We start from the raw sequence: 72,089 nt of genomic DNA on the forward strand, positions 1-72,089 counted from the left end.
TGGGTTGCTAATGGTATTGTATTGGTAAAACAACTCCTTAATGCTGACGGGCAGTTACTAAAGTATAATGAATTCCTCTCCAAATTCCAGTTTGCAGTCATTCCAAGAGAATATGCAATAGTTGTTGATGTTGTGCCGAAGAGTGTGCTGCAACTTCTTAGAGGTTCAGTAATGTCAGAGATCAATCCGTTTAGTAGTGGTATATTCCTTGGGGGGATTGACATTTAAATAAACACATCAGGAATTGTATACAAGAGGTAACTCTGCCCTCAGGAAGATTCTTTTGGGCTTCAATCTTTGGAGAAATGAACTAGCAAAAAATCTGGTTAATGGGTGACAAATTCTGTCTTAATAACAAAGTAAAAGAGGTTTCTTTTAAAATCTTACATAAAATATATCCAGTAAAAAGGACATTAAAGAGATTTAAACTTGATATTGAATATTATTGTACTTTCTGTGAACTAGAAGAAGAAACAATGTCATGTATTCTCTCACTGTATGTATACTAAAATATTTTGGGTTGATGTTCAACATCTTATAAGACGGAACACTGGGCAGTCAATTCAATTTAAAGATAAAGATATTTTAATTTGTTTTGAAGGCAATGAAATGGACAATAATGTTGTTTATTTTGTTCAATTAATCTTGTTATTGGGAAAATTCCACATTCACAAGAAGAAATGGGCGGACTCCAAACCAAGCTTTGAACACTTCGTTCAAGAACTGCACCAATACGGCAACACTATAAAAGACATTAAAAATAAGAAGGCAATTAAGACTGGAAGTGTGTTTGAAAAAATTCTCATGTACCGGTGATACATTTGACTTAATATGTACTACACTTTTCTTTTCTACTTTTTTATTTATTTTCTACATATATGTTTCTCTGTATATGCACCTCTGGTATTGACTATTCATATATGTACATACTGGTGATGTACCTATGTTCTTTACTAAATAAAAAAAAATTATAAAAGAGTGAGTGCACTAAGGCAGGACCAAACCATGGTCAGGGTGGTCAGTCAATATGGATGTTTACTTTTTGGTCAATGAGGATATTTAACTTTTACTGCCAAAACAAGTAAAAACAAAGAGATCATTAATTTTATTATTATATTTGAAATATATATACTGAATGATGATGGTTTAATAATTTTATATTAGTTTTTACCTATTTTGGAGCCCCTGTCAGTCATGGGCCCTTGGAATTGTCCTAACTTTTCCCCCCATACGGCGCCCCCTGTGTGCCGACATTGAATGCTGAAAGCTAGAGCTTCAGGCTAAGGAGGCCCAGCGACAGCAAGAGGAAGCCCTCAAAGCCAAAGAGGCATTAACAAAGCAGTTGGGGTGCCAGCGTCGCCTCAAGAAACCCAAGTAGCAGCACGTATCTCGGCCTGTCTGACTGACATTTCTTCTTGGATGTCCACACACCATCTGAAACTCATCCTTGACAAGACTGAGCTCCTTTCTTCCAGGGAAGGGCTCTCCCTTACAACTGACAACTCTGTGGTAGTCCCCACCCAGACTGCTAGAAACCTGGGTGTGACACTTGACGACCAACTCTCCTTCACTGCCATCTTTCTGCAACTACCCGATTGTGTAGTTACATGCTGCATAACATCAGAAGGATACGTCCCCTTCTAACGCAGAAGGCGGCTCAGGTTCTGGTTCAGGCTCTAGTCATCTAGACTACTGCAACTCCCTCCTGGCTGGCCTGCTTGCATGTGCCATCCGGCCCCTGCAGTTCATTCAGAACGCAGCAGCTCGACTTGTCTTCAACCTCCCCAAGTTCTCTCACACTACACCGCTCCTCCACTCTCTTCACTGGTTACCAATTGCTGCCCGCATCCACTTCAAGACACTTGCATACAGGGCCACAGATGGATCAGCCCCAGCATACATCCAGGACATGGTCAAACCCTATACCCCAACCCACCCACTCTGCTCTGCATCAGCCAACCTGCTTCCTGTCTCCTAAATGGTGGAATAGCTGCCTATTGACATCAGGATGGCTGAAAGCCTACGCATCTTCCACCGAAGGCTAAAACACATCTCTTCTGACTACACCTTGGATAAACATAAAAAAAAATAAACGGCAAACTCGACGACGGATAGCAGATCTCCACAAACCAATGGTTGACGTCACACATGCGCTGTCCATTAATATAGTCTATGAGTAAGACGCAGCGGTGCTTGTGCATGTCTGTGTGTGGGGAGATGCTACTTTCAAATCTGGCTAGCTTTTCAACATTACCAACCCTGCATTTAAATCAACTTCAGTCTCCTTATCTATACAATGTAAAGACGTGCGCTTCAATTGATACTCCTAAAATGTAAATTCAAGATAGACTTTATTATTATTTAGATAGATTACAGTACCCATACCTTTGACTGCCAGATGTAAATTCACAAATATAAAATAGGCTATGTGCGCACATCCATTATACCCACAGCTATTATTATAATGAGTCATAATTCTGTATTTCGCTCTCTCTCCCTCAACGGGTCGAGAGCCACCAAGAGCCAGGGTCTGCCTGAGGTTTCTGCCTGTTTAAAGGAAGTTTTTCCTCTGCCACTGTCACACCAAATGTTTGCTCTTGGGGGGGAACTGTTGGGTCTCTGTAAATTACAGAGTGAGGTCTAGACCTCTATTTGTAAAGTGTCCTGAGATTACCTCTGTTGTGATTTGACACTATAAATACAATTATATTGAACTGAATGGTAGAACTCTACTAACAAGGGTGAGGAGTGAAATAATTGTATTGTGCCTTGTTGTTTATTGCGCAAAATGTTTATTGCACATATTAACAAAACATACAAGATGTGTTCGCAGTACAAAATCATTTCAATCGGTGCTTCCCAAACACGGGCACCAACAAAGGCTCATGGTGTGGTTGGCCAGCCCAGTCTCATGGCAGTTCGTGAAAATGTTACGTTATTGAATCTATTGATTTGTGAACAGGACACGATTATGTCGTTTTTTTCGTGTGGTGATTACGAATTTTAATTTAATGTATTTAAATGAGAAGCATGTTTCGTAATCACAGCACGACAACGGTAGGGAGTAGTATGAAAAGCCAAAAATCAGCGTCATGGAGGTTGGTCGGGGTGGTGGATGGGTCAAACAACACAGGACTTTCACCCCGGAGAGTGGGGATCGCGTCCGGCGTGTTGCAGTTCCTTTCCGCGTTATTCTCTTCCTAACCACAACTGTCCCGTTGTTTTCGGCGTGTCCTGCGTGTGATGGTTCCTTACCCAGTTTCTTCTTTTCCTAACCTCAACCGTCTCGTTGTTGTGGCGTTTCATGTCCCCGTTGTTGCGTGCCACAGAGACCGCGAATCGTGTTCCTGCGCCCGGGGATCGCATCCCCGTGTGGTGGTCCGTCCCGTTGTCGCCGGCGTGTGGCGTTTAATTTCCCCATTGTGGCATTTAATTTCCCCGTTGTTGCGTCCCCCAGAGCAGCCCAGTGTCATGGCAGCTAGTGAAATGCTAACGTTCGAAAATCGTAACCTGTACACAAAATAAACGTGAAAATCGTGACCTGTACATGAATTAATAAATCAAAATAACGTGACTATTTACGAACTGGCGTGAGACCGGGTTGGGTTGGACATATAAAGACAGCAACCTCTATATATGGGCGCCCGCTCTACCAACTGAGCTATCCGGGCACCCAACAAAATATCATCTTGAAGTAGCACCTTGAAGGCACCAGTACATCACCGTCCCATTCATTGTGACCATACAGTGTAACTACTGTTTACAACCATGTAATAGCTTTCATCCCCGTAGAATTTTGAGTGCTGTTTTTACCCTAAAGTTAGACCCAGTGTTGGACAAAATGGAAAATTAGTAATTAGTTACAGTTACTAGTTACGTCTTTTGAAAGTAATTTAATTACTTTACCAATTACTGTATATCAAAAGTAATTAGTTACTAGGGAAAGTAACTTTTAAGTTACTTTTATGTCTGTTTTTTAAATGTAAAAATGAACAGTACTGAACAGTCACACACAAACATAATTTTTAGACTTATTTATTGTAATCAACAGGCAACAGGCCTTCAAATCAAGCAGTAGTAGAAAAGTCCATTTTAATACTTAAAACGAAATACAAACTGTCTCAGTCATTAACAGTGTTTTTTTTACCACATTAGGCCCAGTGAAATAAAAGTGATTGGCCTACAGTATACCTAGCAATCAATGTATTCAGCGCTGCCTGGCTTATCGGCTACACTGCAGTCCGTGTTAAATCTAGCTTTTCTTTCGCTACTAGCTTTGTCGAAGCGTGTTGCTTTAACATGTGCTTCATAAGATTTGAATTGCTACTCTTAGATGTGGATAGGTTCTTCACACCTGCACATAATTGACAACTCACCACTACATTTTTGTCTTTAATTTCGATGAGAGAAAAGTAATGTCTGTCATATACAGTAGTTAGAATGCACCTGCGCATATACTGTGATATATACGGTAGCACCCAAAACGTGTGTCACTGCTCACTTGTTACTTGCATCGTGAGTTCAGAGTAAAGAAGACTAAATTATAAACTGCCTCCTTCGTTATCATTTTACAATGTCCATACTTCCAGGAGAGAAAGCTCATTCTATCCGCACTATCGGCCATGCTGTGGTTTAATGCTCATTGTTTATTTGGTGTATCATTGCGCCACCATAAGGTCCTGTGACGTTAGATCAGAAGCAGCTAAAGTAGGCCTATCTGTCTTCTTGTCAACCGTTCATTTTTCACAAAAGAGAGTAACGCGAGAAACAAACTCATTTAAATTTCAGTTATTGTAATATAAAATAATAATAATAAATATTTATTTAAAGAAAATATTTAGTTACATGCTTGTTACCGCTAAAAGTAGTGGAATTACAGTAACGCATTACTTTGTTGCGCGTTACTCCCAACACTGGTCAGACCACATTTCCCCCAAACCCTAAAGCTACTTCCTGGCATTTTTTGTTTTGAATTGGAAGGGCATGAATGAGGCTGAAACCATGTAGAGAACTGTAACAACTAGATTGCCCTCATTTGTTTGTGGCTCAAAATGACTACAGTAATGAAAACACACATATTTTAAGTGTCATTTTACCATTCGCAATGAGAAGATTTTGGCTTGGGCTGACACCAAACTCTTCATGCTCACAGTTTACAAACATGTAGAATTAAAATATGTATTTGTTCTTTCCATTTCATCCTCTTTTTTCATTACTTAAACACATGAGGGGGAGGATGTACAGTGGGTTCTCTTTCTTCTGTGAGTGTGGGGGAAGGTAGGGGGGGTCTCTTGAATGTTTATTGAAGGCATTTGGATTAGATAATGTATGCTTATGTGTTATTCATGTTTACTGAATGTTTATTGTGTGTTCATGTGCGATGCATCGCCATTTTTGTTCTCTCGACTGCTCAAGACGAATTTCTCCTACAGGAGACAATAAAGGCTTATCTTATTTTAACACGTGCAGTAGGATTATGTTTTATTTAAAGGAAGACCGGACAACATTTAAGCCCATTTGACACAAGTCAAGTATAATGTGCTTTCTCTAACATCCAGGCAGCCTTTACTGTCAGTATTTCTGTAAAGCATGAAAATCAACTGTCAGACATTTGGAAGAAAATCACAGTGAATGCCATGTCTGATTTTGTTGTTGTATAAGTTGGTTAATTGTTGCGTGGTATTGCAGTGCTGACGTTTAAATCAATCTGCACTTCAAACTGAATTAAATGAGAGCAGTGACTGCCTGGAACAACACATTCAAAACTCTAAAACAACACAACCTACATTTGGTTAACAGTCAGTAGGAATGTAAAAGCGGGGGATGTGAGAGCTAAAAGCCATACAGTGTTTTTTCATATATCAAAGACACAAAACATCTGAAAAGTATGAAAGACCAAATAAGTAACTGTAGTAACTGTTTCACACTGTGTTTTGTTGCCGAATGTAACTATGTAAGAATGAAGAAATGGACGACACGTCTCCACTTCCTCCCACTGTACAAAAGTGAAGCCAAAATACCCCGGATACGGGTGCAGCAATCTGGTAATTTTAGAGCCAGAGTCTGCACGATAGTAATCGGGCCGCTGAGCTGTCCCACCTATACACCCGGCCGACCAATCATGGGTCAAGCACAGCTGTCAACCATGACGTTTCAGAATAAACAGACCCTTAGCAATCGGCAACACTGGGGACTAAACCCGGCGATTCAGAAACATCGAAGAACTAACTTTTTTCAAACTCTCAATCACGCAAAACTGATCTGGGATCCACAATCCAAACCCAAAGGATTACTCGGCGGACATTTAAATATACTAAGCATTGTCTCTAAAAGCAATCAGCCAGAACACTTACTGTCTCACTCTAACTTGGACTTTCTTGGTCTTTCTGCAACTGATACAAGGTCCAACAAGAATAACCAACTCCTCCCAGACACAAATTGATCTGATATTTACATAAAAAGACCTGAGAGAGTAACTACATCACATAACATGCTGACTGGTCTGTCCGACCATAATATCACACTGCTGGTAAGGAAACTAACCAGAAAACAATTTGCATATTCTACCAAAAGAAATCAATTCTATGAGAAAATTCCTAAAAATGAAATAATCAACTTGGAAAATGCTATAAACCAAATTGACTGGTCTGATCTTCTAACCAGCAGAGATACTGAGATTAGCTGCAGCACTTGCTTTTCTACCATTAATGAAATAAGAGCAACTTTCACAAGGAAGGTGAAACATAAACATGGACAAAAGACCACCTTAGCATGGCTAAATGAGACTATCTGGCAACAAATAAAAGAGAGAGATTCTGCTTTAAAGAGGGCTCTAAAATCAGGGCATAGTAGTGACCGGCTCACCTTTACAACTCTCCGAAATAAGGTATTAAGGAATTTAAGAAAGGCTAAGGCAGATTTCTTTTTTTATCAGAATCATTAATGAAGCACAGGGAAATGGGAAACTTATCTGGAGAAATCTTAATAAATTAACTAGTAGGAATAAAGAACAAATGACAGCTCTACCTGAACTCAAAGTGAATGGAATCCTGACCCAAGATAATGATATGATAGCAAGTATATTTAATGGTTTCTTCATAAAATCAGTCAGGGAGCTGGCTCAAGGTATACCAACTGAAACTGTACCATCTATCCCCATTGATAAAGCTAAACCTATTTTTAAAATAAAGGAAATATCTGAATCAGAGGTTATCAAAATTATAACCTTGCTAAGGAACTCAAAAGCAAAGGATTCATATGGTTTGGATACCACATTTTTAAAATCACACAGGGACGCACTTGCTTGCCCCATTGCTCATCTGATCAACCTGTCAGTTAGTACTTTTCCAAGCTCCTGGAAAACAGCAGTGGAATCTCCGATCTACAAGTCTGGTGATAAAACAATGGTGTCAAATTATAGACCGATTAGTATTCTATCAGTGATATCCAAGGTGTCAAAAATGGGTAGCAGAACATCTGAAAAATCATCTAAACTTGGGCCACACCCTTTACACCCAATGCAATTTGGATTTCGCACAAACCACTTTATAGAGACAGCTGTTTCCTCCTTGAAAACATCAAGTCAAAATTAGATGAGGGTGGTATAGTAGTCCTACTTAACTAACAGGAAACAGAGCATATATATTGGTAATTCTTACTCTTCATACCTCGACTGTAATATTGGTGTACCCCAGAGGTCGGTACTGGGCCCTATCTTGTTTAGCTTGTACATTAATGACTTATCTTCAGTTTGTCCATCTGTTAATATACAAATGTATGCAGATGATACAGTTCTTTATTTGCATACCAAAAAAAACAGCAGTCTGCAACTAAACTAACTGAAGCACTGGTCCATGTTTCTGACTGTCTAAAAAGGTCATATCTACATCTTAACATTAACAAAGCAGTCTGTACGTTCCTCTCTAAGAAATCCACAAGTGCACAGCTGGCTGATGTTTTTATTTATTGGTTGTGTCTGATTTTAAATACCTTGGTGTCATTTTAGACTACAAAGACTTAAAAAGCATGTTAAAAAGGTGGCTAATACCATCAGATATAATCTGGCTAAATTTAGATACATAAGGCCATATCTAACCACAGAGGCAGCCAAACTTTTTATGCATCCCACATATCATACTGTTTCACAAGCTGGTCCCAAGCAAACATGACAACTCTTAAACCAATAGAAACCCTTTATAAGAAAAATTTAAAAACACTAGATCAAAAACCTATCAGCTATCACCACTGCCATATCACTACTAAATACAACTTATTTAATTTTGACCGTTTTTTACATTATCTAGATGCCTGCCTCATTTTCAAAATATTGCAACCTCCACCATACAACAGAAGAACAGCAGTGGCAGGGCAACTAGGGAGACTGTGTTGTACAGTATAGACGTAGTGAGTTTGGCCAAACAGTCTTCTCAGTACGGGCCACAAATAATTGGAACTGCTGAAAAAAAATTAATAAAAATCTCTGAGAAAGAGAGAAAGTAAAGAGACAAAGCGACTGTGCTTAGTTGTTGCAGAAGACAGTCAGCTGTTATACAACTCCAGTGGTTGGGTTTTGTTTTCACCCTCATAAGTGTTTTGAAATGTTCTTGTGGCAGCGATAGAGGCAGTGATGTTTCCTCTTTACTGTACGGGACTCTCACACCGCCTCAAAACACAATGATAAGTGTGATCGGTTACATGCGTCACGTCGGGTTTCTCCAAAAGTTGAATCCGTCTCAACTTTGTTGCGGCCCCCAGCGCCGCAGACCTAAACACATTACCAAATTCAAAATGAATGGAAAGACCTGGGTTTTCGCCGCACCGTCAGTGTGAGTGCACGCTCAGTCTGTTTTGAGGCTGTGTGAAATACAGTACAGGAAACATCACTGCCTCTTTCACTGCCACAAGAAAGTTTAAAACACTCACAAAAAAAACGAAACACAAGCACTGAACTGCCCAGGAGATGTGTTACAGCTGACTGCTTCCTGCAACAAGCTCCAGCAAAAAAACACAGTCCCTCCCACCGTCTCTTTTCTTTTTCTCTTTCTCTGTAAAATGAAGCTGCCTTCAAGTGTGGTAGGAAATGTAGAGATCTAAACTCAGCACAAAAAGTAAGGAAATTTGTGTTTGGTAGATTATTTCTCTGTGGTAACAATGCTTTTTGGCAATAAATCTTATACCGTTGGAAAGCCTGTTTAGTTCCCTTTCAAATGGTGCCCCGTTTGTAAGGAACATGCATTTGTGGGATGAGCAGCAGCACTGAGTATGTGGGTTGCACCCATGAAAAATTTGCCAAATCTTCTCTGCCAATGCCAAACAGCTTATTCTGCCATTGACTGGTTTGGTGTTTGGTGGATTGGATGATTGAAGTTTGAAGAAACAAGACATATTGGTTCGGTTCTTCCACACGCTACTGAGACTCCTGTTTGTGAAATGAATAAATTGTTCAATTGCCGATATGTCTTGTTTCTTCAAACTTCAATCATCCAATCCACCAAACACCAAACCAGTCAATGGCAGAATAAGCTGTTTGGCATTGGCAGAGAAGATTTGGCAAATTTTTCATGGGTGCAACCCACATACTCAGTGCTGCTGCTCATCCCACAAATACATGTTCCTTACAAATGGGGCACCATTTGAAAGGGAACTAAACAGGCTTTCCAACGGTATAAGATTTATTGCCAAAAAACATTGTTACCACAGAGAAATAATCTACCAAACACAAGTTTCCTTACTTTTTGTACCAAGTTTATAAACAACGGACGGAAAACAATAATGGTTAAATAAAAAGCCTATGTGTGCTACAATGGGGTGTTAACGAACACAACGGGACATCACACAAATGCCATTTCAGTGACACTCCCATTGCTGCACAACCCTGCAGCGAATCGCCGGATCTTTTCTTCTGGTTTGAACCTTACAGCGTCTATGCATCAACCCCTGGTGTCAATAAAACACAGCTGGCATTAACAGCCCATTCCTAGCCCCCCACTAGCCTGTGGTCCGCAGCCTGTGGCAGATTGCTGGTGCGTCCTCAGGTTGCAGATCCAGGCGAACCTCTTCCCACACTTTTCACAGCTGAAAGGTTTCTCCCCGGTGTGAACTCTCTGATGCTTCTTCAGGTTCCCGGCCTCTGAGAAGCGTTTACCGCAGGTGTCACAGTGGAAAGGTTTCTCCCCCGTGTGGACTCTTTCATGGGCCTCCAGATTGGACAGACCAGAGAAAGCTTTACCACAGGCTCGGCATATGTAGCTCTTCCTGCGGCGTTCGCTGGGCACCATGCTGGCAGCCTGGCTTTTATTGTGGCGAGCCAAAAGGTTGGCTCGATGCTGTGCAGCAATTGCCACCTCAATGCTGGCCAACGCTGCTGTGGATCCCCTGACAGATCCGGAGCCCATAGTCCTACTGTTTGAGCTGATACCAGAGGTAGTAGTTTTAGCACCACTGTGAGTGTGACTGACAGCAGCTGTGGTGGAGGACAGCGCTGTCTGTGCAGAGGGAATGCTGTGCTGTTGCTGAGAGATCCTGTTGCTATCAGGATGCTGCTGCAGCAGCTGAGCCTGTGCACTTCTGATCATGACTGGTTTTCTGCTCCATGAAGGCTGGGAGGATGGAGCCTGCATCCTCAGAGGTATGGACACAGAAGGCTCTGCTGACAGGCCTGGGATCAGAAATTACAAAGAAGTCAGCACACATTCATTACATCCTTTTCTCTGAATGACTTAAAAATGACTATGTCAGTATCTCCTGCACTGAAGAGTGAAATATGTCATTTTAATTGGAATGCTGTGACTATTGTTTTGTTAGCCTTTAACAGATACAGTTCCCAAGTTGCTTTCACAGCACGTATGTGTCTTAAGAAGAATACACACAGGAAGTGTTTATTAAAACATTTTGATGTCCGTCACTGTTGCGTCTCACAGAACACACCCACATTTCATCAAATGTATCATTCCACACAGACTTCAAGAGACGCATGTGAAGACATAGATTGCTTGTTTTCGGCACTTTACAAGTTTTTCATTACGTTTGGTTTTGCATCACCCAACAAAATTAGCGTGTGCATTGTAAATGCAATTTATTTTTTAAACAATAGTAAACCTGCTAAAAATAGGTAATAGACTCCCATTGTCAGAAGATGAGTATCCTTTCTGGGTTTTTTTTCTGGTGTGTCATGTTTGTTGCTTGAGTGACGAGCTCTGGCAACTATGGCCGTGGTTTAGGTGTGTGTGATGGCCGCGACTGTTCATTCAAAACAACAATGGCGGGCGTGATAGACTGATTATTCATCAAATCGCCTGCCAGGTTTTTTTTTAAAAGTGCCTGCCCTTTTCAGGAAACACCCTGTTAAGATAGATTATTCGCAAGCATTGGCATGTTCTGAAGAGTGACCCGATACTCAGACATCTGCGCTGAGCCGCCCAGCTTTATATTTAGGCGTGCCCACAACATTCGTGACCGATTGGTCCATTCAGACATGACCAACCCACCCTCGACCATTTGGCTTCCCAGCCCACCCCTGGGTTTCTATAAATGTGGTAACTGTGTACAATGCTCTAACTCGACCAATGCGAAAGAATTCTCACATCCCTGTACTGGCAAGAAATACTCCATTTCTTCATTTATTAATTGCAACAGTACACACGTAGTGTACCTTCTAAAGTGTCCCTGTGGACTGGCTTATATAGGCCAAACAAAACGTCAACTCAAATTAAGGGTAGCTGAACACAAGACAGCAATTTGTACCCAGAACTTAACAAATGCCATAGTGAGGCACTACAAGCAGGCCAATCATGGCTCCCCTGCATCACTGAGGCTCTGGGGAATCGAGAAAATCACACCCCCACCCAGGGGTGGTGATATCATTAATGAACTCCTATGCAGGGAAGCGTTTTGGATACATACACTCGACACTCTAGAACCTCTAGGTTTAAATGAAGAATTTAATTTAACTTGCTTTCTCTAATGTCAAAAGTATGTCAAAGTATAGTATTTAAGATGAATATACATTTATTCCCATTGTATTGTGAACATTTTATGCTTGTTACCTATCAACATTGTTTTTAATCTACTTTTGACCTGTTTGTGGGCATTTGCCCGTTAATGACTAACGCCCCCCTTTACGCACAATCACACCTGTTGATAATTCTTATTAAGGGCTTCACTGCCCATTCTCTCCAAGGACTCTGATGAAGATGTAACCTTACATCAAAACATTAGTCACTGTTATGCACCTTAAATTTGCCATATTATGCTCATTTTCAGGTTCATAATTGTAATTTGAGATTGTATCAGAATAGGTTTACATGGTTTAATTTCATATTTTTGTTGTACTGCACATTGCTGCAGCTCCTCTTTTCACCCTGTGTTCAGGTCTCTGTTTTAGCTACAGAGAGAGACCTCTCACTGCTGTAACATCTCTGTTGTCAGTCACACATGCTCAGTAGCTAGGTAAGGATTACATGAGCTAGCTAGCTGTTTCTACAACTTCAGTAGTACAAGGCAGGATTAGCCAGGAGACTTCTTCTAAATGAGGGCACACTTCCAACTTTCTGTGGAATACCTGCAGAACAGGGACATGGAAGTAGTTCTTTTGTAGATTAGGGTGAACTGGTGTGTGCTGTAGCAGTGTTTTGCCATTGAGAACAAGCTAGCATGCTACGGTTAGCCACCTCGTCTCAGCCAAGGGGGTAAGCTTCTCCGCGGACCGCGAACCTCCTATGGCGCCATTTTAATGCTACAAAGCGATCACCCCCCGTTAGCATCCCATTGACTGCCATTCATTTTGACGTCACTTTGACAGAGAATAACTTTACATCTGAAGAGTTTAAAGACTCTATTTGTCCATTGTTTATTTCTAAAGAAACACGACAATGTATAAAAGGCTCCATTACCTTGTACCTCACGTTATGGCTCCGTAGCAGACGTTTTTATAAAAATAGGCTAACGATTGGGTCATAACCACGAGACTTACTGTCTCATAGTAGAGGAATTACCGTATAGTACAGGAGAAGCTCTCAGGCAGTTTGGACTTACATTAGCTGTTTAAGTGTAATTACTAATGTTAACTAGCATTTTAGTGATCAATAATTAGCCTGTGTCTATGTTATCTCCTTACATATACCTACGCTCTCCGTCTCTGCTAGATTGGGAATGATTGAGATTTCTCTTGGCACAGCTACCAGAAGACTTCAACTTTCAGACAGGTTGCTCACGTCACATCTACGTCGTCTCTCTCAGTTGGAGGCTGCGCAGTAACGCTCGGCGCTCACCGGAAAAGTGCTTCTAACGGCCTTCACTGGTCTCCGTCCAGAGACACGGGATCTGTTGGTCCATTCTTATATACAGTCTATGGTCTCAGCTAGTGACGCAGAAAGCCGTGCAGATTTTGACCAGCTCACCCGGAGACTGAAGGCAGGACACATTCAGAAACCGTATCTCACTCTAAACACCATGGATGTATGAAGTTTGTATGTGTGTGGAAGCACCAGAGACACAAAATAACACCCCAAATCCCAGAAAAAGTGATTTTTTTCATAATATGGGCACTTATTTATTAAAATAAAAATAAAAAAACTATAAAGTAAGAAGACATCTGTGTTCCATCGGCGATTCTTTTTTACTCTAAGTAATAGACTCCTTTCCCATTGTCAGAAGATGAGTATCCTTTCTGGGTTTTTTTTCTGGTGTGTCATGTTTGGTGCTTGAGTGACGAGCTCTGGCAACTATGGCCGTGGTTTAGGTGTGTGTGATGGCCGCGACTGTTCATTCAAAACAACAATGGCGGGCGTGATAGACCGATTATTCATCAAATCACCTGCCAGGTTTTTTTTAAAAGTGCCTGCCCTTTTCCAGTTTCCAATGACGGTGTCTCACTTCTGTGTTAACAAACCATTTGGCTCGTCAAGTTGACTTATTGCCAACTGACATGGGACGATGTTTGAGCGCTGCTTGTCTTATCAGGGCACCTTCATCAAAAAGTCAGTACGGTGCGCCTCGCATTTTGCAGACTGCAAATGCGCTCTGTCTAACTGGAGCCTTTGTGTGGATGTGGTCAGTTTCTAGCCCTCCAAAATCCTGACTTATATGATCTTTATTCATGGCTTTGTTGTTGTAACAGTTATCGGCGCCTGCCTGACATCATCATTTCTGCATAACAAGAAAAACAAAACCAGTGACACATTAAGCGTCTACCAAGGAAAGGAGACGATCTCTTACCTTGTGACACAGACGGCTGGATCTGAATAGAGGAGAAACTCTGCCCTTCAATAATAACATCATCCTGGTCACTCTCTGCTGGGGCATCAGTGGTAAAAGGACATGAAGGGCCACTGCCGGCCGAGTCACTATCAGGGGCCCAGCGGGTGAAGAATGTCTCGAGTTCAAACAGAGAGTATTCAGAGCCGAGAGGATTGGTGTTGCTGGATCTCTGCTGCTGTTGTGTTTTTGGGTTGGCGGGTGTGTTGGTGTCTGGTACCCTCAGCTGGACTGCCACCACACTGCTGGGCTCTTGCAATATCACAGGCGTTGGCTGAGGTGCTGCAGACTGGGGAGGAGGAAGAGCGGGGAGCTTTAGCAGAAGAGTGGTGCAGGTGTTATTGACTTAAATCTCATCAGGGTACAGGACTGGATGGACAATCGGAACAGACAGACAATTTAAGAAATGAGATAATATATAGCACCCTCTCTACCACTGTAGAGTGACACTACTCCATAAATCCATGCAATATTAATAGAAAAAGTGGAACAGACACATCTCAGTGCCTGAATTGGAGCAAATAAAAAGGTGCCAATAAGTTCCAAGTTCATCAGTTCCATGAGATGATCATTGCATGTGTCTTTATATTCATAGCTATATCTTGCAGGGGTGACCCAACTATTTGATCTAAGGAGCCTGATTCGAGTGCCAATCTCAAAGTCGCAGTGTCAGAAAACGTGGTTATGTAACAAGGGACCATTCCATTCGGGCTATATGGGGGTGCTGAAAGTCTGATTTTGCATAGAATTGCATGTTTTTTTTCCCCAATAAGTCATGATTTATAGGCTATTTTTGCATAAATATCAGTCTATTTATAATACTGTTAATAACAATTACAAGTAAGGGTAGTCATGTGGACAAAAATCAGAAGTGCCGGTACTCAGTACTGCTGAGTACTGGCTCATTTCAGGCACTGGTCCATCTTAAATATCTGCATGTGAAAATACCATGTAGCATAAATGTATGAACATGTTGTACTGTATGCATTTACAGTCTGAAAACTAACGTTAGCCCCCGGTCCCCTTTCCAACTCCCCATGAATTGGAAAGCCTAGCTGGTGGTTAACATTACAACCCACTGAAGGTGCCAGTGCAGACAGTCCAAAATGTACAGTAATTCTGTAAAAAACAAGGATGTGCTCCAGTAATTGGGTGAAATCTAACTCTACATGGAGTCATACGTAGAGACTGTTAAGGTCATCTGTACATATGGTTACTATGAATTAGAACAATGTACTGTATCAATGTAGATTTTATGAGAATATTGTGCCACAATTTTGTAATGTATGATTTATAATAAAAACACAAATTCGCATGTTGAGTTTTAATAAAGTTTTTAATAAAGATTGAATTACATTGTAAACTGTGGACACTGAGCAGGATATTACTAAATTGTGACACAATAGAAAAAGCTAGTTACATTAACAGTATATGTTTATGCTACATAACAGTCAAACTTTAAATTGACATTCCTTAAGAGAATTATTCTTGTAGATAAAACAAGGAGAAGTATGCATCAGAGGTCCTGTATTAAGACAAACTGAATGCATTTCCACTGGAAGAACATGATTACAATACGATAAAAAAAAATGCAAACAATATTACTGACTGAACATTTCTCCAAGCAGTGTTGTCTTGCACTGTCTGAATTGTCTTATTAGATAGTCTGCTGATTTTATTTAACTTTAGAATGTGAACACACAGATCCACATCTCACTTTATGAACTCCATTGTCAAGTTCACCAAAAAACTGCTGATTTTTAAGAAAAAAAACTGGAATGCGCAATACACAGAGTCATTTTGGGTCGGGCTCTGGCATGATTTGCGTATCAGAGCGAAATTGGAGCAGGATGGAGCTGGAGATTAAGGCACGCGCCGACTTAAAGAAAAGCGCTCTGCACTCCAACCAAAAAACCTCCGCTCGCGTTCCCTGATCACTGCTGAGTGTGTGTGATATTTCATTTTTTTGGTAGTACTTTTTTTAATGGCTAAAATATGTTTTGCTGCTGACTCCGTCCACAGCAGCTTTTGCTTCTCCAAACTGCCAAAAACTTCGCCCCACACACACACACACACACACACACACGCGCGCGCACACACACACACACACGCACACACACACACACACACACTTTTTTTCATACTGGCTCTGCTATTCACTAAAAGGGATTCACTACTCTTACAACATAGGTTAGTAAACAGTAGAAAGCAGCATGGAGGCCAGTGAAATTGTCACGATGGTGTCTCTCTTTCAAACTTGGTGCTGACTTATTTGATGTTCAAGCACTGCTTGGGGGTAGACGGATGAAATTTGTGACCGGGAAGTTACCGATGGAGCAGACGCTTATCACAGCATCGCGCCGGAAATCGGTGGAAAATAAGCGCATCTACCCGAGTGTCCTGTTTCTGTTACTGCCGATTGGAGCTGGAGACGAGAAAAAACAGCACCTGCTGCAGAGTCATCTGTCCCGGGAGTGAAGGCTGATTCAAAACCAAGATGTTAAATGTTTTTTTTTGGCCAGTGGGGAAGAGGTATAAGATTGTCCCTGACTGCATGCCTACATTTGTGGGTGGTGTCTCTTTTGGTGTTTTTTCAGGTTGCTAGGGTCAGAGAACCTCTCGGGGCAGAGCGAGCACTGGTACGGCCTCTCCCCGGTGTGGATGTTCCTGTGGATCTTCAGGTTCCAGAACTGGGAGAATTTTTTACCACAGATGCTGCAGCCGTACGGCCTCTCTCCTGTGTGAGTCCTAAGGTGGGATTCTAAATTTGCCGCTGAGCTGAACCCTTTACTGCAGAACTTACAGATGCAAGCCCTCTTCTTGGGGATTTTCTGCTGCATATCAGCGCTGCCATGACTGCCCTGGCCTGCACTTTGTCCTGGGTCCAGGAACTGCTGGGCCCCCTGTATCTGACCTAAAACCTGGCTGGGGCTAGACTCTTCTGACAGATCGATAACAGGAGGCTGCTGCTGAAAGGACACAGAGGTGTGGAAGCCTCTAGAGCTTTCGGCAGCCATCCCCCTTCCTGCTAAATTCTCAACAGCCAATCCCCTCCCAGAGCTGCCTGGCTCTACTCCAATGAGTGTGGTGGGCAGGTATGAGAGGGGGGTGCAGTGTGAGGACGGCCCTGGGAGGCTGTCGTCATGAAAATAACTACCCCCCCCATTAGTCCACAGCGAAGAACACCCATGGCTGACCTCTGAGAAGCCCCGCCCAGACTCCTGCAGGTCAGACAGACGATTGTTGGAGGTTTCTGGGATTTCATCAAATGGCAGAACTGCTCTACAGTCGTCGGTGCTCGACTCCACCAACCCTGGGTACAAAGAGAAAGACACCGGTCAGACGCTGCATCTACTGGACAGGATTAAATGCAGCATTCATTGCAGAGGTACGGCCGCTCCTATCCCAAGAAGACGCAGAAAAACTTGTTCATGCATTTATTTCAAGTAGATTGGATTACTGTAATGCTCTCTTTACCAGTTTTCCAAAATAATCAATTGACAAACTACAATGAATCCAGAACTCTGCTGCCAGGCTTTTAACTGAAACAAGAAAGAGAGAGCATATTACCCCAGTTTTAGCTAACCTGCACTGGCTCCTAGAGTCTTTCCAGATTGATTGGCTCTTTGTGGTTTGGATCCGGCCTACATTACAACTTTTTTTGTCGTTTTATAATCCTTCACAGCCTCTCAGATCCTCCGTTTTTCTTCGTTTTTTTTTAATGCAAACTCACATTAAAAAAATTAGCAGCTCAGACTTTTTTAACTATGCACCGAAACTATGGAACTCCCTACCCAAGGCTATCATGGTACGTGTCCACTGTCAGCGTCATTTCCATGCTTCCCGTTTATTTCCATGGGAGCAGCCGTGCAATGCATTCGGGTAGCGTTGCGAGGGCTTTGAAGAAGCAGGGCGTCGAGTCGGCCTCTCCTCATTTGCATAAAGTTAAATCCAGGCAACTTTATGCAAATGAGGAGCGGGCAGCTAGGCTCGATGCCCCTCAAAAGCTGACAATTTTTTTTTAAACTGACCGATTTTTAAGTTGACGATCTGAAAATGAAGACAGATTCAGAAACTGTATAGCCTATTTCTTGCTTAAATTGTTTTAAGAAACATGATTCATTAAACTATTTTCGTAAAATAGATCGTATTCCAAACAAGCCGCCATTATGGTCTGTTTTGAAATCTGGGAACAGACAGCCCCACGTGACGCGTTTGTCCAATCAGGTGCAGCCATCAGGCTTGTATGAGGCTGTAGTCTATTTTCTACAGATAACTGCTGGTGGGAAGCCCACTAGCGTGCAATGCTGGGAAGCGGGTCGATCCCTGTCGTGAAAACAACGCCTATATGGACACGTACCATAACAGCTGTGGCTCAAGTGGTAAAGCGGTCGTCTACCAATCGGAAGGTCGGTGGTAGGATCACTGGCCCCTGTCTGCCCCTGGCTATAATTGCGCCTAATGCTGCGCCATCGGTGTGTGAATGTTTATCTGATGAGAAGGTGGCACCTTGTATGGCAGCCTCAGCCACCAGTGTATGAATGTGAATGTGAATGGTATCTGTAGTGTGTAACGCGCTTTGAGTATTCGTTAAGACTAGAAAACTGGCCATGCTGGGTAAGAGACATCTATACAGGCATATGTATTTTATATTGTACGGAGGGTCAGCAGATCCCACAGGGTGATGTCAGAGAAGTGTGCTCATCAACACCTCCTAGTGTGATCACTGCTTCTACTGAAAGGTGACGTGTCCACTCACCCTCTTGTATGCTGAGGCCTGTCTGGTTCTGAGTCCCCGTCACCGGCTCCACCTCCTCCACCTTCACCAGCACCACATCCGGCTCCTCCTCCTTCTGCACACGCACAATAAAGAGAAAATGTCTGATGTTACTGTTGCAGACACACAACATAATTGCACACCATACAGAATGTGCACAGCGTGAGTGGCATTGAAAAGAAGCTACTTCATTCAAAACTTGATAAAGGGGCTGCAGAGTGAGGTAATAATTTTTAGTGAGTTTGTCACTAGTGAAATAAGTGCAAACATTCTGCCGATACAAAATCTAACAGTTATTTGAAACCCATTATGAGGGGCCTTTGCTGTAATGACCTTTTTTTAACAATATGTTGATTAACATTTTACTCGGTGTACAGTTCTAAACTTACAGTGTACTTTGACCACTCAAATCTACACTGAGGTACAGGTGATGGAAACAAAAATTCAAACAGACAAACAGGAACAGCAAACAAGTCAAATGAAAGGGTAAAAAAAAACCTCTCAGACAAAGACATTTTATATGTACATTCCAAAAATGATATAACAAATCACAGCCTAACCAATTCAATTTAAGGTAATTTCATTGTTTAATAGTTTGAACTCACATTGTCCACATTACAAGGTTTACATTAGTCAGTAACCAATCCTCCTCCTCTTCTGCTAGCCCCTTTGCTTCCCTCTTTGTACATACAGTATGTTATTTTTTCCAGAAGAACATTTGCCGAACCCAATGTATGACACTTGGTCTGCTGGTCTTTTTCCAAAATATCGCAACTGATTTTTTTAGCGTGCATATCAATCATTATTTGTTCACTATAGACCTTTTTCACGGCAGACATGTTGACATGTCATAGCAGGAACAGCACAGGTGTATTCAAAACCATTAATGATGGCTGTATTCCACTTAGGAGAGGTCCTGGTATTGTACATGCTGACTCACTGAAATAACTTACTGGGACACTTAATGGAACTGAGCCATCGTTAAGGTTATCAATTTCAGCTGTGCTTTTCCTACTATGACAAGTCAAAATGTCTGCTGTGAAAAAGGTCCGTTGGTGTACTTGTGATGTTAGGGTTATAGTCCTACAGTCGGCGTTAAACCCGCAGCCGCTGTGTCGAGGAGTAAACCTCTATATAGGGGCGCCTGCTCTACCAGGTGAGCTACCCAGGCGCCCATTATTGTCACATATTAATCCTAGCCTGTAACATATATACTGTACTTTTTTTTTTTCCATTGTGTATTTCTTTGACACTTTCTATTGTTTAGGATTTACAGAAACACCTGATTTGTATGTAGACAGTGTTGTTGGTCATTAATGCTTTTTATATACACTGATATACATATATTTTAACCTACCTGTGCATAATAGTTCTATGTTCATTGGCCTCAATTTAGCTGTGTGTATTTCTTCCTTAATTCTATCTTCTATCTTTTAGTAAGAAAAAAACTTCCCTTTGTGTCCACTCTGCTGAATTACTGATCAATCTTTTTTATTGCAGCAATGCAAATCTGATAACATTCATCTGAGATTTCAAGTCATGACAACTTCATCCTTAAGGTCCCATGGCATGAAAACTTCACTTTATGAGGTTTTTTAACATTAATGAGTTCCCCCAGCCTGCCTATGGTCCCCTAGTGGCTAGAAATGGTGATAGGTGTAAACTGAGCCCTGGGTATCCTGCTCTGCCTTTGAGAAAATGAAAGCTCAGATGGGCCGATCTGGAATCTTCCCTTTATGAGGTCATAAGGGGAAAGGTTACCTCCCCTTTCTCTGCTTTGCCCGCCCAGAGAATTTGGCCCACCCATGAGAAAGAGACATCATGGCTTTCAAACGAGCAAAGTGGCAGTTGGTCAAGACCACACCCCCACCCTCCAGCTTGCCTCCCCCCCTCTTCTCCTCAATAGCTACAGACACTGAAATGGAACATACTAAGGAAAGCTCATTGTGGGACTGGCTCTAGTGGCTGGAATTCTGCACCAAGGCTGAATTTCAGGAAAGAGACTTCAGATACAGTATTAGGGCACCACTAAGGTCTATATAAAAGAGACTTCAGATACAGTATTAGGGGACCACTAAGGTCTATATAGAGACTTCAGATACAGTATTAGGGGACCACTGAGGCCTATATAAAAGAGACTTCAGATACAGTATTAGGGGACCACTGAGGCCTATATAAAAGAGACTTCAGATACAGTATCATCCAAAGAGCACCATGTGCGGGACCTTTAAAAAAAAAAAAAAAAAAGGGCTGTACAATAATACTACGTGGTTCAAGAAGCATATTTTATTCAATAAATGAAATGCATACAAAATCTGAAATATTTCAACTATAAAACACAAGAAACATGTTACATTTAGAATGTCAATGCTCTCAAACATTTACTGGGAGTCCATGCAGTATTTCTTTTTTAAAATGTCAAAAATATGCGAAATATCCATTGGGTTTCCCCTATATTGATCCTGCAGTGGCACACTGCTGTGAGTCCATGAATGAGACAACTGTCTGCAGGACAGTCTAGTGTTATCTAAATGGCTAAATCAGTTAACAAGGTGAAGTGAAGATAATGTTGTCTGTAGCCTACCGGTTCCAAACCAGCTTGGTAGTGGACGACATGCAAACGTGCTGATGGATTCAGTGTTTTTAGCTGAGCTAAACCAGAGAATATTCTGTTTAAACAGTATAGTGGTGCTGTTTGCCCTCATTGTTCTCTCTGAAGTTTGCTGAAGTGATGTAATGTAGCATTTTCTTTTCATTTTTTTGGGCATTTTAGAATTTATTTGATAGGACAGCTTAGACATGATAGGGGAAAGAGAGGGGAAATGACATGCTGCAGGGCTGGTTGGAATTGAACCTGCGGCCCCTGCAGTGAGGACTGAGCCTCTGAACATGGGGCGCACGCTCTACCAGGTGAGGTACCCAGGCACCCCATAACGTTGCATTTTATGTGGAGTGAGCACTGCGCCAGACTGAATTCCAACACAAGTACTTATCATTTTTTCCAACCATTTGACCAACGAAAACAACAAAATGTGTAACACACACCTTTATTGAACAAACCACATTTTAAAATCTCCTTCATGTAATGGAAGGGGAACCAGTTGTTCCACCATGTTCAGTCAGTCCAGCCCTCACCTACTAGGGAGTGACCTTGTTCTATTTTAGACTACAGACATGTATGTAAAACTACTCCGTTATGATCAATATTTTGTTTAGCATGGTTTACCCACATAAAAAGTAAAATAAAAGTCTGAAAAGTGACTGGAAGCACATCTACTCTACTCCCTCACTAAGAAAGTCTGGATCTGGCCTCGCACTTCGTTGAGATTCAGCGCAAATCTAGATGAAGCAACCTGCTTGCCGAGCTCCGCCAGCTCGTGGTGCCCCACAACCTACGCCTGCGCAGGACCAGCTGCACGGCCAGCTGCACGGCCAGCTGCACGGCCAGCCCGTTTGCCGAGCTCTGCGGTGACGGCTATGCCATTTTTAGACTATCAAGTCTTGATTCGTAAAGATCAAGAGTTTCCAAGTTTGATTCACATTTTCAAAGTCTTCTTTAAAAACATAGGCGACATGGTATCCAGTTGTTACACGTATAACCGCCATAGTTTTTGGGAAATGTACCACACTAAGGTCATATGGTCAAATTTAAATAATATATTCAGAATGCGAAAATGCCAATCCTGCTTTTGATTTTGATAATTAAAAGCTAAGATAATTGATAATGTAAAGCACTTTGAATTGCCTTGTTGCTGAAATGTGCTGTAGAAATAAAGTTGCCTTGCCTTGCCTTACAACCTGTCAGTCTGTCACTAGAGAACACTGCTGTGCCTGTCTGTCTTGGACAGTGACGGACTGGCCGTCTGGAATTTGGGCAAATGCCAGAAGGGCCGCCCCCCTATGGGCCCCTATGGGCCACTACTGATAATTTGTCTTTGAGTTATTTCATGCATGCAGCCACAAATATTCAAGATTGTGCTGCGGCAAAGTGTGTGGAAAGATACACTCGGAAGGCAGAGTTACTCATTTCCAAGCTAGGTTATTGACAAAAATAGGGCTAGTGTGTTGCAAATGCCAGGGCCGTTTTTTGATCCCAGTTCGTCACTGGTCTTGGAGGAAGTGTTAACCGCACCACGACCGCTATCGGATCGCCATTATATTATATCGCAGCAAATGCTGTCAGAGTTTTGAAAAGAGTAACCACACTTGCAACCGCTTTACCGGCATTGCTGTGACTTAAACAATCGAGGCTAAGTAGTTTTGCTCCATCCGCACCTGTGTGTGTGTGTGTGTGTGTGTGTGTGTGTGTGTGTGTGTGTGTGTGTGTGTGTGTGTGTCAGAGCCGAGCCCTCTCTCCGTCAACACGCGCTCTCAGGTACAGAAATTTGGCACCGTTTGATTTAGCATGAATTGGTCCTCTGTAGTACCAATGTAATTTGGTCAGGTACCCCAAAAAGTACAGAATTCGGTACCCAGCCCTAAACCTCGGTGGTTGATACTACCCATTTCAGGTTTGGACGCTAGAAAAAAATGTTTCCCAACTTTTTAGTCGGAAACCTTTACTTGACCAGTACATTATGTAGTGAGATATTATAAAGAAGACTGACAAATTCATCATAACTATGTTCAAATTGTTTGTCCAAAAGCAGCTTCACTTCAGCATTTTGGTTGAGAGACTAGAAATACATCTTATTCTTGATCCTCTCTTTGAAAATATGTATAAAGTTCCTAAAAAGGTCCCAAACTGTTTTCATTCTGTTGAGCAGTCTTTTTTGACTGCCAACATAGAGTCTTTGCTGGATTATTACATCCTACAGTAGACTTTCGGGAAGAAGAAAGATTAGGTCTGTTCCCAGGTCTCTGCAGGAAATTCAGGGTGGCTCTTTTGCTGGTGTGTTTTCAGGTTTCTTATCCAGGCGAATCCCCTGCCACACAGCTTACAGGCGTATGGCTTCTCTCCAGTGTGAACTCTCTGGTGTTTCCTCAGGTTCCCAGCCTCGGAGAACATCTTTCCACATGTGGTGCAGCTGAAAGGCTTCTCCCCCGTGTGGACGCGTTGGTGGATCTCCACCTTCTTGGGACGATTAAAAGCCTTGCCGCAGTAGCTGCAAACAAACAGTCTTTCCTTGGTGCCAGTTTGATGGCGCACTTTGCTGCCGTCACTGAAGGGCTGGGACACGGGGACACCAGGGCCGCAACGAATCCAGCCGTTAATACTGGAAGAGGTTGATTGGAAATCAGCCGCTGCCATCGAGTATGAACAAGACGGCCTCCTTTCTTCCACTTCAACCCCAGAGTGCTTGTCAAAAAACTCCTCGACCAACGCGTTAGCGCTTCTATTGTCGTCACACAACACATCAAACTGTGAGTCACTGCTGCCGTCATCAATATACTGGGGTGGGTTTATCGTTTGCTGCAGTGAGTCTCTGCCCTCAACAGAGGCACTGACTTCACAATTAAGGAGAGGAGAGGAGCCACTGACCTCCACTCCTCTGCTGCTGCTGGGGCGCCTTGTCCTGCTGCTCTGGATCTGGGACCAGGTCTGACAGGATGTGGACTTGTTGTCCTGCTGTTCAAGGCTGGGTCTCGCAGGTCCACAAGGGACACACTCCAACACTCCTTTAGAGAGAAAACAATTGAATAGTTAATACTTTAGTCTCTTGATACAGTCTATATTTTATTACACACAAAATATGCATGCCTCACATGATACTAGGTCTGCAACTATCATGATTTGTTTTTAATTTTGACAAATCGGTCTGTGATTCATAGGGTTGGGTATCGTTTGGGTGTTTTCCAATACCACTGCTAAAACAATACTTTTTAATAACGGTGCTGGTCCCTACATGGTGCCAAATGGTACAAAACAACAGTCAGTGACATTAAATGCCAATGTCACAGTTAAAGGTGCAGTAGGTAAGCTTATAAAACTAACTTAGCTTAGCTTAACTTAGCTGAAACTGACCCTATGTTCCAGTAGAACTACATGAAGCAGGTCATTTAAAAAATAATCCAGCTCCTCTGGCTCCACCTACAGCCTGGAGTGAGATTTCTTTTTTTTTTTTTTTTAATTGATTCCATTCAGCATTGTCCCATTAGCATTTAACACCTCACATATATGTTTTTCATGTATACAAAACTTACAAATATTTCACAGCAGGGATCAAACACACAAATAGACAAAAAAATCACAGTTAAACACAAAACTCAGTAAACTCAAAATGAGTACATTTTTCACTTCAGACCACATTTTCATTCCCCTCTTGTAAAAACTTTTCTCTCCTGGTGAAGGATAATGCTGAACACAATCTTATGAACAATTGAACAGTCAAAATTTGTAGCAAGAACCAAGGGGATCCATCTGGAGTGAGATTTACAAAAATCCACAGCTCCCTGTTCAGATGCACCAATCAGGGCTGGGGGGGGGGGGGTCTAACTGCATGTCAATCAGAGGGACTGAGAAGTTGTTGATGTTCAAATTTTTTGGCTAAGTCCTGGATCTTCCCAATCCTACCTACAGCACCTTTAACACCAAACTCTTTCAAACTCAACGTCTGCTGTTGGCATCACAGTTCCTCTGTTAAATATTTGTAGTCTCCCAGCCAAACCCTGATAACATCACTATGACATTGTTGACTGTTTACACAGCCTGAGAAGTACTCAACATTACGGATGTCACGAGAACCGATACTTCGGTACCAAGTTGATGCGAAAATTCTGAAAACGTAACAGTACTTATTTTTCTACAGTATTGTAGGTACCGTGAATCCAAACTTTGCGGACCTGATGGGGGCCGCATATACGCCTACACGTGTTCTAGTGTGCCGCTAAATGCTAAAGAAGAACACCGACCAGCACGTAAAAAAAACATGAAATTGCGCATCATCTCCGTGCATCACAACGCTGACTGTTTGACTGCAGTCAGCCTCTGGCTTTACCGTGCATCTACAGCAATGGCTTTCACAACTTCACCTCGAGCTCCAAAGACGCCAAAGACGATTGTGAATGGTTTTAAGAAATGGACACAACGCAGAGTTTTTTTTCTCCTATCCTAGAATGGATCGGTGGTGTAGCCAGACCTTACTCCACAGCGCTGTGGAGATAGAGCTGGCAATGCAAGACTACTAGTAAACTGACCATGTGTAATGTCAGTGGACTGCTCCTTTAAATGAAGTAAACAGGAATCTGAATGAGCATTCAGTGCTTGCCTGTTCTCCATGCTGCAGACACTCAGTGAGTTAGTACTGACAAAGTATTGAGTATTGTTACCCCCAGTGTAGTCTTATATACACGTGAAACAGTATTTTATCTGTACTCACCATCATCTCTGATAAGCGGCACGTTTTCCTCTCCTTCTTCAACTCTTGACAGCTCCTCCCTCTCCTCCTTTACCAGCACTGGCTCTGGCTCCACCAGCTCCACGTCTGGAGACTGTACAATAAGGCAGGTTTGTCAGCAACGACAAGTTTGATATTCATTAGGGGTGTCACGATTTTAAATCAAAAATTAATCAAAATGAGCTTTTCATTTCCACTATCGAAATCAGAAGCAGGATCGGTGATTCTCCCAATATTTTTTTGTCTCTCCACCCCCGCCTACTTGTGCCTGTTCGAAGAAAAAAAAAAAAAAAAACACAGTGTAGCTTACCGGCTGGTAGCATGCAGCTAAAGACACAAGGTAACGTTAGCTTACCGGTAGCCTGCAGCTTGACTATTCTAGACACCATGGCAACTGCCAGAGTCAGAAATAACGGAGAAAAAACAGGAAATACTCCTGCTTCCCTGAAGTCACCGGTGTGGCACATTTTGCCTTCCCCGTGAGTAAGTTATGTAAATAAACAATTACTTTATGGTGACTTCAGGTACATAACTTTAAACTAACGGTGCATTCAATTCTGTGTCCCAAACAGCAGCGGCAGACAGCCGCCCACCAAGACCCAGGGTCTGTCCGAGGTTTCTGCCCGTTTAAAGAAGTTTTTCCTCGCCACTGGTGGGTCTCTATAAATTATAGAGTGTGGTCTAGACCTACTGTATAGTGTCCTGAGATAACTTCTGTTATGATTTGACACTATAAACAAAATGAAATTAAATTGCGTCACAAAAACAACTCAAACCATATAGTCTTATTCTCTTATTGTGGTATTGCCGTCCCTGTTGGAAAAAAAAAAAAAGTTTAATTTGAAAATTGAACTCAATCGTGACCTTACAATCGAAAGTCAAATCGAATCGTGGATTTGGAGAATAGTGACACCCCTAAAAATTCATGCAGCTACAGTACATGCACTCACCCAGAACAGCCACCCAGTACAAACACAACCCTCTGCTTTTTACAAACAACTTCCAGATAAAGTTAATTTATAGCATTGCTCAGCAGCCAACCTGTCCATCCCTGTGCGTTTGTTCCCAGAGCTCGGATTTATTAACATCCATTCATCATAGTCCCCTTGACTCCCTTTTGGAGTGCTTACCTTACTCTGGACACTGTCAAAATGAATCGGCTCGCTGCTTGCATCCTCTGCAGCAGCTCTACCAGACCACAGAACCACGTCCATCCGTCGCTCAAACACACCACCTACACAAAAACAGGGAAAGAGTCCATTTAGAAACACTGACAGTGGACATTTCATTTCTGTGTCACTACAGTTGAAGCAAAGATGGGAAAATCATAGCATCTTAACAGTTATCTTAATAAGCCCAAGCATATTGTTGCTAAGGAATGTTATCAATGTTTTACATTAATCAATCAACTGTTTGCTAAAATGTTCACCACAACAACTCAATAAGCTGATGATAGTCTGTATCTGTCAAAGCATTGGTTAGTGATTTTTTTGATGGAAACAATTCAAGGATATAATGCAAAAGTTAACATACAATACACAATTCGCCCTACTCTAGAATTCATGAATCTAGAATGTGATGCAAATTTTCACTTTTAAGCAGTGGCGTAGGCAGAAATTGTATTTTGGGTGGGCCAGTAGGGCTGGGCATCATTCAAAATCTTTCGATCCGGTGCCAGTTTCGATACCTCAGTTTCGATGCCGGTTCCTTAACGATACCATATGTTTTAAAATCCATTTCAACATCAACAAAAATACATTAAACACAAAACGTTTATTTTCCACCTTAACTGTGAATCAAAACAGTTATCAAAATTTAAAAAAATCTGGTAACACTGCTCACTCAGTAACATTAATAACACTGGTTGTGCTTTTGGATAGGGGGGGGGGTGCACCAGTCAGATACTCAGGATTGGTATCAATCCAAACTTGGCCAAAATTAACAAAAAAAGAGAAACCTTTTTGCCACAACATGAACATATTATCAATAATAAATAATATAATAATAAATAAAACAAACAAATGACATTGCGTACAGGCTAATATTGAACTAATTAAAATGCAAAGGAATGGAAAGATTTTTTTGTGCAAACTGCATAATGACACAAACCTTTAACAATAAACTTGGTGACTGCCCTGTTGTCAACATTGAACTAATGGAGAACTAACTTAAAGGTCCCATGGCATGAAAATGTCACTTTGAGGTTTTTTAACATTAATATTAGGGTTGTGAAACGATTATTTATTTATTTTATTTTTTTTTAAATCGCGATTAATCGCTGAATTTCTATAGTTAATCGCGATTAATCGCATATTTTATCACATTAAAATTCTAATATTTTGCATTTCAGAACAGCTTTTAAGTACATATTAAGAATGGAAAGCAATTCTTACCAGTGTATCTTGATTGGGAATCAAATGAATGCAAAGAAAGTTACTTTATGAACTTGATTTTAAGATTTGTAATTATTTATTTACTGTAAAACAAAAGAAAAATGTGTGAACCTGTCATTATTGCACAATTCCTCCAAGTACCTAACTAAAAATCCCTATCCTTACTAGAGTCAATATAGTGTTTAGTAACTCCTAAATAATGTTGATTCCTCACTGACGTCCAGTGATCACCGGTTAATGAGACAGTGTTTGCAGCACCTTGCAGCAGTTCCAGTGTGGCTGCTTTCTCCGTGTCATACAGGTTGTGTATCCGTGAAAACTACTGTCCCCCTCGACAGCAACGAGACAGGTCAGAACATGCCAACCGTAGTACGTCTTTAAGACCCGAGTCCTCCAGGATGCTGACAGGTCTGCAGGTAGATGCCACCCGTTTCGCAAGAGCTGTAGTAATTTTTTGGGATTTGGTTTCATCAACAGGTCAGCAAGTAGCACTCTCCTGAGTGGGTAGCATGCTAGCGGGTAGCATCACGTTAACTGTACTATGCTTAGCTCCGTAGGTGGTAGCTCAAGCTTGACGTGCTTCGGCGATATTTTAATTCGGCTTTACACAATGTGCATATGGCTTTCGAATTGTCTACGAGCCGTCTGGGAGTTTTGGAAAATAAAAAGCTCCATTCAGAGTTATTGCTGCTGTGTTTCTCCATCATGCTGCAGCCTGCAGCAGCAGGATGTGTTAGGAGGAAGTGGCAGCTTGACGATAAGTAACGGTGCTGCAAAGGGTCAAAATAGTAGCCTGTTAGGCACGACGCAAAGCCGAGTGAAGTGTAAAATAAATTAATAAATGCCAGCATGCGATTAATGCAATTAAAAAAAATTAATCGCATTGCGTCGGCCCTTAATCGCATCGTGATTAACGCGTTAATGCTGACAGTACAAATTAATATGCGTTCCCCCAGCCTGCCTATGGTCCCCCAGTGGCTAGAAATGGTGATAGGTGTAAACTGAGCCCTGGGTATCCTGCTCTGCCTTTGAGAAAATGAAAGCTCAGATGGGCCGATCTGGAATCTGCTCCTTATGAGGTCATAAGGGGAAAGGTTACCTCCCCTTTCTCTGCTTTGCCCGCCCAGAGAATTTGGCCCACCCATGAGAAAGAGACATCATGGAAAACGAGCAAAGTGGCAGTTGGTCAAGGCCACACCCCCACCCTCCACCTCGCCCCCCCTCTCTCCTCCTCAATAGCATTTAAAGCTACAGACCCAGAAATGGCACATCCTAAGGAAAGCTCATTGTGGGACTGGCTCTAGTGGCTGTAATTCTGCACCAAGGCTGAATTTCGGGAAAGAGACTTCAAATACAGTATTAGGGGACCACTAAGGTCTATATAAAAGAGACTTCAGATACAGTATTAGGGGACCACTAAGGTCTATATAAAGAGACTTCAGATACAGTATTAGGGGACCACTAAGGTCTATATAAAAGAGACTTCAAATACAGTATTAGGGGACCACTAAGGTCTATATAAAAGAGACTTCAGATACAGTATTAGGGACCACTAAGGTCTATATAAAAGCATCCAAAGAGCACCATGTCATGGGACCTTTAAGTGCAAAGGAATGTAATTGAATTGCCTTGTTGCTGAAGAAATAAAGTTGCCTTGCCTTACAACCTGAGCCTGTCAGTCAGTCACCAGGACACAGAAACCACTGTTGTGCCTGCTTGTCTCAGAGGAAGTGTAACGTCAACAGCACCGCGACCGCTTTCGCCTCGCCATTACTATCATATCGCAGCAAACGCTGTCTGGGTGAAGTTTTGAAAAACTGTAACCAAACTTGAAACCACTTTATCGGCATCGCCGTGACTCACTGTGACTTCAACAAAACTGCAGAGCCGACGTAGTTTGCTCGAGTTTACTCCGTCCGCACCTCTGTGTGTGTGTGTGTGTGTGTGTGTGTGTGTGTGTGTGTGTGTGTGTGTGTGTGTGTCGGAGCTCTGCTCTCTGTCAATATGCAGAGAGGACAGATAAGCTTGCGCTCTCAGGTACCGAAATTTGGTACCGTTTGATTTAAAGGACAGTTCCGGCGCAAAACTAACCTAGGGGTTAATAACAGATGTGTACCCACTCGGTCGTTCGATTAGCACGTTTTCATGCTAATCGAATGTGCGTGGACCGCTGATTAGCTTACAACGCTAGTATTCGGGCACAGGGAAAGTAAAAACAAATCGCCATTTATATCACTAAAAATATCAAAATATCACCACACTTCAACGGTAGCATAATGAGGGTCCCTAAATGTTAACCGAAGCATTGATAACTTCGTAAGTGTACAGACAGTTTATTAAAAAGATAGCTTAGAAAGACCGTAGCTCCCAAGACGGCGGCCGCCTGTATACGAGAATGTTACCGTCTTTATAAACTATCTTTTTAATAAACAAAGTTCTCAATGCTTCAGTTAACATTTAGGGACCCTCATTATTGACAAAGATCAGTCTATAAAGGCTGTAAACAACAGAATAGACAAAAACCTGTCTATTATAACCTATTCAAGCTCAAATATATTTGCACTGGCAGAACCAGCAGCATTGGCTCTACCGCGCACAGCATTATTAATAATTAACCATTTTATTGCACAAAGTGGCAAATAAACAAACAGCAGAGAAGTGTTGTTGTTTCTTAGAACCCACACAAACAAACTCCTCTCTGGCTGATGGGCTGTCAGCTCCGCTGGGGAAACGTCTGCACATGATGCAGAAAAGCACGTCCTTACTTACAATGTATTCCAACCAAGAAAACTGTCCATACCACTTTAAAGAGAAGCTATTGTTGCCGTGGTAACTTTTAACACGTCATTGTCTGAAAGGCAGCCCAGAGAGTCTGCCTGTCGTAACCCATTGCAGCCAACAGTTCCGTTTTAATCAGAAGAGAAGACACATTAAACACACACAACTAGTTTTTTTACATACATTTGAATATTTTTCATAAAGCGTATTTTGATCAAACTTGGCTGGACGGGCTAGTGAGTAAAATTGGCAAGCCAGTGCCGCCCTGGCCAATTATTGACTACGCGCCTGCTTTCAAAGTAGATGCAGAAAACTGCCCCACATTTTGTAATACTGATTGAGCTCACGTTAGAGACAATATTCAGTTTTTCCCGTGCAAGTCAGGATGATAGTTCTTTAAGCCGGTGGCAGATGTGATGGCATGACACATCTTTCCAATAAACAACAGTCAGCTGTTTGTGTGAATTAGGCTGGAAAATCATGTCTTCTCAAAGATATATATTCATGTTAGAGGCCATCACAATGTTTGTTTACAATAACTTCCAGGTAGAAAACTCCTGCGTCCCGTACGTACGATAGCCTCGTTCGAGATGAGCTGTGCCTCGCCGGTAAAGTGGACGAGAGCAGGCGGCAGCAGCAGTGGGCAGTGACAAAAAGTGACACTACGTGTGTTCTGTGTCCTTATTTACCTGTTGGGCCACAGACTACAGATAATGACACCACACAAACTAGTCAGTCCGACTGGCGGTGAGATGTTGCTGTTCCTAACGCTAGTTTGGAGTTTTAAAGACACTAGCAAAGAAACAGTACAGAAAATAATCACAGCAGAAACGTCAGACAGGTCGGACCTCCGTGATTAACTATATATCTTAAAAACGTTACATTAATGGCTGAAAATGACAAGAGAAATAGACAAGTTTGCAGATGTTACATACTGTATCTCTGCAATTGAAATCAACAGCCTTTCGTCTAACCGGAAGTAGCGTTCAAAATTAACTTTTTCGTGCACCAGCCAAATGGCTAGTGGATGTTCACAGTTTACCAGCCACTCAATAGATCACCATTGTTTCATGGGCTGGTGAGTGAAGCAAATCTCCCCAAAGTGCTTTTTGTGTAAGTGCAACATCACAGTGATTCCTTCTGTAGACCCAAGATGCAAAGCATGGGATTAGAATGGGTTTAGTTTAGTTATATGGGAAATTACTTTGTTCCCAAATGTTTGCATCTCCTCACAATACTAAATAAATTAGTATCTGGTTCCTTTATAGGTTTGGCATTAAAGCGTAACTCTCGCCAACCTAGGGTCTTTTTGTTAATGTACTCGAGTCAAACTTTCGTTTAAAAGCAAAATTAGGACGGAAACGCCACTTTTAAGATTTACCGTATTCTCGTTTTTTCGGTCAAATGGCCTTTTGAATGGGAGTGCTAGGGGCATTACTATGCTAGCATCAAAATAGCTATTTTTAAACCACTAAGAAGGCTCGACACAACATGAGACTTTGCTCCAAGTATCACCAGGGGCTCTACACCTTAACGAAAGCATTGACAACATTGGTTGTGTTCACAGAGTTTACTAAAAAAGGTTAAAAAAGTCACTGTAGCTGTTGTGGTTTCCGGGCGCTACCATCTCGCCAGTCACAAAGTGTTGATCTCCAAATGTGAATGAACGGACTCCATAGGAGGAAATGTCATTCTTATATGAGGCTCCTTTTTCAACTACAAGGTCAATATTGTTTTTCACTAACAACAAAACAACAAATTATCCGGGCATTTATATGGAACTAAGCTTTAGGAGCTTTCCATCTTTACTCTCCTCCCTGTTACGTTGCATTCAGAGATGGTAGCACCCGGAAACAACAACAACAAGAGCTACAGTCATTGACATATATAAAATGGACCAACAGATCTCGTGTCTCTGGACGGAGACCAGTGAAGGATATTAGAAGCACTTTCCCGGTGATGGCTGAGCGTTACTGAGCAGCCTCCAACTGAGCTTGAAGACGTAGATGTGACGTGAGCAACCTGTCTGAAAGTTGGAAGTCTTCTGGTAGCTGTGCCAAGAGAAATCTCAATCATTCCCAATCTAGCAGAGACGGAGAGCGTAGGTATATGTAAGGAGATAACATAGACACAGGCTAATTATTGATCACTAAAATGATAGTTAACATTAGTAATTAATCTTAAACAGCTAATGTGAGACAAAACTGCCTGCGAGCTTCTCCTGTACTGTACGGTAATTCCTCTACTATGAGACAGTAAGTCTGGTGGTTATGACACAATCGTTAGCCTATTTTTACAAAAACGTCTGCGTTTCTTTAGAAATAAACAACGGATAAATAGAGTCTTTAAACTCTTCAGATGTAAAGTTATTCTCTGTCAAAGTGACGTCAAAATGAATGGCAGTCAATGGGATGCTAACGATAGGTGGCTTGGTAGTATTAAAATGGCGCCATAGGAGGCACACGTTGTGAGGAGACGCTTACCCCCTTGGCTACTGTGAGTTGTTCAAAACCTTTCTTTTTAGTAAATTCTGCGAACACAACCAATGTTGTCAATGCTTTCGTTAAGGTGTAGAGCCCCTAGTGATACTTGGAGCAAAGTCTCATGTTGTGTCGAGCCTTCTTAGTGGTTTAAAAATAGATATTTTGATGCTAGCATAAAAGTGTCCCTAGCACTCCCATTCAAAAGGCCATTTGACCGAAAAACGAGAATACGGTAAATCTTAAAAGTGGCGATTCCGTCCTAAATATGTTTTTAAACGAAAGTTTGACTCGGGTACACTCGGGATTTAAATGGCCATTAAAGCTGATTCTGATTCTATAAAAAGTAAACATAGTTTCCTCATATAGTAGAATATGAAGTTATTTGGTAGAACAGTGAACAATTTGTGAACCCATTAGGATCTCTGCTGGTCACTTCAGACATTCTTCGGAAAGGATCTACAGTATTTCCACATAATTACTTCACCTAACGTTACGTAACTAAATACATCACACACTTCTTGGATAGCTAAAATATATTTCATTTCTAAATGTAAAAACATAAAACATTTATATATTTAGCATATGTATATGCATACATTGATTTATGTAGTTATCTTCTAACTGATCCTGTGCGTGCATTATCTTTTACTTTTATCGATTGGCCATTCTCTCCTCCTGGGTTTAATATGTATGTATAATACTTTTACCTTTCCGTGTTTGGTTTAAAACGAAAAAACGAACTGCCAAAACGTACACGGAACAAAACAGCCTTAACACTGTGTTTAAATGAAAGACTGACATGGTTTTATACTTGAGTGATCCACTCGTGCATTATTCTTGTCATACCGGTGGTGTTTATCTGCACCCTGGATCGGCTGCTGTTCATGGCGCTCTCCCGGAGCCTCCTCTCGGCGTTTCCCCGGGCCATCTTCAGCTCCAGCAAATGCAGCTTCCTCTTTAGGGCTTTGTTCTCTCTCTGGCACTGAGACATCTGTAAACTCACCACCGCATAGTCGTCGTCTACCAGCTTACAGATCTCCGCCACTGCTGCATTAGCCAGGACCTCCATGATGGAGGCCAGCTGGGTCTGGAAGGCCAGACGGCTAGACATTGTCCCTACAGTCGGTGGCTCGCTGGTTGCTCCGTCGTCTTAAATAATACCTAATGTAGGATTAGGAAGTTTGGTCAAAACATAACAGCTATAGTGGAAATTCTACGTTTTTAAATGTTGGTCAGGTGAAAGAAGACTAACGCAGAGCTAAAGTACCTTCTCAGCAACCTAACCACCATAATGACCTAAGATCCGACCGCAAACATTTGGCGTCATTTCCGGTGTGTGTCGAACAGATGATTTTAACAAAAGAAAAAACATGATTTCGACCGAGGCCAAACCATTGGTAGGTAGCTGCCAAACCTCTTAATATACAGTCTATGGGCCAACTGCAGCAACAATCGGCTTCATAATTCATTACATATGAAGACGTGACCCACTAAAAAGTACTACACTACCCACAATCCTAAGCGTAACAGTGACGTCTTATTGGTGGAGGGAGCTCGATGTTACCATGGAAACGTGTACTGCACCGGCGAACGGCTATCTGTTAGCAGAGACGGTTTAGAAACAACTGGCTATTTGCTGTTGGTGCTACCATTTATTTATGTACTACACCGTCTAGTACCTTGGCTTTTTTTTTTTTTTTTTTTTTTTGCCGTTTTCAAAATGTTTTTGAGCCGAATCAAATGTTTTATTGTAAGGACTCATCTCTTAGCTAACGTTAGCTGTTTGGCTTGGTTCCAGGCTTAAAACTCTTTGTATTAACATTTTACTTCAATGGAGAAAACCTTTAAATGAAGTTTAATCCCAAAAACACAATGAGTTTTTCTTTGCCACCGGCTCTGTCTTTTGGTTTTTCTTAACGTTTCCCTCTTCCTTTAGCTTTCCCTCGCACCTCCGTCACATCAACTGATCTCTGACTCTGCTCACAGAGAAAAATATGTAGCCTACGCTGTAAACATTGCCTTACACTATTAATCTCATACAATATACAGAATAACGATAGCACTGATACTTTACTAACATTAGCTTGCATATGCTTGGGAACCTGACAGCAATGAAATGGTACTAAAATAACGAAAACGTTTAAAAAAAAAAAACTATTATTCCTTTTACATAGAGGTCATAACCAACATGTTAACTGACTAAATAACTAAATGCAATTTGTAATTGTTTTCTAAAGTAACCTAATTCGTACTGGAAGCCATGTTAATCTGGGCATACGGCCACCGTAGGAGTTTAAAAAAGCGCTCAGAATGGGAGGGGCTACAAAGTAACATTCAGTTGGTGGTCATATACAATTTCACCGCTAAATGGGAGAGAATCTTACACAATTTAAGAATGCTATTGTCTGGATTGACTTAGGCTGAACAAATGGCACATTTTTAGCAACCATGGCTGTCTGTGAGGACGCCCAAAATTTAGAATGAACCCGGAGACCTCACTGAACAAAAATCAAACACAACTGAAAACTGTCCATCATATATATTTTTATTTTGATCGTTTTTTCATTCGACAATTTGCCAAAAATGTGACCCAACTTATCAGATGTCACAGGTCTCAAAGTACTACTTTAAGAGTTCACAGATTGCCATTCCCATGTAGTAGAAGTGAAATCATTCGTCTTGTTAAATTAGATGTGTAATTGTTTGTTTCCCGACCCTTGTTGCTGTTGCTGTGTGTGTGTATGTGTGTGTGTGTGTGTGTGTGTGTGTGTGTGCGTGTGTATAAGCTTGACACTCTTTCAGTGTTAGTGAAGTCTGAGATAACTGCAGTAATACTAGTTCCACTCTTCATTTATAAGTTTTGTGCATTTGTGATAATCAGGTAGTATCCATTTTGTATCTTTTGTCACTGTAGGCAAGTCAAATTCACGTATACCTCCTTTGACAATTGAAAGACAAATAGCCTAACTTCCTCCCCTGTCATAATTTTTTTCTCCTTTTTTGTTAATTTCTGAAAACATAACAGGTTCTCACAGAGTTTAGATGATAGAGAAGTTCCAGTCCCCTATATATGAGATCGCACACACAGAAATGACGCCAGTTCATTGCAAACCTTTTACATATTTAATGATACCCATACATTTTTAAACACCGGAACATGTCATAAAAGAGTACTAAAAGGCAACATATTCGTTGGCTCTGCAACCTACAGCTACTGCCAATTACATCCAAACATCTACACATACAAACACGACTCTCTGATATATATGTTTTTACTTTACATGTTTTTACAGTCCTTTGTTCTTTGATTTTTAATTGAGAACAAAGAATGATTGACATTAAAAAGACTGTTACACCTCAGGCTTCAACCTCCAATTTTTGTCCATGGCTTTAACAACTAGTTATGCGGCTGTGGCTCAGGTGGTAGAGCAGTCTCTTGCCAATCGGAAGGTTGGTGGTTTTGATCCCTGGCCCTGCACTCCCCATGTCGAAGTGTCCTTGGGCAAGACACAAAACCCCAAATTGCTCCCGATGCTGCTCCATCGGAGTGTAAATGTGTGCGAGTGTTTATCTGATGAGCAGGTGGCACCTTGTACGGCAGCCTCGGCCACAGTGTATGAATGTGTGTGAATGGTGGATGGTTCCTGTACTATGTAAAAGCGCTTTAAATGGTCATTAAGACTAGAAAAGCGCCATATAAATACAGTCCATTTACATTTATGTGTCTATTTAAAGTGCTTTAAAGGAATAGTCTGACATTTTGCAAAACTAGTACAGTACCCGTTCAAAACATGCCTGTTCAGAATGAGCCGTTTGGCCTTTCTGGAGAACCGCTCATAAACAACTTAACACTCGACACTGCTTTCCTTGGGTCCTGAGCAACACACCTGCCATGACATAGTTGCATCATATACCCAAGTTGCAGCGCCTCAAGGTCAGAAACACCGGTACAGTACACTCTGGTTCACAGGAAAAACAACAGGGGCAGTCTTTACCATTAGGCAGGGTCAGCAAATTCCTGGGGCCCCAAGGTAAAAGGGCCCCAAACAGCTATACGTTTATTATGATGTTTAGATGTGAAAAATAGTGATTTATGTTACTATTCGTATTCATTTTACATCAAAATAACTTACAAAAGGCCCCAAAGCACTTAAAAAATAAAATATGCAACTCAAATGTATACTACTTACTGTGTACTTCTACTTCAGAGGAAAACATTGTACTACTACATTGACCTGACAGAAATGTTACTGGTTCTGTTGGAGACTCAGATTTGACTCACAAAATACGATTAAAATATGATGCGTTATTATTCCTTACACTATGCAGCATCATATTAGAGTAAAAAGCTCCACTTTGAACAGATGTGAGGTAAATTTAAAGTGTCTATATGTAACTTTCACTTTGTGTTGATTCTAGCGGGCGCTTTGGACAAAAGTGATACTGTTTACCACACCTGCTGTCATAAAGCTCTTTTCTTTACGGTGCTGAATTAACCACTGTAGATTACTGAGTAAGTGTTACCGGGAGGTCGTATAGTCACGCTGAATATTTTGCTCGGACAGAAAATCATTCATTTACAATAAAAGAATACATTACAGATATATCGTTGCATTTCAAGACTTGTTGCTACGGTAACTTAGCCTACTTTGGATGTCTGGTGAGATAAACCAGGTATCACTGTCACTGGGTCACAAGCCAAAGCATTAATAGATTGTTGTAGCAACCAACGTAATAATAACTTAGATTAATATAGCGCATTTCATGAAACCCACGGACTCTTTACACAGTACAGGAGGACAGGGTAAGAGAAAATAGTAGGCCAACACAAACAGGACTAAAAAGAATTAAACCTCTGCGCTAAATGGAAGGGGGACGTCATTTAATCTAGGCTACAGACATACAACCACATCGCACAATGTAAAGTTATTTTATGAATGAAATAGACATATTACATACCTGAGGGCCAATTCAGGGTCAGTTTTGAATCATTTACAATCCCGTAATTGTCTCCATCTGTTGAAAGCCCGACCGAGTGTGACTCACGTCATCACCCGTTGTTTTTCTCTTTCCCTTTTTTTTAATTTCCCTTTTAGCTTTTAGTTGTTCTTCGTTAAAGCATAACTCTCACCAAAATGCAACCTAGGGACTTTTTGTGAATGTACCCGAGTCAAACTTTTGTTTAAAAACATATTTAGGACGGAATCGTCACTTTTAAGATTTACCGTATTCTCGTTTTTCAGTCAAATGGCCTTTTGAATGGGAGTGCTAGGGACACTTTTATGCTAGCATCAAAATATCTATTTTTAAAACACTAAGAAGGCTCGACACAACATGAGACTTTGCTCCAAGTATCACTAGGGGCTCTACACCTTAACAAAAGCATTGAGAACATTGTTTGTGTACCCTGAGTTTACTAAAAGGAAAGGTTTTAAACAACTCACGTTAGCAGTTGTTGTTTACGCTATCCGCCATTTTCTCAGTCAAAAATAGGCGATCTCAGAATGTGAATGAACGGACTCCATAGGAGGAAATGTCATTTTTATATGAGGCTCTTTTGACTGGCTCGATAGGCGGCGACCGGAAGAACAAGAGCTACAGTGAGTAAGAATGACATTTCCTCCTATGGAGTCCGTTCATTCACATTTGGAGATCAACACTTTGTGACTGGCGAGATGGTAGCGCCCGGAAACCACAACAGCTACAGTGACTTTTTTAACCTTTTTTAGTAAACTCTGTGAACACAACCAATGTTGTCTTCTACCACTGCCAATACCAACATTCCCAGTTAGAGAAAGGGTCAAAAGTAAAGCAAGACGCTGTTTGCCTGGAGCCCACCCCTGGCACGCCCCCCCCCGACCACACTTCAAGCAGCTCAGGGTACTGCACTAGTCTAAAAATGATAAAGCAAGGAATCTGTGTGTGTCTGTGTGTATCAGTCTTTGCATATCTCGAGAACTGTTCATCCGATCTACTTCACACTTAGTGGGTGTATTACTGGCTACCCAAGGATGTATTTGTGTCGGATTTTGCAATTTGGACATGCGACAGTTTCAATATTAATAAACGGTGTGCGGTGGGGGCGGGGCTTCAGGGCTCTGCTGACTGTGTGCAGCATGTAATCTACAGCGGGTTACCAGCGACCTCATTGAAAATGAATACCTCTGCTAAGTGTGTTTTGCCGGTGTTCCTGATTGCGGATGCTGGATATACGATGTACAATCCAAATTTTTCTTTGCTTCCCTGGAGTCAACGAGCAGGATCCGACAGCCCCAGGAACAGCCCCACTCTGCCACTGCAACTCATATGATGTTAGTTTGCAATACTAATGGCACTATGCTGAGAATGTTGGAATTGGCAGTGGTAGAAGAAAAACTATTATTAGTATATATAAATATAATAACACCACACAGTAAAAGTCCTGCATTCAAGAACTAACATTTCAGGTAATCAGGTGAATGTAGTAGTACAATGCTTTTCTCTGAAGTAGAAGTACACAGTAGGTCATTAGTAGAAATAGTTGAGTATCATATTTTTAAAGTGCTTTGGGGGACTTTTGCAAGGTGTTTTGGTTTAGAATGAATCAGAATAGTAACATAATTCAATATTTTTTTTATATCTAAACACCATAATAAATCTATAGCTGTTTGGGGCCCTTTTAGCTGGGGGCCCCAGGCTATTGCAGTCTGTCTCTGTGCTGTGATACAAATTGCCTCTCTGAGGAGAAAGAAATGCTGTGTGCTGTCAATGTTTAGCTCAGTAACAACTGTCTGCTCATAAAAATTACATTATGTTTACTACATAAACATGCCACTTAGACAGCTTTGTTGTGGTTGGAATGTGTAGCTGTTCCTCTTTTGACTGAGTTAGGCTAACTAATGCCGTGTTTTCACCGTAGGCTAGGACTCGACTCGCTCTTTTTTTGGTTTTCCATGAGCAAAATTTGTGGAAAGTACCTGGTACTGTTTTGTTGGTACCACCTTGGTGGAGGTTCAAAGCGAGCTCAGTTGATACTTGAAGGAGTTAAAACACTGCAGACCACTGATTGGTCTAGCGTGACACTGGACAACCTGCACAAACCTGCAAAACTACGGCGTAGTACACTACGGCATACAACTGAGGATGTACAGATGTTCTTCCGTTTGGTTGCAGATGAAAGGATTCAGCAAGTGTTGCTTTGAAAATGATGTCACGGCACTTTTGTGCAGCGTCGCAGTGGAAAACGAAAAGAGAAAAGTACTGGTACCAAAAAAGTGAGTCGAGTCAAGCAGAGCCGTACCATACAGTGGAAACAAGGCATAAGCTAACAGGTTCTCCCTGCTTCCAGTCAACAAAAAAAGAACTCCACTGAAGACGTCTCAGCATCCTTTGATATTGACACTTTGCAGTGAGAGAAATTAAATCTTGTAGGGCCAGCAGTCCTAAAAAAACAACAGCTGGAAGTGTCTGGAAATGTAAATCTGGAAAATCACAGTAGGATAAGGCAAGAATAGATTTTTCGTTTTTGTTTTGCTTAACGTTGGATGAACTTTAATTGTATTTTAAGTCAAGTCATATTATAAGTCAACTCATTACTTCAATACTATAGAGCTGTAAGGTGCTCAAAATATTCATGTTCTGTTCATCCTGTTAGACAAAGTGGTCAGTGGACAGTGCAGGTACACCGTGATGATGGCAGTGTCCCAGCATCATCAGCCAAAATGTGTTATGTATGTAAATACAAACAATACGATTTAATGACAATTTGATCGATTTAGTGTTATCAACACTGTCTCAGGCACTCTTTACCACTCTGTGATCCTCTCTCACTTTAAAACAAGGAGTAGGAAAAGGTTGAGAGGGCTTCAGGGAAAATCCTATCCTTTGCCTTAAAAAAAACACAATTCACAAATATCAACTCTACGTGCCATGACATCACAGGATACAGCCTTGCTTCTTTGTTCGTGCTTACATAAGACGCTAGAATTTCCATGTAAAGGATTTCAATCATTCACCCGTCATAGCCCCCAAACTGTATGAGGATCAGTTCCAGATGCCATTCACCTCCTCCAGCGGTCAGTCTACAAACCACACTGGGACTGCTGCCGGTGTCTGCGAACGCTACACATTTGACTGAAGGACTGTCCGCACCGCGAGCAGCTGTAGGGCTTCTCCTGCGTGTGGACCGTGCGGTGCCTCTTTAGGTGGCTGGACGAGATGAAACTCTTCCCACACAGTGTACATCGATAACGCCTCTCCCCAGTGTGGATGAGGAGGTGGACCCGCAGGTTGTTGGGCTGGGCAAAGCCCTTCCCACAGTGGGGACAGGTGTAGGGCCTCTCCCCTGTGTGCACCCTTTGGTGCAGCTCCAGGGCGGCTGCGCTGGGGAAGACGCGCCCGCACACAGCGCACACCACGGGCTCTTGAGCAGAAGCAGCGCTGCTACCGTAAGGCCGCCTCTGGATGGTCGTGGTGGCAGAAGGAGCTGTAGTGGGAGGGGGTGGAGGAGGCGGTGGAGGTGATGCAGCCACGACAGCAGCAGCGGCAGCTGCGGCAGCGGCCATGTCAAAGGAGGCAGCGAAAGCAGCCATTTCATGAGCGCCACCTGTGAAGAGCATGGTTGGAGGGCCATCTAGACTGTCTCCTCCGCCCTGCGAGGGGAAGGAGGCAGAGGGGTGGCCAGTTTCTGTGTTCCCCAAACCCAGCTGTGCTACTGCGTATGCTGCACCAAGATGGCTGACCCTCTCCTGCATCCAGGCCAGGTCCAGGCCCAGACTGTTGAGGCGGTCGGGGCTGGGCTCATCGGAGGCTACAGGGGCTGACAGCTGAGAGGGATGAAGTTCATCTTCTGTAGCATCATCTGTCTGGATCTCTGGCTTCAGAGCACCATCTATTAAGGTCCCTCCAAGGTCCCTGCGAGTAGCCTCGGAGGCCGTGACCCCCCCACCGCTGGATGTCAAACTGTTGCCCAGAAGTACGGCGGCTTTACGTTTCGCCCGAGGCCTGCAGGTCAGGTCCATTGTGGCATCAGTGGGGGAAGAGGAGGGCTGGGTGGTGGAGGTGTTGTTGGCGACACTGGTGTTAAGAACAATATCACTGGGGGGGGTTTCCTCACTGGGTTCCATGGCTGAAGACACAGGGCACAGGGGAACAGTTAAAGAAAAAAAGAGAAATATAAAGAGAATCATTAAGAAAACATTATTGCTGCTTAACACATTGGCTTTTATAAAGCCAGACAGAAAGGGCTGATAAGATTTGACAGGAATAGAATGAATTTAGGAAAATCAAAAACTATAAATAAATTCGACTTAGGGACAAATCTAGGTTAGATCACACCTAAGAACAGGGCTTAATTTGAGCCGGAACACCTCCGATGTTGGATCCGGAACCTTTTTTATTGGATCCGGCACCTCAAATTAATGACAAATGACAAATTAATCGCCTAAATGAAAAAAATAAATGACTGTTTGTGTAGTGTTCAATGTTGTTATCTGTCTTGTTAGTCTTTATTCCCCATTGAAGTTCCACAAAAATCTTGTATTTGCATTTTCGATGCGTTTTGAGGTGAATTTTCAGGGTGAGACAGAGGGGGGAGAAGGACGGAGGGAGGGTAGACAGAGGGGGGAGAAGGACGGAGGGAGGGTAGACAGAGGGGGGAGAAGGATGGAGGGAGGGGAGACAGAGGGGGGAGAGGGACGGAGGGAGGAGAGGCACTTCAAGTGACACAAACGCTTGTGCTGGTTGAGATTGCTGTTAGCCTCGTTTCACTCAGGGGAAAAATGTCAAAAAGACAACAAAGTTTGCTTAACTTGTTCAAATACGCTGGCCAGTCAGATCTCAAACAAGCAAAAATCGTTTCCGCCGATCAAGAATGTGGAGACATTACATTTCGCACCAATGCAGTGCATGTTCTGAAATTAAAATAAACATTGCCCTGATGTCCACACAGCGTTGTTTAGGCTTTTTTAGGCAAAGAAGCTACGTAGGCAGTGTACTTTTGTTTTGTTCCGTTACCTCCAACCCCCGTTTTGAGTTGCCGGATCCACCCCCCCTCTGCGCTCCGGGACCTCCCACTTTACAAATTAAGCACTGCCTAAGATGTTCTACTCAGTGTAACTCAGTTTTCCCTGCCTCAGAAAATCTAAGTTGTTTTGATAAAATTTTCTGAAACACTTTTTTTTTTTTTTTTTAACTTTTTTGCATCCTGGTTATCATTTGTAATTTGTGAGGAAGCTGTAGCTTCATCCTAGGTAATGAGTGTGTATTTTTTTGATTAAACTAAATACCCTGATGATCTGCTTTTGATCTCTGTGAGATCACATTATTTTACTGCCTGGTGTTACCGACTTTGGTATTTTTCAACCTGGAACCTATTTCCCCATGTTTTTATGTCTAAGTGACTGATGGAAACAACAATTGTGGAAACCGGTCCAGTATTAGGCAAGATGGCGAAATTATTTGGTATGTTATTGGGCAATTGCGCACTTTCAATTCATGTCCACAAAAAGTGCTCGTTTTGCCGCAGACAGACTCAGATTATTATTCTCAGTGTCTGACAACATTATGAAAGGATCCCTACAGAGATAGACCTTTTAGTTAAAGAGTAAGATCCTTTTAGTTTAACATGAAACAGCCCCAAAATCACTAACGCCAAACCCACCCACCCATACAGACTCCATATAAATAAACAATAAGTAATTATATCATCGTAAAATGCACTTCATTCAAAGTCGACAGAAACAAAATAAAACCATCAAAAGTTGTCTTGGTATATCTTTTCACTTTTTCAACAATCACCACTCTGGTTTGGTTGAAATAAACTCTTAATTCTCCCATTTACATGTGAAAATATGCTGGCTTAATACACACTTAAAGTATTGTTTATTTAAATGGAGTCTGGTGGGTTTGGCGATGGCGATTTCGGAGCTGTTTCTGGTTAAACAAAAAGGATCTTTGTTATATTCTTCACTGTTACATGTTACTAGATATAATAATAATAACATGGTGGCCGGGTTGGCTCAGTGGTAGAGCAAGTGCACATATACTGAGAGGTTTATGCCTCGACAGAGAGGTCCAGGGTTCAAATCCGACCTGTGACAATTTCCTGCATGTCTTCCCCCCCTTTCTTACCTAACTGTCCTGTCAAAAATTAAAGGCAGAAAAGCCCAAAAACATAATCTTAAAAAAACAATGATAACACAGACTACGACGGAACATTAACCGTTTATTAGCCCAACAGCATATCTTTACAGCAGCATGGCTAACACCAACAACGTAAACTGAAGTTACCCACAATCCATCAGGTGTATCTTAACTGTGGAATACGGAATAGCCCAACATACACAACATCTCCTCTCCTCTTACAATAGATGTCCTTGGGAAATAACAACTGAAGGTCTACTCAAATTATTAGCTCTTGTTATAACACAACATTCACAATTTTACAAAAAATATGAACATTACAACCTTCTCAACATTGTGTTTTTCTATGCTACCTTAGGGGTGAGGGTAGACTACCTCCAGCCCCTGACTGTGCCCATGTCACTATTTAATCTAATAATTCAGGCGTGCAAGAGGCTGCCGCTCTCTGGTAGAGTATCGGCAGTCTGCACGAACATCAGTCTTTTTGTTGGAGAGCTTGTTTCTGGTGCTGATGCAAAAGAAGGTGTCTCTTTCCCAGCCACATCTGCAACTGGAACGTTTGTCTCTGATGTGGTTGAGTGTCGCACTTGTGTAGGTAAGTAAACTGGTGTGTTGAAAAGTGCATCTGAAGAATCTCCACAAGACAGTTCTGCAGGCACGGTAGGAGTCTTTAGGAGTTGATCAACATGCTTTCTCCAGACACTATCAGCGGTTTGGACTGTATAGGATACTGGTCCAGTTTGTGCAAGAACAGTTGCAGGAACCCACTTAGATGTGCTTCTGTAGTTGCTGCCAACACAGATTCTCCATAAGTGAAAACTCTCTCTTTGGCCTGATGTTCTCTTTACATAATCTGCTTCTCTTGTTGCTTTTGAACAGTGTCCTTTACTGCTGATGGTTTCAAGAGATCGAAAGTGGTGCCCAGATCTCTCTTAAACATCAGGCTGGCAGGACATTTGTTTTTGCCAGCCTGGTCTCACAGAATTCCGTGAAATGATCACAAACTGTTAACAGTGCATTACGTGGTGGTGGCACGGAATGTGTGAAAATTCCGTGTGGCCACCATGGAAAACAATGCCAATGTAAAGTCAATGAGGAGATGACGTAGCATTAGGAGCGACTACGGTAGCGAGTAGTATGAAAGACCGAAAATCCGCATAAGGAGGTTGGTTGGGGGGGTGGATGGGTCAAACAACACAGGACTTTCACCCAGGAGACTGGGGATCGTGTCCCGTGTGTCACGTTTCCTAAACGAACCGTAAGAGGTGAATTATACTGGCCGTTCCCAACCTGGCACGCGCCATTGTGACATCAAAATGACGTAGATCTTGCCGGCGCGCCTGGATTTATAGCGCGCGAGCCGAAGGTCGCACACCACTCTTTTTTTTTTTTCAGCGGCGCACGACAAAGCGGAAATAGAAAGCATGAACGGATGCCAGGACTCTCAGAGTGACTGCAAGTCTCTCTTGTAAACTTACTGGGTAATTCATACAAACTCCATTTTATACAAACATAAATATTAACGTTTTCTTTTGTAATAACTGTCTTCAATCTGTCTTCAATCAGCTTCAATCAGCTGTAGAATGTTGGATTCTAGAAATGATCTGTGCAGTGGGTGTGGCCTCAATAGCTCTGCAGGCTAAGTAGTAGCCCAAACCATTGACCTTTAGCTTAACATATGAAGGTAGCTAGCATGCTGCCTTTAATTTACTATGGTTATGGTTATATGCGTGCTAAGCTAACCATCAGCGCTGTCTATTGTTTCCAGCCTATCAAGAACAAGTGGGCTATACAATTAACACACATAGGTTAATAGCAATGGGTTATGTATTACAAACGAATATAGGGAGGACATTCAACTGAAGTTGCATTAAATCAGGTTGTTTTAACCAAGATTATGCTGCAAGATGTTTTTTTCCAACTACATTTAAGTTCCCTGTTATAGCCTAACAGTATTATAACAAGCAATATTAAAAAAAATCCAGTTTATTCCCATTAATTCCCGTTAATTCCCATATATTCCCGTTAATTCCCATGGAAAGTTTCCAACATTGAAAATTCTCGGAATTTTGAAACCCTAGTAACAAGTTAAATGTGTTTGGGCCCATCACACTCAGAAAAGTAGGCACTTACTTCTTATCCTCTATTCCATTAGCCGTGACAAAATAGTCAAAGCGCTCTGTGTAGGAGCTCCATTGCTCCGCGCTCTCATCAAAGGGACTGATTGTGCCAATAACTACAGCCATTTTAGGGCTCCTGGTTATCTGGTGCTCTCGTATTCACAGACACTTCCCTTCTGTACCATCAGCCCTTTCAATTCCCCGGCGCTACTCAGATTTTGTACCAGTTGGTTTTCCACTGTTCCGCTCTTACCCGCTTAGCTGGCCACACAAACCTCAGCACACACAGCAAACATGCCAGCAGTATGCATCGGCAGAGAAAAGCAGAATAAAACTCCTCCGTCGCGACAGCAAGCATCGATCCAGACATCCTCGTCACCACTGTTTCATGTTACTAGATAAAACACTGGTAACCACAGCATGTCTTTACAGCAACAACGGAATCTAAAGTTAATAATAAATAATAATAATAATAATAATAATAATAAATAATAATAATAATACATTTAATTTATAATGCACTTTTCATCAAAGATCTCAAAGTGCTACAGGTTAGAAACACAAAAAAATAAGCAGTTTAAAATACAACAAAGAAAAGAAACAAAAAAGAAAAAAAAAATGTTCAATCCATTAGGTGTATCTCAACTACGGAATACGGAATAGCCAAAAATACACAACAATCTTATTCTTTAACAAAAAGGTCGATCTCTGTAGGGATCCTTTCCGTAATGTCAGACATTTATACTAACAATCTGAGCCTGTCAGTGGCAAAAACAGAACTTTTAGTCAGGGCTCGACATAAGCGATGGCCCGGAGCCAGTAAAAAAGTATGTCGGGCTAGTTGATTGGCCAGTTTCTGGCCCGCACGGGCCAGTGACAGAGGGCATTCCTAGTGTCATGGAAAACACAGTACACCTGGGTGGAGAAAGGAGATGATGGCATGTACTGTTTAGTTTGCGGCAATTTCCAACAGAAGCCGACCAGCCAAACCAGCTAAATGCCATGCAGCTTCAAACACAATTCATTTGGATACAAGCGTTGCATTTTGGAAGATAGACGAGATTCTGAACAGCGATGCCCACGCTGCACACGCACACGCACACATACACACACACACACACACACACACACACACACACACAATTATGAATTCATGCATGAATTAATTCATGATTTGTGCATTACTTCCTTCCTTTATATCTTATGAATCAGGAATTGACATGAGTTCATAGCCATGACCTCATGCATGAACAACACATCAACTAAAGCATTAGGTAAGGTGGGGACATCATTATGCACAAGTCGTATGATAATAATGAACTCTAAGAATGTTTTGTGTGTAACAATATTTATTTGTAAAGTAACTAAAGCTTACATATAAATGCAGTGAAGTAGAAGTAGAAAGTGGGGTGAAAAAAAAGTACAAGTACTTACTAAGTATAGTACTCGAGTAAAACTTGAAAGGTGCAATTGGAATACATTTATTGTATTTTATCAAGAAATGTCTACAATATTTCAACAGATATTAAGGAAACATACTAAGTTGAAATGCTATATTTTCTGACAACAATGCCAAAGCCAGTGTTCTCCATCTTTTCTAAACAGTTGCATAACCAGAGAAGAGGTAAAACACGGGTAAATATTGGAGAAGTAGGGCTGAACGATTAATTGCATTTGCGATAATATCGCGATATGTTAAAATGTGATTTCCTAATCGCAAAGGCTGCGATTTGGTCACATGACTCGCGAGAGCAAATCAGTCTGCACTCCGCAGAGAAAGCATCAACTAGCATGCTAACGCTACGCCGTACCTTGAGCAGATTTCTGTCATTCAAACAACTCTGAGTTGTAGTTTAAAACTTTTACAGCCATTTTAATAAAATGAAGGGTTATATTCGGGCTTGAGTCTATACATGCAGTTAATGAATACAGGTACACAGAACTCAAGGCTCGGTTAGCAACGATTAGCTCTGATTAGCGGTTAGCTCTGGTTAGCAGTTAGCTAGCTCCGTTATAAAGATATGAGTGGAGGAGCTGCCACTGAGAGGGGTAACAACCAGACTCTGATAAATGACGTTCGGGGAGCTTTCACAGCAGCGTGGCCGCGGTGTTTCAACAGTTTTATTAGTACAGTTAATCCCACGGCAAGAACACCAGCAACATGCTAACGTAACGATAGCCTCTCTGAACAAGTACACACGGCAGCACGTAACTTCACGAGGGGGAGGGGCTGGAGGCAGCTCCTCTCTGTACACTGTAAAAAAAAATACACTGTTGTGTGTGTGTGTGTGTGTGTGTGTGTGTGTGTGAGTGTGTGTGTGTGTATATATATATACTATATTTTTACTTATTTAACTGTCTAGTGTGTAATTGTGTGTTGTTCATACTATAAAATGATTTATTGTTTGTCTTTCTTGAATAATACAGAAGACAAAGAGCTTAAAAAAATCGAATATCGAATCGCAATCGCAATATTTGGGAAAAAAATCGCAATTAGATTATTTTCAAAAATCGTTCAGCCCTATGGAGAAGCATGTAAAATGTGGAGACAGCTTAGAGCCCAAAAGGACGCCGAGTTGGCCCATTTCCTCCTGACTTAACAGGTAAGCTTCATTCATATCACGGCTAACGTAGTAGGGATGGGCATTATCAGTCATTTCAACAATTCATGTGCTCGCATAAATTATATAGAGTACTCGAGTTAGTTACTCGCGTTATAGCCTAACACACCTAACCTAATTTCCCATTTTTTTGGGATCAATAAAAATCTATCTATCTATCTATCTATCTAGGCATTGTTTACAAATATACATTGTAGGGCTGGCTGCAGAGATTATGCAGACGCAGACCGCTACGATTGACAGACACACACACACACACACACACACACACACACACACACACACACACACACACACACACACACACACACACACACACACACACACACACACACACACACTGTTAAAATCATAGCTGGATGCTTTATTAGTCTTTCTACATGGGTTTAGTTAATCATCGGGCTATAATAAGACCAGATCGGCTATGTAATCACTGACAACCGGGACATTTTAGCGTCCCGACAGGCTTTTGTCGGGACTCGGGACACGCAACTGAAAATTGGAACTGTCCCGGTCACCCTATGTAAGTAGCCTACAATAAACCCTCCATGATTAAAAAGTCAATACTTATCAATACCCACCTACCTGTTCTACAGGCATAAACATGTAGAAACCCATATTTCAGTCTGAGCTGTCCACTCTTGTCCACCGCGCTGTGCAAACACAGCTCTACTCTGCAAATAGCGACTTTTTACAAACAAGCTAAAATGAAAGATGTCAGTTTGTAGTCTAACTGTTTGTATTAGTTTGCAACGAATCTTGAACTTTGGACAAAATCTTGTAAACGTAGCCGCTGTCTAAACGAGCCATCCTCTCCGCTGGAGCAGTAAACCTATGGATGTATTATAAGACCAAAACAGAAACGTGGCTACTTAATATGCACGTGAATGACACCGCGTTCTTCATTCTTGATGATGTTGCCGGTTGTATTATTTTGCAACAGCATTGTCTTATTTCAAATGAGGCATACATGATGAATGCTAGCCTGCTTATCAGTCCATTCATCATTAAAGCTGTTGTTTTCCACAACTTTTCGCTTCAGGCTCTTTGACGGTGACATGTTTACCTGACAACAGGCCTTTCTTTCTGCAAGCATTTTCCACCAATCAGGACACTGATTATGTTTCAGTAATCAAGACTTTAACCATCACTCCTCAGTGAACTGAACCTAATCTGAGCTCATTTTCTAGTTAAGTAGCCTATCTAGTTATCATTATGGAGTTTCCATGTTTTTAGGAGTTTGCTTACACTAATACATGTAAAAAAAATATAGCATTAATTTAGTAAGAAAGTGAAATATCAAACAAGAATATGCGTATTAGGTATAAATACATTTTATTTTCTTTATTTGAAAGTCCGGCCCCCGGAGTGGCTGCTTAAAAAGATTCTGGCCCTTGAAAAAATGTAGTTGATGACCCCTGGTCTAGCTTTACTGCTAATGGCACAACATCCAGTGGCAGTGGCTAGCTGGGTTAGAACCATTTTCTGAAGCTTCATGGTATTTTCCTGTGCCAATCACACCTATGATATTTCTTTCAGGACCAGTAAAAATGTAGAAGGGGCCAACAAAAACAATCCCCTACTGGCCCCGGGGGCCACTGGGGATTCTTTTTTATGTTGAGCCCTGTTTTAGTGGATGGAAATTGACGGTGCACATTTCCTCTATAGGATTACATTGCAGCCCAGGTTCGCAACTGCTAGTTAAATATGGAATTATTTTTGTGCCTTTAAATCCAAGCAAAACTTCTCAAGTATCAAACAAAAATCACTTACTGAAGCAAAACAAATTGTCATCTCTAAAGGAAAACTGTATTATATGATCAATACTTACACTTTATTAATCGTGTTGTAATCCACTGTTTAGGGTGTTTGTGTGTTCTCTAAAGTCTCTCTAACGTTAGCTGCACTGAAACGTTAGGTCAAGCACTGAGCTGTCACTCAAGTGTAGGGTTGTGCTCGATTGAAGAAATTCTTAGTCGACTAACACTCATTCAATTGTATCGACTAATCGATTAGTTGATTTAATCGACAGATCTGTAAATCTGAGTTTCTCCACAAAGAGTCATGCAAAAGCACCACTTTAATTCTTGTGTTTACCAGAGATGTGCTCGTACGTTTCTTGGAAATAAGTCATTCAGCATGAAAAAAGCATAAAACATGACTAATCGACTAAAGAAATCTTAGTTGACTAAGACCAAAACGACCGATTAGTCGACTAATCGACTAAGAGGGAGCAGCCCTACTCAAGTGTACTCAAAAAACTCATTAGCCAATGGGGATGCACCCCTGAAAGACCCACCCACGCGAGAAACAAAGAGTCTGGAAGCGCAAACGAGAAAGCTGGGAGCGCAACTGCAAACGTGACTGAGAGCAAAAGACTGATCACTGAGAAAGTTGCAGAGGGAACTGTAAACTAAAGGACATAATATCAAACAAATAATAGTCTTTGTTCACATTAGTCAATTCGACACCAAGCCATGTTTAAAACCTACATGTAGTTAGTCAACAGCATTTTCTGTTCCCTTCTGTCTTTCCCTCTTTTGGAAGCCAAATGAATAGACCATAGAGGTTCATTCTTGACTTATCTGTGAGGCATATCTGTGATAACATATTCTAAACTCTAGGTTACCTGGTCAAGGCCAGACAAATGTCTGCTGTGACTAAAGCCCTATTCGCATGGGACTAGTATTACCTGGGGGCCCCTAGTATTGTGTAATAATTACGGAGGTCGTCTGTGATATTATTCCTGTCTTCATATTCTGCTTTCTTTGTATGAAAACCAGAGTAAACATTGAAACCATAAGAAGAATTAGAAAAACACTGATTTAATCATGTACAGTACAGAGCACACTCACCAGTAGACAGGCCACACTCTGCCCTGATATTGACCTCCACCTTGAGGTCCAGGTTGCAGTCATCTTTCTCCACCTTTTCCTGCTTCACCAGTGGCAACGCCTTGGTTTCGTCCTGCTGTGAGACAGGGAAAAGCAGCTGGAACACGACATAGACACATCTGCATTTATCAGGTGAGGGCTCAACGAGAAGGATTGCCTGACGGCCTTAGACAAGTAAAAAGACATCGGGCTAGTAAATATAGCTTTATCTGCCGTCAAAACAAATGAAACCCATCAGGTCAAAACAGATTGATCTTTCAGTTGAAATGCTGTGGATACTACCATACATTAGCATAACAGTGTGAGTACTGCATGTAAGTCTGTAATCCTAGCGCAGCCCGCGGTCCGTCTGGGTCTAAAGGCTGTTTTATGCTTCTGCGTCAACTCCACGCTGTAGCTAAGGCGTCGCTCCTACGCCGTCGTGACCCTTTCGGAGTTCTGCGTCGGTGTTGCTTTGCATCGCGGCGCATTTCACCGCCACAACGCTAGGGGGTGATAAGTCTGAGGTTATTTGCGAGGTGTCTGCCAGCCAGTTTATGTTATGTTAGCAAGCTAACTTTAGCACAACTGCCCACAAAGTACTGCTTGCTGGCGAAGTGCTAATTTCAAAACGTTACTGACATATAGACCCTTTACAAACGGATAACCCCGTCACTGTAACCAAAATATGTCTGAGTTTATTTGCAGAGCTGATGTCAGTGAACTAGCATGTTGCTACTCCCCACAGTAGGCTGCTTGAAACACCCACTATCACAGACTGATCTCACTAAGTGCTGTATGTATGACACGCCAATTCTTATGCCATTTTTGCGTGTTATGAAGATGCATAATTGTTTCTTAGCGTGTTTATCAACGCCGTTTGGCCTCCATTGACCTACATTACATGTGAATTTTCGCCGTAGGGAGTAGTGTGAAAGGAGGGAGTTTGGTTGGGGGGGTGGATGGGTAAAACACGGGACTTTCACCCAGGAGAGCGGGGATCGCGTCCCGCGTGTGGCATTTATCAACCGTTTTTTTTTTTTTTTTTTTTTTTTTTTAAAAGGAACACGTCGACTTATATTCCCCATATCCCCCAGAGTTAGATAAGTTGTAGCTCTTTCCGACGGCTCCACCGGTAGCTTAGCCTAGCACAGATCCTGGAGGTAACCGGCTCCATCTAGCCTAGCTTAGCACAGATCCAGGAGGTAACGGGCTCCATCTAGTCTAGCTTAGCACACAGATCCTGGAGGTAACCGGCTCCATCTAGCCTAGCTTAGCACAGATCCTGGAGGTAACCGGCTCCATCTAGCCTAGCTTAGCACAGATCCTGGAGGTAACCGGCTCCTATTCCTAACTATATTCTCAGAAGGCGAAGCATTGCTACTTCTGCTACTTGGGCGGAGTGATCTGCTCGCAGCACCTGAGAAGTCCCGAGGTGAGGAGCAGAGAGTAGAAATGCTTCACTTTTCTGAGAATATAGTTCCCAGTATGTATACGGTTAGAAGATGGCTGTGTCTCATGTGACCTTGTTATTTGTACTAGAGGTCGACCGATATGGTTTTCTCTGGCCGATGCTGATCTTTAGAAATCAGGGTCAGCCGATGGCGATTAATGCTGCCGATTTATTTTGGCCGATATTTGGCCGATATGTGCTTGTTTTTAAACCTCTATTTGAAAGATAAAATGTAACACTAATATACACAGAATTTCTCAACAAAAACATTTATTGAACACTTCACCAATCTACACTTGTATACTTCAATTAAAAATGTATAATGTAAAAACATACTGTAGCCTATATTGTATAAATAATGTATGAAAAATATATTAAATAAACGAAACAGGTAAGAAGAAAATAAACTTTGTCAAATAAACCTTTCAATGAAAAAATAAAGTTTAATGCACTTAGCAGCATTTATTAAACTTCTGAGAATACAAATCTGCAAGCTTCACAGAAAGTGACATGTTATTAATCTCAACACTACTTCCTCCTAACTCCTGTTGAATCACATAAGACTAGGGCTCTCTAAAGTCAATTCTTCACCTTGTTTGTTAGATCATTGTTCATTTGTTTGTGTGTTTTATCTGTGTTTTGGGGATCCTACTGTTACATGTCCTGTTGACCTCATTAGGATCTTATCTGAGCACATTTCTGTCATTGAAACAACTCTTAGTTGTAATTTAAAACTCATCCAGCCAATTTAATAACATTAAGGGTTTTATTCGTGCTCAAGTCCATAGATGCAGTTAATGGATACAGGCACGGAGAACTGAAGGCTCTGTTAGCAACGATTAGCTCCGTTAGCGGTTAGCTCATGGATGTATTAATTAGCTCCGTTAGCGGTTAGCTAGCTCCAGTTAGCTCCGTTATAGGAGTGGATGAGACTGCCACGGACAGGGGTAACAACCAGACTCTGATAAATGATATTCGGGGAGCTTCCACAGCGGTGTGGCCGCGGTGTTTTGTACGGTTTTATTAGTACAGTTAATCCCAAGGCAAGAACACCAGCAACATGCTACTACTAACGGTAGCGTCTGAACCTGAAGTGAGTGTGCGAGACACATGGCGCAAGACTTCACGAGGGGAGGGGCTGGAGGCAGCTGGTCTGGGCGCGCTGTAAAAAATGTCGCCTATTCATGTTTTTAACACTAGGCTGCCCACAGATGCGCCTGCTTATTAATCGGCTTGATATACTGGGATATTGGCCGATGCCGATTATGTAAAAAAATGCCAAAAATCGGCCGATTAATCGATCAACCTCTAATTTGTACACCCTGTGACTATACAAATTACAACATGTAAATAGGAACATGTTGGCGTTATTTTGTCACTTATTTGGAGCAGTAGGCTAGTTGGAACCAGTTACCTTCAGGATCCGTGCTAGGCTAAGCTACCGGTGGAGCCGTCGGAAAGAGCTACAACACGCACGGAGATGAGAAGGGTATGTATGGACTTATCTAACTCTGGGGGATACGCTGAATAAGACAAAGTCTCAATAAGTCGCTGTGTTCCTTTAATAAAGCCTTCCCCAATGTTCTTTTCCTAAACCCAACCGTTTACTGTTTCCCTAAGCGTGTGACGTTGGTCACCGTCATGTTTTTGTCTTTTTTTAGTGTTACTAAAGTCTTTCCCAATGTTCTTTCCCTAAACCCAACCTTTTTATTTTCTTTTTTTTTCTTTTTACACGTGTGTGACATTGTTCTCGCGATAGCACGGCACGTTCTCGCGATAACTGAGTATGTTTATATCTGCTGTATACAGCGTAGACATACACGTACAGATAACACGCCACTTGGCTTTAGGAAAGTGGCGTGTATGTTTACGCAAAGTCATGATGCCATGTTGACTATCAACACACAGGACCAGTTGACCAATCACAGTACTTGTGGCCTGCATCGCTTCGACGCAATGTTACACATTTTTGGAGGTGCACGTCGAGCTATGACGGAGGGCTCAGAGGGGGGTTCGCAGCAACGCAGAGGGGTCTGCGGGGGTACGCCGTCGATTTGACGCAGAAGCATAAATCAGCCTTAACTGACCCTCTGGCTCACTCCCCTCGCTGGTGGACTAATGTGACTTTGCTGGGGGGAGAGCAGAGGAGAACGATAGAGAGCGGAGGAGAGTGGCGAAAAAAGGCGGTCTCCACCAGTGGCTAGGAGTGAGGTGGACGACCATAGACCCAGCCACCAGTCCGCTGTTTGGCTCATTAGCATTAAAGCACGGTGGAATTAGAAAGCTTTTAGAAAACGTTCTAGCCAGCCAGCCGCTAAATATGTATACATTCCAGTGTTTCCGCTCAAAACATTTAGTCGCCGCTCCAAAGTGATTGCTGCCGCTGCTGCTTAAGAATTTTATGAAATGTCATAAAGTCGCAATTACGCGACTCTGCAGGACGCTTTGTGTTCATTTAATTTAATTAAGATTTAACAATTATCATTGTCATTATCATTATCAAGTCATTGTTGTTTTTGATATACCCTAACAAATAAAAAATTTGTACAGGGGCAAGTAAAAATTGATAACTGATGCTCTCTTTGCATTGTTGCCATTAGCGTTGTTAGCGATCCCCGTTTCCTCCACCCTCTCTCTCCCGTTGTGATCCGCTGATCAGCAGTTTGAGCTCCATATGAGCACAAATATTGATTTAAAAATGGTCCTCAAGAATCTATGATGATCTCCTTTCATGGCAACGGTCTGTTATATACCGTAAAATTGCTCTAATTGACCAATCATTACATGTCATTTAGCTTACAATTGTTATATATATGTCAGAGGCCTCTGGAGCAACTAGGGGTTAGGTGTCTTGCTCAGGGACACATTGGTTGATGTATCACAGTGGGAATTGAACCCAGATCTCACACACCAAAGGCATGTGTCATATCCACTGCCTCATCACCACCTAATCAGAATAGAGTATTAAACTAAGGCCGTGTAATACACAATGTTATCTTAGATTTCTACAACCGATGATGATCATTTCATTAGTTAGCCTAGTTAACATGGTACAAATGACTCAGTATATTGGGCGAAGGCAAGCCAGAATTTCCTGAGTCCTGCCACCTGCCATGGCCTAGCATCATCCTAGCACTTCAACAGCTCCAGAACGGACTACTGAGTGTCAGTAACATCCAGTCCGGCCCTCTGCTCTGTGCTCCGGGGGTGGGGAATGTGATGGTGAGACAGTGCTGATAAAATATTAAGTAGAATTTGATTTATATATATGGCTTATACCTTTACGATTGAAAGTTGCTAATGGAATAGTAATGGCTCACTAGCACAGCACAAAAAAGGCTGCTGGTTTGAATGTTTATGATAAAGTGGATCTAAAAGTCACGTGTGATAAAAAGTGAGATTATTATCATGATCATACAAGGATTCCTCTCACATACAGTCTGGCTTCAATTCACCACCTCACCATCTGAGTCGCCAATTTACGGTCACCAAAAATGTTCATGCAGATGGGTCAGAGTTTCCATACATTCTCTCGGCACGTTTGTTTTTATAGATCTCAACTTTCAGGCCCCGTTTTGTGCGTACACAACAGTTATAAATGAGCAGGTCACCTGTCAGTGTGTGTCATCTCTAGTGCCTTCATTTCTATGTTCTCAGAGGATAAACGAATGCCTTACATACAGTATAACCATGAAATAGCTGTGACTCAATAGACATTTTTAAAAAATTCTGCTGATTAATCTTTACCTTTGAAATGTGATGAAAGGGTTTGTCATCAGAGGCGACAGGAAGATGCGGCCCCACAGGCTGATGGTCCTCAGCTCCTGAAAAACAACAGAACACTGAGCGAGTAATGTCCACAGGTTTTCCTGCCTTTTGAACTTGTGTGATTTTGGACAACTGTGTCATCATTTAGCATGTACAACCTTCAAAGTCATTTCTTAGCTTCTGAATAAGCTACTAAATGGCTTCAACCCAAGGGGGTAAGCTTCTCCTCACAACGCGTAGCTCCTATGGCGCCATTTTGATGCTAACAAGCACTCACCCCCCGTTAGCATCCCATTGACTGCCATTCATTTTGACGTCACTTTGACAGAGAATAACTTTACATCTGAAGCGTTTAAAGACTATTTGTCCATTGTTTATTTCTAAAGAAACACGACAATGTATAAAAGGCTCCATTACCTTGTACCTCACGTTATGGCTCCGTAGCAGACATTTTTATAAAAATAGACTAACGATTGGGTCATAACCACGAGACTTACTGTCTCATAGTAGAGGAATTACCGTATAGTACAGGAGAAGCTCTCAGGCAGTTTGGACTTCCATTAGCTGTTTAAGTTTAATTACTAATGTTAACTATCATTTTAGTGATCAATAATTAGCCTGTGTCTATGTTATCTCCTTACATATACCTACGCTCTCCGTCTCTGCTAGATTGGGAATGATTGAGATTTCTCTTGGCACAGCTACCAGAAGACTTCCAACTTTCAGACAGGTTGCTCACGTCACATCTACGTCTTCAAGCTCAGTTGGAGGCTGCTCAGTAACGCTCAGCCATCACCGGGAAAGTGCTTAATATCCTTCACTGGTCTCCGTCCAGAGACACAGGATCTGGTGGTCCATTCTATATACAGTCTATGCTTCAACCTTACAGTGCTTCAGACTATAGCAGTGTGCTGTCTTAAATGGTCAGTTCGTATGTAAAAATAGCATCAAGTAGTGATAATAGAACATATCATACCAGCATGGTGCAATAAGGCAGGCCTGCTTAGATCCTTCGGGAAATGATTGTAAAGATTTACAAAGAATATGTTTAGGTCATTTCCTCTCTAACTGGGATGTTTTGGGATCGATTGGTGGGATTGTTGTGGACAAAGTACACACGGAGATACAGCAAATAACGATGAACCATGTATCCAGCTAATTTAAATAGCTCATTTTATCAAAATCTAGTTTTACGACATTCATTATTCTAGTTGTGTGCTTATATAGGCCTATTACATAATTCTAAATGGATGTGTTTAATCAAATTACCATAAGACTAAATGAGGCCAAGTTACTCCATCAGAGAAAAACTGTACACATAGAACAGAGTGAAAGGAGTCAGGTTAATAGGAGCCCAGCAGCAGGGAGTTATGCAATGTCATTTCTCTAAATTTGGAGAAATGAGGCCAAAACTAACAGCATGTAACTGAAGTATAACTGTCATGTTGGCCAGCCTGCCACACATGTGATATACTGTGCATGTATGATGCTGAGGTCCACAGTGGTGCAGGAGCCATTGGAGCATGGTAGTGTGTGACCAGACATGATGAGAAGTTACAGCAGGAAACTGACAGCCAGTAGCCTACAGGCCCACTACTGCGTGGTCTCATATTGATTAAATACTGAATGCATCGGCTTATTAATACGCATATATATGCGTATTAATAAGCATATAACGAGGACAGATCTGTGCCATGACTCCCTCACACATAATGAAGCAACGATGGTGCAACCCAGCAGGCCAGCTGCAGCCCTGCCTCTTGCCATCTCTATCTATTTACCTTCGGGTGGCCTAAAATGAACGGCGTGCATTTCCTCCCGCTGATTTCGTCTCCTCATCTTCCTCTCGTAGTTCCGCACCTTTACGTCTATTTCTCGCAGTTTCTGCCGCAGGGCATCGTTCTCCTTCTCGCTCTTCTCCCGCTCCAGGTCCATCTGGGAGCGCAGCGCCGCGTAGCCATCGTCCACCAGTTTGCAGATCTCCGCCACTGCCGAATTGGCCAATATCTCTATAATCGAGGCGATTTGCGCTTGAAAGCCAACACAGTCCGCCATCATTGCCAGGTCTGTCTGTCTGTCTGTCTGTCTGTCTGTCCCTGCACGGACGGATGCGCTCGGCAGACGGCTGCTGCTGCTGCTGCTGCTGCTGCTGCGGCTGCTGCGGCGGCGGCGGCGGCGGTGCACGGGCGTGAACAGGCTGATATGATATCTGGTGACTGTTTAACTGTCTGCCTTCTTTTCTGTGCTCCAGAATGTTGTGGTTCTTTGAGGTGCGAGAGTCGCCTCTTGATGACGTCAGTTTGTTGTTCAGCATCACTTCACCATGCACTGCACAGATTCTGTGGAGTTCTGGAAGAAAATGGAAAACGATTTCAATATTCAAAAGAATCACGTAATTAAATTGGAAGCAAAAGATGTTAACTATTAATTATGATAACAAAAACAAAACAATACACAGGATTGTAGAGCTATTCATTCTACAAGGGACGTCTCATATCCATAAAGCGAAATGTTCTAAATCTCGGCCAGCTTTTATCACTTCATAGTTGAATTTCGGAACTTTTTTGAGTCTATCCAAATTATTAATAATAAGAAAAGTATTTATATAGCTGATGTACTGCAAGATTTGTTTCAAGGAAATGTGATTATATAGCATACTCCATTTCACCTTTTCTTTGTATTGTATTTTGTGTATTTTGTATTGTTTCCTTTTTCTACCTTCTTGTTTCTTTCTCTTTATGTATTGAAGTGTCTTTCCTTTTGAGTTTTATTTTTTTTTTTTTATCATTAAGTAAGATTGTAAATGTTCTTTGGATGGGAATGAATATCTTTTTGATATGTTTTGTAAGTACAATGCCGAATTGTTCAAACACTGTATAATATTTGTAAAAGTTTGCACAAAACATGCACTCCACAGGCATCATGGGGTTGTGCAATATGTTAGTTGTGCAATTCATAGGCTATTGGGGTTGTGCAATATGTCAGTGCATTGTGTCATTTATGCAATACAGGCAATTGGGGTTGGGCAATATGTTAGTTGTGCAATATCTCATTGTGCAACGGCTGTGCTACACTTATTGTGGAGAATGCAGCCGACAAGGTTGTTCAATTAAGAACTGCCACTGAAAGAAGGAGAAGGAGTATTACTATATAGGTACTCTAATGTATATGAGAACATTACTATATAGGTACCTGTCTAATGTATATGAGAGTATTACTATATAGGTACCTGTCTAATGTATATGAGAGTATTACTATATAGGTACTCTAATGTATATGAGAGTATTACTATATAGGTACCTGTCTAATGTATATGAGAGTATTACTATATAGGTACCTGTCTAATGTATATGAGAGTATTACTATATAGGTACCTGTCTAATGTATATGAGAGTATTACTATATAGGTACCTGTCTAATGTATATGAGAGTATTACTATATAGGTACTCTAATGTATATGAGAGTATTACTATATAGGTACTCTAATGTATATGAGAGTATTACTATATAGGTACCTGTCTAATGTATATGAGAGTATTACTATATAGGTACCTGTCTAATGTATATGAGAGTATTACTATATAGGTACCTGTCTAATGTATATGAGAGCATTACTATATAGGTACTCTAATGTATATGAGAGTATTACTATATAGGTACTCTAATGTATATGAGAGTATTACTATATAGGTACCTGTCTAATGTATATGAGAGTATTACTATATAGGTACTCTAATGTATATGAGAGTATTACTATATAGGTACCTGTCTAATGTATATGAGAGTATTACTATATAGGTACCTGTCTAATGTATATGAGAGTATTACTATATAGGTACCTGTCTAATGTACATGAGAGCAATACTATATAGGTACTCTAATGTATATGAGAGCATTACTATATAGGTACTCTAATGTATGAGAGTATTACTATATAGGCACCTGTCTAATGTATATGAGAGTATTACTATATAGGTACCTGTCTAATGTATATGAGAGTATTACTATATAGGTACCTGTCTAATGTATATGAGAGTATTACTATATAGGTACTCTAATGTATATGAGAGTATTACTATATAGGTACTCTAATGTATATGAGAGTATTACTATATAGGTACCTGTCTAATGTATATGAGAGTATTACTATATAGGTACCTGTCTAATGTATATGAGAGTATTACTATATAGGTACTCTAATGTATATGAGAGTATTACTATATAGATACCTGTCTAATGTATATGAGAGTATGTGTTGTGTTGATGCTTATTTTCTGTATTTTGTGTTGTCTTTGTAAAGCTGCGGAACAGACAGTGTCCAAAACTAATTTCCCTTCGGGTACAATAAAGTATATCTTATCTTATCTTAGCTTAGCTTATCTTATCTGCTGTTCAACAGTCTGAGCAAACTTGGAGAAGAGAATGAGGAAATTTCATCTCATTCGATAGAATTGTAATACACTTAGTGCTGGTGGATTCATGTTTTATAGGGTTCCTCCAGAAAAACTCAGACTTATTAGTCAGCATTTTTGCACATATGTGAACACTCTAAGGGACTTAGACCCCTCTGGAACAATCCGTAGGTCTGAGTATGGTTCGTTTCAATTACAATGATTTCAATCTGTTGTTAGAACACACAGGCCTGAAATACACACATGCTCAGGTCCTTTACATGCACAAATGGAGAGATGTCAGAGTGAGGGGGCTGCGACTGCTGGGGGTTTGGTGTCTTACTCAAGAGGAGGTGAACTAGCACCTCTCCAGACTTTGGTCTGTACGGGGACTTGAACCAGCTCCCTACGGACTGAGCTACTGCCACCCTGCTGCGGTTCTCTTCACATGTGCATTGTGAGCACAACACGTTTCAGGTTTGTTTTGTCTATGACAATCAGTGTTGGGCAAGTTACTTCCAAAATGTAATACATTATAGATTACTAGTTACTGTCAATTGAGAGTAATTAGTTATATTACAATGTTACTGTGTCTGAATTGTAATGCTTTACACTACTTTTGCATTACTTTTGAGTTACTTTCACCCAGTGCTTGAAGTGGGAAAAAAAGGTGCCGGTACTTTCTTGCATTAGCAAATCATTATGACATTTATGATTTCTACAGTGAAAAACAAATCTTGGAGATATTGGGATTGGAACTGTACATTCCCTAGGGACACACACACACACACACACACACACACACACACACACACACACCAGAGACAGGGGGAACAGGGTTAATGCCAGACATACAATTAGGGAGTAGCTACACAGATGGCAGTGAATTCAGTCTAGAGATATTCTGCTGTGGTATTAACCAAATTGGCTATTCTAAAGAAACAGTAGACAATTAAGTTATATTATTTGATTGAATATTTGAAAGTAGCATACATTTCTGGCATGAAAAAACATAATTATTTATTAATAATAATATATAAGAGGTGTTCATACTTACAGAATGGCAACAGGATGTTATGGGGTTGTTCATCAGCTCATCGGGACCCCAGGAACATGGGGTTCATCAGCTCTTTTGGTGCCTTTGTGAGGCGCAGGCTTTCAGAGACAGAACCAGAGGTAAAGGATTAGTTGGCAGTGTGGGGATGCATTTAGTGAGGAAGTTACATTCAATAATTGTAATCTATTGTGCTGACACATATTCATTGTCAAAGACAGGAGGAAACCAAAATAATAATAATATAAATAATAATAATAACAGAAGTATTTGGAATCTAAATTCTGTTCTACATTTTATAAGACAAAAAGATGGTTTACCTACTTAAAAAAGGCTCCAGAAGGTCTAGGGTCAGCTGCTGCTGAATGGTGAGGGGCTTCACATGCAAGTTCATCTGCAGCTCTTCGTCCCTTTGCCAACCATGATCTCACATAATTGTGTGGACTAAACTGCTGTAATGGTGCTCCACTGCATTTCAGGAACACCAGGTTGGACAGTCTGTTTACAGCAAGGGAGTTCCTTTTGACTGTTAGAATGTCATTCATGCAACTGAAGGCTCTTTCACATTCACTGGTAGACACTGCAATTGTATGGACAGCTTTAAGAAGAGGCTTGAGGGCTGCTGGGGTCCCAGATGCCCTCAGTTCCTTGTACTCCCGAAATCCCTGGATGCTCTCTCTTCTCTCTATTTTAAATGTGTCACATAAGCGAAGGACCTCTGTTTCACCATGTTGTATGTCCAGATTTCCCTCTGGCCAAGTATCTGGTTGAAGAACCTTGAAGTCGGACATCAGTTTGATCCACCTCTATGTGAGGAACTTTCCTGTGTGCTGACATGAGAGGAAGTTGTTGTAGCTGTCCTGGATTTCATATTTTCCGCCATGCTGCGAAAGAACTGTCCTACATTGATCTTTACAATCCTTTGATTGTCACACAGTGATACATTCTGGAACGATTTCTCGTTTTCAGCTTGAAGAACAGTCTGTGTGTGGGGGCCAGGTGTTGAAACCATGGACTCAAACACCCGGATCTCCCGAAACAGCAGCTTGTCTGCTTCAGACAGTGTTGTGCCTCTCTTTTGAAGTATCCTTGAGAGATTCAGTTCTGTTAGGGCATCATACATAACTCCAATTACACACGAAAGACACAGAGGTGAGAACATCAAGGAGTCCCTTATATTTTTCTCTCTCTGTTGAATCCCTGGTGACATCATGAGCAGCACTAGAAAAGTGTGTCTGAAGCCTTTACAGTCCTCTCACTTGAAGCTACCCAGCGGATTGACAAAACACGGCCAATGACAAGGAGACGCTGCCCAACACATTGTGCATGTTGATGCAATTCTCTTTGGTTTTTGGGTGAGGCATGATATAAAGTGTATAGCTTATCAAAAAAAATCTTGAAGTGATTAAGACCACTGACCTCCTTGAGAACATCCCCAACTGCCAATTCTAGGCGATGATTTAAACAGTGCAACACAAACAAGTCTGGGAATCTGTCACAAAGTTGTGTAGCCGCCCCTGCTTTTCTGCCAAGCATCACTGATGCTCCATCACATACAAAGGCCACAAAACACTCACCCACAAAGTGGTCATCGAATCCATATTTGTGGAGGCATAACAACAATGTTTCTGTGATAGCATTTGCCGTGGTCCCTTCCAACTCCAGCAGGTAAAAAAAACCGTGTCAGGTTCTGCACACAGTTTTCCCACTGATCGTCGTAGACTCGTCGATCAACAAGCACACTTTTCTTTTGTTTACAATGATGTCATTGACCATCTTTTTCCTCATCTCCGTTGCAATATGGTCAATAATGTCGGCACATCTTGTCGGAGTGCAGAACTCTGCCCATGTTCACTCCATTCAACTCTTGCAACATTACATCCATTTGCATGTCTTTGAATGGACGCCCGTGTTTGCCAATTTTGTATGCAGTTCGTAACACTCGAGATGTAGTTTCGTGTTCAGCCCGGTGCATAGATTGAACTTGCCTGCTCAGCTCATTGCGGGATGCGATCTCCGCTATTTCGGCTGCCTTAATGTGTGCTTTCGAATCTCTGTGGTCTTTCAATTTTTGCGCAGTGACTGCTGTTGCTTCGCCTTGTCTGTACCAAAGGCTTGAATTAAACATTCCCTCCATTCTCTTGACAGCTTCAGTCCCCTCTCTGTCTGGGCAGCAAGTCATGGGATGCTGCTACATGTTTTGTAGCCCAGTTTGTTATCTTTAAAGGGATATTTCACCGCTGGAAAGATGGATATGTATTAAATTGGGTAATTTATATAGTAGAAATGTGAACATTTTTAGAAGTTGGTGCCTTCTAGACCGACAAAAGCCAGAAAATGTGGCTGACATGTGGATGAAAGACAATAACTCCCAGAATGCACTTGCTTCACTTCCCTACGAGTCCAAGCCACGCCTACTGGTTACAGACATTCTCTTAATACATCCATGACATAGACAGAGGCAGTCAAGTCAACTCAAGTGTATTTATTGTCATTTCAGCCATATACACGAAACAACGTTTCACTGTGGCTCAAGTGGTGTTGCCCATTTAAAATATATAAAAACAACATTATAGGGGGTTGGTATGACGTCACTGAGCTGAGAGTTCGGACTGGCGCTGAGCTCCCGCTCCCATCGACCGTAATTTTAATTTTATCCACCACAGACTGGCATTTTTATATCTTGCTGACCGCTCTAAGGTTCCTAACAATGTCAAGCAAAGAAAGTTGCTTGGTTCCGCCCGAAACTCCAAGTAAATCTCAAAGAACGACGAGAGGCCGAGCGAACGTCGAGGCACAAGATGGCAGCTCCGGTGTAGGTAGCTACTCCTCACAGCTAGTTCAGGAAGTTACTGAGAGCATCGGCAAGTTATTAAAGGAGAAGCTGGCCAAATTTACGAACACACTGGAAGTTATGACAACCAGGGTGGAAGGCAACAGTGAAAGACTGGACGAAGCTGAGGGCCAAGTGTCCACACTGGAGGACATGCTAGCTACCACCGAAAACAAGCTCCGGGAAGTTGGATGGGCAGAATCAGTCTCATAAAGATGAACATACTCCCCAGGTTGCTTTACCCTATGCAGATGTTACCATTATGGTTACCAAAGACGGTTATTTTGGATCTAGAAAGGGCCTTTTAACGATTTATTTGGCACAATAAAAGACCCAGAATCAGAATTAAGACTTTACAACTGCCACTGGAACGAGGGGGCTTAGCCCTACCCAATCTGAGATATTATAACTGGGCCTGCCACACCCGAATAGTCTGGGACTGGCTCCAGTCTCATTTAAAATCGGAAGTGGGTATTGATGAATGGTTCTCCTCTCCCTACTCCCTTTTGAGCAAACTCACAAATTACGGAAAAAAGAGGTCGCCAGACATTAAGCGTAACCCTATTATTTACAACACTATCAGAGTCTGGCGAGACATTACAAAGCATTCTGGGGAAAACGCTTCATCTCTTGCACTAACGCCTGTGACTAGGAATGATGAGTTCACCCCAGGAATTAATAATAGTATGTTTGATAGTTGGCATAAGAAAGGCATCAGGCTTATTTCGGATGTATACCAGGGTAATACACTGATGTCCTTGCAACAACTTCAACAAAAATACAACACTGCATCTGAACACTTTTACGGGTATCTTCAACTCGGTAGCTTTGTTCTGTCAAAAAATCTCAACACAGGCACTCCCTCTCTCGGTGATATAGATTTATTTATACTGAATCGAAAAGACACAAGACATTTTCTCTCTCATTCTTATTCGCTGCTCTACTCCTTAGACCCATCTGATATAAGGAAGGTGATACAGAAGTGGGAACGCGATCTTGGTGGGCAATTTATCGAAGATGACTGGCATGAAGCAATAGTCTCAAAACCACATTTATTTGCAACCGAATGAGAGAAACCCAATATAAGATACTCCATAGATCCCACATAACACCATTCATTCTTAACCAGATGGATAACCGGAACTCTCCCCTTTGCATCAAGTGTAAACTGTCTGTTGGGACATACATTCACTGTTTCTGGGAGTGCCGTTTGATTGCAAGGTTTTGGAGTAATGTAGCCCTGGAACTGAGTAAAATTTTCTCACTTAAAGTTACAAAGGATTCTGGCCTATTCATATTAAGCTTGCCTTCAAAAACACTATCTTTGAGCAGAACGGAATTTAAACTTTGTGACAAACTTTTGTTTCTGGCTAGGAGATGTATTTTAAAACGGTTGATAAGTGACAAACCTCCAACTGTCACACAGTGGTACCAAGAAACATATAAAGTCTTACCCTTAGAAAGACTTACTGCATGAATGAAAGGGGATGATAATTTATTTGAGGGAACATGGTCAGCCTTTCTGAGGTACTTATCCCTGCCCCTCCGGGACACTGTAAATAAGGGGAGATATGCTTTAGACTGGACCACTTTCGCTGGATGATTTATGTATTATATCTGCTATTGCCAGTCTCTGGATCGCCCCTTCTCTGCTTTCGCTTTGATCTTATCTGACTACCTCCTTGTATATATACTTTTGTTGTACTGATGGTTTTATTTGATTTATTTAGGTACTTTCAATTCAATTTTATTGTTTATCTGTTTTTATTTCATCTACTTGTTTATTTTTATTAATGTCATCCACCCTGTTATTGTCTTGTGTACTTATATAATTTATATTTTAATTTCACTATACATGGATAAGAGAAGGCACAGTATGTGTATAGGGTGACTGTTATGACAGCTAGGGGTGGTGGTAAGACTCTTTCTTTATTTTTATTTTTATTTTTTATTTTTTTGTTTTTTGTTTTTTTAATTTAATTTATGTGTATGTGTGTGTGTGTGTGTGTGTATGTATGCATGCATGTGTGTATGTGTATGTATGTGTGTATGTATATGTGTGTGTGTGTGTGTGTGTGTATGTATGTATGTGTATGTGTATGTGTATATGTATACGCATATGTATATCTATATATATATATATAGATATATATATACTTTTTTTTTTTTTCTTTAACTTTTTGGGGTAAGGACAGTCGTGAGCTACCTGCAGTCATCTTGGTTTGGATGGTGGTTTATCTTCCTTCCTGTTTTGATATTTTTGTGAACAAAGAGAGCACTTGTATGTTGGTTATGTTCTATTTCGATAAAAATTAATAAAATCTATTTAAAAAAACAAACAAAAAAACAAAAAAACAGGCTACATTTAGTGCACACACATTATAGGCTTCGTAAAGTTCAGCTAACGCATTGGTAGCATTAGCGCTTGGTGGGCTGTGGTATAAACACCGAGTATAAACACAGCCGTGAATTTGCGTGGAATGTAGAATGGTCGGCATTTAACAGTCACAAACTCCACCAGCAGTTAGCAGTAGTTGGATAAAAGCACCAGTCCGTGTTAACACAGCCCACCTCCACTAGTCTTACCCGACAGAGCAGCATGTGCTCGGAGGGCTAGCAGGCCTGGTAGCTGGATAGTCCGGTACACTGTTGTTCAGCCATGTTTCCACAACAACAAAAACACAGCAGTCTCTGAACTTGCGTTGGGAGATTCGTTGAAGTTGGATGTAGTCCAATTTGTTGTCTAATGAGCGGACAATTGCAAGCAGGATGAATGGGACAGGTGGCCGGCTAGCGTTAGCTTTCCACCTAGCTCACACTCCTGCCCTCAGTCCGCGTTTCACCGCTTTGGATGTCCCCTTCCCCGGCTAGTGGCATCGAGCGACACCACAGGCTGAGGTGCTGGTCTCTGTAGCAGGCTGAGGTGCTGGTCTCTGTAGCAGGCTGAGGTGCTGGTCTCTGTAGCAGGCGCGGAGCTGTGGGCGGGCCCGGACGGGCCTGGGCCCGCCCACATTGACAGCTGGCCCGCCCAATCAGAAATTCAAAGTTTAGTGTGTTGGTTTGTTTTCATTGGTCAATGCATCATCAATGTAGCACTATTGCAATCGGGCGCGAACAACATTAGTGTTCGCTAGCTAGAAGTGTTATGGCTTGATTTTGCTTTAGTATGGCTAAACAACTTGCACTCACTAATTTTTAAAAAAAACCTCGTATTGAGAACAATAATGATTTGGAGGATCAGTCTGTGGATCGTAATGGAACGACTGCTGGCTCTGAGAATGGAGCGGAGATGAACTCCGAACCAACAACCGACACTGATGCTAACCGGCGGCATTGCCACAGCTCCGCGCCTGGGCGGCAAGCCACTCCCTTGGCTAATCGACAATCACTCCCACCCTTGATTGCACCGTCGGATCTGTCAGCTTTGGGGGAACCTGCTACCCAACCTCATCTACAGGCATTCCCGAGTACCATAATTGATGGGAAATATAGAAGCTTCAATGCCAAGTGGTATGAAAGGTTCAACTGGATTGAATTTAGCCAGTCGAAAGACTTGATTTTTTGTAAAGCCTGTAGGCATTTTCCTGAGCAGCACACTGAGGCAACTTTTACTAAAGAGGGTTTCAAAAATTGGAAACGTATCGGGCAGGTCTGTGAGAAGCATCAGGCTAGCAAGGTGCATACTTCTGCACTTGTAAAATTACTCTCCTACAAACAAAGTCATGCACACCAAGGCAGTGGTACTGTATTAAATCAGATGCACGGAGATTCCATTTCGTTCATTGAACGTAATCGACAGCACGTCAGAGTTGTGCTGGATGTTGTCAAGCAGTGTGCCAAAATGGAGATACCCCTGAGAGGACACCGGGAAACACGGGAAGCGTTAAACAAGGGGAATGTTTTGTAGCTATTCGAGTTCATATCGAAGTATGATCCAGAAATAAAAAACAGACTTGTTGAACTGCCACGAAATGCCACACTCATGTCCCACCACATTCAGGACGAGCTGCTTGAGGCTGCTGCTTCACTTCTACTCAGGAAGATAAAAACTGAGATACAAGAACAGCCAAGGCCCACATATTTTGCCATACTTGCAGATGAGTTTAAAGATGTTTCGAAACGTGAGCTAGTTGCTGTCTGTGTTCGATTTATCCATAGTGGGACAATAAAAGAACGAGCGCTGGGCTTTGTCAAAACAGCTGATCTGTCTGCTCAAGGAATATCCCAGAGGATTCTTGAAATCCTAGAATCAGTCGGATTGGACCCTTCTCTCTGAGTCGGGTTCTGTTTTGATGGGGCATCGGTCATGTCTGGGCACAGAGGAGGCGTTCAAGCTATCTTGAAAGAGACATTTCCCAAAGCTGTGTATGTACACTGTAATTCCCACAGACTGAATTTAGTGCTTTGTGCTGCTGCGGAAACATCTGGACACGTCAGTACTTTTTTCACTGTCATCAATCAGATACACAACTTCTTCACTGGGGCCCAGAGGCATGCTCGGTTTGTGGATTTTCAGAAGGAAATGCATCCAGAACACCCATGCAAGGAACTGGAAAGGTCATGTGAAACCAGGTGGAGCTCCAAATCAGGATCTGTTCATAAAGTCTTAGAAATGCTAGACGTGTTACTTGAGACTCTTGCTGAGTATTCGGAGACAAGCGGACAGACAAAACTAGATGCAGATAACCTATTACAACAGATGCAAACCAAAAAGTTCATTTTTATGCTTGTTGTGTTTTGCAAGTTGTTTCAGTGCAGCGATTTTGCCACAAAGGGGCTGCAAAGTCCGGCAATCTGCGTGACAGACTGCATCTCCTTAATTGAAACACTGAAAGCCACCCTTGCCACTTTTTGAGATGATTCAGATGGTGACTTTGACAAAGTGCTCATGTTGACGGAGGAGTTGATGGATAAATACGAGATAGCAGCTTTGCTGGGATGTGATAATGTCTCGTGAGCGAAAGCTGCCTGCAAAGTTTAGTCAGTCTATTGTCACCACAACATTGGGAAAAACATCTGCTATCAAGAATAATGGTGATCTGAGGGCACTCTGGAACTGTATTCTGGACAACCAGATGGCTGAATTGAACAGCCGATTTAAAGACGACACCTATGGAATGGTGCTAGGAGGTGCTAAAATCTCCATGCAGCTTGTATGGGATAACAGTCAGTGATGCGGAATTTGCCTTTTTTACCCAATTCATCAAGGGCAAAGCTGACAAAGACAAAATACCCTCACTAATTGAATTGTTGGATGCCTGCCCTGGTTATATTTTCCCCGTCTGTTAAGGACCCTCATCACACTACCCATGACGTCCTGCAGTGTTGAAAGACTTTTCTCCGCTACACACAGGATCAACACTCGCTTGAGAGCATCAATGGTGACTGAACGCTTGAACAATTTGACTCTGTTGTCTTTTGAAAGAGAACTGACAGAAACACTGGATTATGACGAGATAATCAGCATCTTTAATTCAAAAGCCAGGCGACTCCGCCTTGTGTAGCCGGGTAATGTCACGATTCTCTAAGGCGGAACCCAGAAGCAGACCAGGACAAGGTGAGTTGAGAAAAGGTGAGTATTTATTTACAGATTTAAATGTGGAAGCAGGAGAATCCAGGTGATGAAGCAGGCAGTGGAGGTGAGTAGGTGGGAGGGAATGAGCTGATCCAATGTAGTTTCGGCAGAGGTGGAGTGAATCTTCCGGGCGAGTAACTGCTGACAGAAGAAACGGAGGTAAGTGAACAGCAAATACAAATAACAGAGCAGCAAAACTAACGCTTAGCAAACTGAGGCTGAGACGCTGGCACAACATACTGTTAGTGGCTAACGATC

General features: G+C 41.8%; 2 protein-coding genes and 2 long non-coding RNA genes across 5 annotated transcripts; 1 reads left to right on the plus strand and 3 right to left on the minus strand.

Annotated features, from left to right (window-relative positions):
* Positions 1 to 9,719: 9,719 nt before the first annotated feature.
* Positions 9,720 to 35,421, minus strand: si:ch211-89o9.6 (protein sister of odd and bowel). The gene is made up of 8 exons (XM_031314213.2): positions 34,868 to 35,421; positions 27,498 to 27,601; positions 26,350 to 26,461; positions 24,513 to 24,649; positions 19,013 to 19,106; positions 17,451 to 17,566; positions 14,215 to 14,542; positions 9,720 to 10,657 (listed from the first exon to the last, which is right to left on the minus strand). The coding sequence occupies exons 1-8, from the start codon at positions 35,130 to 35,132 to the stop codon at positions 9,963 to 9,965; spliced, it is 1,851 nt and encodes a 616-aa protein (XP_031170073.1). The 5' UTR covers positions 35,133 to 35,421; the 3' UTR covers positions 9,720 to 9,962.
* On the plus strand, positions 32,057 to 36,453 carry LOC118494892. Its single transcript, XR_004897099.1, has 3 exons — positions 32,057 to 32,108; positions 32,291 to 32,292; positions 36,441 to 36,453. It is a non-coding gene; the product is annotated as an uncharacterized LOC118494892 (long non-coding RNA).
* A 4,105-nt stretch (positions 36,454 to 40,558) lies between these two features.
* On the minus strand, positions 40,559 to 60,337 carry LOC116060575 (myeloid zinc finger 1-like). Of its 2 annotated transcripts, none has more exons than XM_031314217.2 (4): positions 59,759 to 60,337; positions 57,957 to 58,033; positions 52,739 to 52,850; positions 40,559 to 43,127 (listed from the first exon to the last, which is right to left on the minus strand). In XM_031314217.2, the coding sequence occupies exons 1-4, from the start codon at positions 60,033 to 60,035 to the stop codon at positions 42,082 to 42,084; spliced, it is 1,512 nt and encodes a 503-aa protein (XP_031170077.1). In that variant the 5' UTR covers positions 60,036 to 60,337; the 3' UTR covers positions 40,559 to 42,081. The 2 variants fall into 2 exon arrangements, with proteins under 2 accessions (XP_031170077.1, XP_031170075.1); XM_031314215.2 differs by having other exon boundaries at positions 52,739 to 52,853; positions 59,759 to 60,336.
* LOC116060583 lies at positions 45,101 to 47,172 on the minus strand. The gene is made up of 3 exons (XR_004107537.2): positions 46,981 to 47,172; positions 46,800 to 46,806; positions 45,101 to 45,112 (listed from the first exon to the last, which is right to left on the minus strand). It is a non-coding gene; the product is annotated as an uncharacterized LOC116060583 (long non-coding RNA).
* Positions 60,338 to 72,089: the final 11,752 nt, after the last annotated feature.

This window comes from Sander lucioperca, chromosome 4 (assembly GCF_008315115.2).
Source record: "Sander lucioperca isolate FBNREF2018 chromosome 4, SLUC_FBN_1.2, whole genome shotgun sequence".
Taxonomy (NCBI): Eukaryota; Metazoa; Chordata; class Actinopteri; order Perciformes; family Percidae; genus Sander; species Sander lucioperca.

Excerpts from the sequence above, each read along its gene's own strand:
- si:ch211-89o9.6 (XM_031314213.2), bottom strand. The coding sequence starts at position 35,132 with ATGTCTAGCCGTCTGGCCTTCCAGACCCAGCTGGCCTCCATCATGGAG. Across the intron at positions 26,462-27,497 it reads TTGACAGTGTCCAGAGTAAG|TCTCCAGACGTGGAGCTGGT; the intron begins GTAAGCACTCCA and ends CTTATTGTACAG. Across the intron at positions 19,107-24,512 it reads GCAGCAGCAGAGGAGTGGAG|AAGGAGGAGGAGCCGGATGT; the intron begins GTCAGTGGCTCC and ends GTGCGTGTGCAG.
- LOC116060575 (XM_031314215.2), bottom strand. The coding sequence starts at position 60,035 with ATGATGGCGGACTGTGTTGGCTTTCAAGCGCAAATCGCCTCGATTATA. Across the intron at positions 52,854-57,956 it reads CCTTTCATCACATTTCAAAG|CAGGACGAAACCAAGGCGTT; the intron begins GTAAAGATTAAT and ends CCTGTCTCACAG. Across the intron at positions 43,128-52,738 it reads AGAGTGTGGCCTGTCTACTG|CCATGGAACCCAGTGAGGAA; the intron begins GTGAGTGTGCTC and ends CTGTGTCTTCAG.